Genomic DNA, 71,578 nt, shown 5'->3' with positions numbered 1-71,578 from the left:
GAGCTCCAATTGCAAGGCCCGCTCCAGGAACTGGGCGAGCCTCCCAATTCTAAGGCCTAGTGGAGAAACCAAGGGACTTGAGCCAACTCTTCTTTGTTGTGGTTTACTTTCCACAGCAAATGGGGAGCACGGATACTGAGCCTGTGTGGTGCTGGGGGCCTAACCCCGGCCTCCTGCATATAGACACGACCTGGCTAGCTGTCTCCCCAGCCCCTAGCTCTTTTATTAACATGAGAGAGAGAGAGAGAGAGAGAGAGAGAGAGAGAGAGAGAGAGAGAGAGAGAGAGAGAGAGAGAGAGAGAGAGATTGTATGTGTGTGTGTTTAGAGAGAGAGAGTGTGTGTGTGGAGAGAGAGAGAGGGGGGAGAGAGAGAGAGAGAGTGTGTGTGTGTGTGTGTGTGTGTGTGTGTGTGTGTGTGTGTGTGTGTTTCGGTGTTTCTGGTCCTTAGAGACAGCGGGGAAGGCCACTGGCCTTGCATGCAGTTAATCCCAGTTCAATCCCAGGTACCACAAATGGTTCCTTGTACACCAGGACAGATCCCTGAGCACAGACACAGCCAGGAGTGGCCTTTGAGTCCACCCAAATGTACTCCACTCAAAAAGAAGACAACCTACAAGAGGACTCCATTTAGGCTTATTTCGAGACATCACAGCAGAAAGTCTATAGAACAGAGCATACTGATAGATTTAATGTGCAGGTAGGCTAGACAGAGAGACAGCAGGTATGGAGCTTGCCTGACACTTTGCAACCAGATTTCCATCCCCGGAAGCCCAGGTTGTTTGCAGAGCCCCATGAGGAGTGATCCCTAAGCACAGAGTCGGGAATAAGCCCTAAGCAACACTGAATGTTGCCCAAAAAGAAAAACAAAACAAATAAACAAAACGGAAAAATAGAACGTTCTAGACTAACTCACAGCAACCATGCTCTTCTTTGCATTAGTATTTGCTGTTGTGGTTTCCTCCATTAATAAGACCAACTCTGGGCTCCTCTGGATTTGCTAGTGGGTTTTGAGTAGAAATCAACCACCTGGGACCAGAGTGATAGCACAGTGAGGAGGGCTCTTGCCTTGCACCTGGCAAACCTGGGTTCAATTCTTGGCATCCCTTATGGTCTTCTGAGCCTGCCAGGCATGATTTCTGACCCCTGAGAACGGCTGGGTGTGGCCTCAACCCCCCAAAAACCCCAGTCATCTGCTCAACAATAGGAACTCCAATCTTTCCTTTTTTTTTTTTTTTTTTTGATTTTTGGGCCACACCCGGCAGTGCTCAGGGGTTACTCCTGGCTGTCTGCTCAGAAATAGCTCCTGGCAGGCAAGGGGGACCCTATGGGACACCGGGATTCGAACCAACCACCTTTGGTCCTGAATCGACTGCTTGCAAGGCAAACGCTGCTGTGCTATCTCTCCGGGCCCAATTTTTCCTCTTTTTGCCTGGGACCCTTGGACCCAGAAAGAAGCTGGCACTTGGCTAGCACACTCCAGACGCCTGGTTCTGTTCCCCTGGGTGAGTGGAGCAGCCTGAAAGTTTTTCTCCTTGCACTCCTAAGCTAGTGATGAACCTACTTCCTGTTTCCACCCTGAAAGTTCCAGAGAAAAACTTCTCCAGTGCTGTTGTTCCTATTGCAAACTGGGAGTGACTGAGTCATAGCCACTGGGGAACCACTGTCTTCTTTGTGCCAGGGCGTTGGGGTGCTAAGGAGTGGCCCCAACTCTCAAGGACTTTATGAAAAAGGCCATTGATGCTCCTGGGGCAAGCAGGCAGAGGGAAGGCGAGTCTCAGGCCTGGCTCCTGAAAGCTGCCCAGGTCTCCCTCTGCTTTCCAAGGCCAGCAGAAATGCTGGAAAGGAGCCACAAGCAAGCTCTTCCATCAAGCTCCAAATGAAAATAATGGCTGCCAACACTTCCCAGGTAGCCCAGCAGGCCTGATCTCTCTGGGGCATTCTCAGAAAGCGGGGAGGGACAGAGTCCCTTTTCTGCATGAACTACGCAGCCCAACCACTCCCTACAATCTGAAAGAAATGGACCAACTTCTTAACTTTTCTTTTTCTTCTTCCTTCCTTCCTTCCTTCCTTCCTTCCTTCCTTCCTTCCTTCCTTCCTTCCTTCCTTCCTTCCTTCCTCTTTCTTTCTTTCTTTCTTTCTTTCTTTCTTTCTTTCTTTCTTTCTTTCTTTCTTTCTTTCTTTCTTTCTTTCTTTCTTCTTTCTTCCTTCCTTCCTTCCTTCCTTCCTTCCTTCCTTCCTTCCTTCCTTCCTTCCTTCCTTCCTTCCTTCCTTCCTTCCTTCCTTCCTTCCTTCCTTCCTTCCTTCCTTCCTTCCTTCCTTCCTTCCTTTCTTTCTTTCTTTCTTTCTTTCTTTCTTTCTTTCTTTCTTTCTTTCGTTTTTGGGCCACAACCGGCGGTGCTCAGGGGTTACTCCTGGCTGTCTGCTCAGAAATAGCTCCTGGCAGGCACAGGGGACCATATGGGACACCGGGATTCGAACCAACCACCTTAGGTCCTGGATCGGCTGCTTGCAAGGCAAACACGGCTGTGCTATCTCTCCGGGCCCTTCCTTCCTTCCTTCCTTCCTTCCTTCCTTCCTTCCTTCCTTCCTTCCTTCCTTCCTTCCTTCCTTCCTTCCTTCCTTCCTTCCTTCCTCCCTCCCTCCCTCCCTCCCTCTTTCTTTCTTTCTTTCTTTCTTTCTTTCTTTCTTTCTTTCTTTCTTTCTTTCTTTCTTTCTTTCTTTCTTTCTTTCTTTCTTTCTTTCTTTCTTCCTTCCTTCCTTCCTTCCTTCCTCCCTCCCTCCCTCCCTCTTCCTTCCTTCCTTCCTTCCTTCCTTCCTTCCTTCCTTCCTTCCTTCCTTCCTTCCTTCCTTCCTTCCTTCCTTCCTTCCTTCCTTTCTTTCTTTCTTTCTTTCTTTCTTTCTTTCTTTCTTTCTCTCTCTTTTCTTTTCTTTTCTTTTCTTTTCTTTTCTTTTCTTTTCTTTTCTTTTCTTTCTCACACCCAGAGGTACTCAAAGGGATACTCCTGGCTCTGACGTCAGAAATCACTCCTGGCAGGCTCTGGGAACCATTCTCTGCTGGGAATTAAACCTAGGTCCATCCTGGGTTGGCTGCATGAAAGGCAAACACCCTACAGCTGTGCTATATCTCTGGCCCCAACTCCTTGACTTTTAACCTTATAAAATTTCCAGATCTATAAATATGCATCTGTGTGACACCTCAATATTTCGTAATAGTGTTAGCCCAATAGGATCCCAGGAAATCTCATGGGAAAGTTCCATAGAAACCTCCCAAGCTCAGTGAGCCTAAATAATAACATCGAAGGTTCAGCTAACACCAACCATAACCAGTCAATCCTCAGACACTGACTTTAGTACCACCAGGGGCAGATAGAACACTCATTTCAATTGGGCCCCTGCTGAGCTAAGTTTTTATTATTCTAGTTGCCTTTGTGTTGTAACAAACAATATAAAGTAAATTTGTTTGTGCCTGCAAAGGGGCAGGTTATGGTGGTGGGTGGAAAATTGGGGATACTAGTGAAGGGGAGTTAAGGAGCTCACACGTCTGGGGTTAAGGCGCTTACCTTGCATGTAGCTGACCTCAGTTCAATCCCTAGCATTACATATTTCACCAGGACAATGCCAGAAGTGACTCTGAACAAAAGGCAGTAGGGCCTGAGCATCATTGACTCCCCCCCCCACAAATAACAAACAAAACCAAAATATAAGTTAATTCAAAGTTTACTTTAGGGGCTGGAGTGGTGGCACAAGTGGTAAGGCATTTGCCTTGCCTGTGTTAGCCTAGGACGAACTAAGGTTTGATCCCCCAGTGTCCCATAGGGTCCCCCAAGCCAGGAGCGATTTCAGAGCACATAGCCAGGAGTAACCCCTGAGCGTCACTGGGTGTGAGCCCCCCAAAAAAGTTTCTTTGGGTGAACTTTGGGGTAACTGGAGACATAGTCCAATGGGTAAGATGCTTGCCTTGCTTACAGTCCATTTGGGTTTGCTCTTCATCATGCCATAAGATTCCCTGAGTACCACCAGGAGTAAATCTTCAATGCAGAGACAGGAATAACACCTGAGCATTGCATGATGTGTACCCCCCCAAAAAAGAGGTTCACACCAAGCCAAGAGATAACATGGATGCTTCTCTTGCATCCAGGTTCAATTCCTAGCATCATATATATTCCCCAAGCAACTCTAGGAGTGAATTCATGAGCACCACCTGGTGTATTCCTAGAGAGAGAGAGAGAGAGAGAGAGAGACAGACAGACAGACAGACAGACAGACAGAGACAGAGACAGACAGAGACAGAGACAGAGAGACAGAGACAGAAAGAGACAGACAGAGACAGAGAGAGGAAGGAAGGATTAGGGGAAATGTCATCTCTTCTGTAGCCTTGCATCCAGGTTCAATCCCTGGCACCATATATGTTCCCCAAGCAACTCTAGGAGTGATTCAGCACCACCTGGTGTATTCCTACACACACACACACACACACACACACACACACACACACACACACACACACACACACACACGAAGGATTGAGGGAATGTCCTCTCTTCTGTAGCCAAAAATATGGTGACTAACCTTGAACATTGGGTGACTATAACAAAGACAAGGAAAACTCCATGACTCACATAGCTATGTGTGAACAACAATTTTCTAACTCCTTGGAAATCCTTCATCTTTCTAGAATTCACAGCAAAGTTTCTGCTCTCTTAAACTTTCAATTCTTTAAGTACCATCTATATGAATCGTAGCCCACATCAGTTAAATTGTATTGCTTTTTTCTCTCCATCGTTCATATCGTCTGAAAAGGATATTTCCTTGTAACAAATGACTATTATGTCCTCTTGCTTCTCCTAGGAAATGTGCCTTATATCAACCTAACAAAAAACCCTATTGCTAGCTGACTCTTAAAAACCTCATTTTTATAGTGAGATGATTTCTGTACTTTCGATAGCTCATTTGCAAACACATTTTTGCAGTGTAACACATGTGTGTTGGAAACTGCTTGTGAGCACAAAATGGTAAAATTGCTTCCATCAAGTTAATGAAATTGTACCCTATAATACTATATAAGATACATGAAACCTAGATTGGCATATTAACCCGATAAATTTGGATTGCACCTAAAATCATTTTTGTGCCAATATTTGCTTTAGTGGGGGTTTACATCCATGGCAACAGGTTAAATGGAAATTTGAATCCACTCCAAGAGTTCACGCATTAAGATAATTTTATCTGCATACTTATATTGTGATAATCCACACGTTGCTAGTTCATGATTAGGCTTATTGAAGTGTAATATCCCCAGATTCTCCACTGAGGGGGCAGTTTACTTTGGTTTGGATTTGTGGCCTAGTCCTGGATGTGATTGAAGCTACAGCTCTCCCAATATTCAGGGGTCATTCCTTGGAGGTGGTGCGGGGACCATGAGGTGGCCCCATGCAGCTCTGGATTGAATAAAAGAGTTTCCCATGCAGCCATGCGCACTGGTCCTTCAAGGACTCTCCAGCCCTCACACACATTTTAGATCTCATCTGCCTCATGCCTCAAGCCACTCAGACTGTCTCCTGCAGTTGGAAACTTGTCAAATTCCTTATTGCAGCAAACATTTGGTGCTTTCCTTATTCCCCAGACACAGGGACATGCAAAAAAAAAAAATTGAATTTAAAATTCAAATTCCAAAACAGTTTCCTTCCATGGATACACTGCCTTGATTTCTAAAGAGGAAACCCCTGTAAGATGTGACCTCTCTTTCACCTCTCTCTCTCCTTCTCTTCTCTCCCCTCTTTTTCTCCTTTTTCTCTCTCTCCCTCCCCACCCTTCTCTTTCCTTTCTCTCTCCTCCCTCTCTCTTAGCTCACAGGAGCTGTCATACATGGAGGCCATCACATCCCATTCCATAATAGCATAGCAACTTGGTGCTTCTTTACTTCATTAAAATCAAATGTTTGAGGGCCGGAGAGATAGCATGGAGGTAGGGCATTTACCTTGCACGCAGAAGGACGGTGGCTCAAATCCCAGCATCCCATATGGTCCCCCGAGCCTGCCAGGAGCAATTTCTGAGTGCAGAGTCAGGAGTAACCCCTGAACACTGCCGGGTGTGACCCCAAAACAACAACAAAAGTAAAATAAAATAATTAAAAAAAATCAAATGTTTATGTTATGTTTATCTCTCCTGCCCAGTCCTGAATATTCTTTTTTTTTTTTTTTTTTTTTTTTTGGTTTTTGGGCCACACCCTGTGAGGCTCAGGGGTTACTCCTGGCTATGCGCTCAGAAGTTGCTCCTGGCTTCTTGGGGGACCATATGGGACGCCGGGGGATCGAACCGCGGTCCGTCCTAGGTTAGCGCAGGCAAGGCAGGCACCTTACCTCCAGCGCCACCGCCCGGCCCCAGTCCTGAATATTCTTAACTCAAGAATTCTTTTTGGGGGCCCGGAGAGATAGCACAGCGGCGTTTGCCTTGCAAGCAGCCGATCCAGGACCAAAGGTGGTTGGTTCGAATCCCGGTGTCCCATATGGTCCCCCGTGCCTGCCAGGAGCTATTTCTGAGCAGACAGCCAGGAGGAACCCCTGAGCACCGCCGGGAGTGGCCCAAAATCCAAAAAAAAAAAAATTCTTTTGGGGGGGGCCAGAGAGATAGCATGGAGGCAGGGTGTTTGCCTTGCATGCAGAAGGATGCTGGTTCAAATCCCAGCATCCCATAGGGTCCCCTGAGCCTGCCAGGAGTGATTTCTTTCTTTCTTTTCCTTTCTTTCTTTCTTCTTTCTTTCTTTCTTTCTTTCTTTCTTTCTTTCTTTCTTTCTTTCTTTCTTTCTTTCTTTCTTTCTTTCTTTCTTTCTTTCTTTCTCTCTCTCTCTCTCTCTCTCTCTCTCTCTCTCTCTCTCCCTCCCTCCCTCCCTCCCTCCCTCCCTCCCTCTTTCTTTCTTTCTTTCTTTCTTTCTTTCTTTCTTTCTCTTTCTTTCTTTCTTTCTTTCTTTCTTTCTTTCTTTCTTTCTTTCTTTCTTTCTTCTTGCTTTCTTTCTTCCATTCTTCCTTCTTTTGTCTTCCTTTCTTTCTTCCTCCCTCCCTACCTCCCTCCCTCCTTCTTTCTTTCTTTCTTTCTTTCTTTCTTTCTTTCTTTCTTTCTTTCTTTCTTTCTTTCTTTCTTTCTTTCTTTCTTTCTTTCTTTCTTTCTCCCTCCCTCCCTCCCTCCCTCCCTCTTTCTTTCTTTCTTTCTTTCTTTCTTTCTTTCTTTCTTTCTTTCTTTCTTTCTTTCTTTCTTTCTTTCTTTCTTTCTGTTTCTTTCTTTTTTTTTTTATTTAAGTTTTTGGTTTTTGGGCCACACCTGGCGGTGCTCAGGGGTTACTCCTGGCTGTCTGCTCAGAAATAGCTCCTGGCAGGCACGGGGGACCATATGGGACACCGGGATTCGAACCAACCACCTTTGGGTCTGGATAGGCTGCTTGCAAGGCAAACGCCGCTGTGCTATCTCTCTGGGCCCTTCTCTTTCTTTCTTTCTTTCTTTCTTTCTTTCTTTCTTTCTTTCTTTCTTTCTTTCTTTCTTTCTTTCTTTCTTTCTTTCTTTCTTTCTTTCTTTCTTTCTTTCTTCTCTTTTCTTTTCTTTCTTTTCTTCTCTTTTCTTTCCTTTTCTTTTTTCTTTTCTCTTCTCTTTTTTTCTTTTCTTTTTTTTTTTTTTTGGTTTTTGGGCCACACCCGCTGACGCTCAGGGGTTACTCCTGGCTATGCGCTCAGAAGTCGCTCCTGGCTTGGGGGACCATATGGGACGCCGGGGGATCGAACCGCGGTCCGTCTCCTAGGCTAGCGCAGGTAAGGCAGGCACCTTACCTCGAGCGCCACCGCCCGGCCCCTTCTTTTCTTTTCTGTTCTGTTCTTTTCTTTTATATTTTTGGTTTTTGGGTCCCACTGGCCCGGCAGCGCTCAGGGGTCACTCCTGGCTCTAAACTCAGAAATCGCTTCTGGCAGACTCAGGGGACCATCTGGGATGCCGGGATTCGAACCACCGTCCTTCTGCATGCAAGGCAAAAGCCTTACTTACTTCCATGCAATCTCTCCGACCCGCTTCTTTTATTTTTTAAATAAATAAATAAATAAATAAATAAATAAATAAATAAATAAATAAATTTATTTTTGGTTTTTGGATCCTACCCAGCGGCGATCAGGAATTATTCTTGGCTCTGTGCTCAGAAATCGCTCCTGGCAGGCACGGGGGACCCTATGGGACACCGGGATCCGAACCCCCGTCCATCCTGAAACACCCTCCCGCTGTGCCAGCACCTCGCTTTTCTTGCCAGCCCAGATTCCCTGGGGGCCTCCAGGCCTGGCCTGCAGTTGCCACTAGATGTCCCTGCGCCTCCGAGCAACGCGGCCCAGCCTGGCCCAGCCAGGCCCCGCAGCCTCTTGCTGCAGATCGGGGGTGGCCGGGGCGGGGGCAGACCCCGGGGTCCCAGGACACCCGCCCGAGCACCCGGACCCCAGTTGCAGAACTCAGTCCTGCGCAATCGGGGAACACAGCAGGCAAACCTGGGCGCACGCATCAGGATCTTCCTGACAGTCTGGGGCCAGCAGAGGGGCCCCTGGGGGCTGAGTCGAAGCGCCAACCGGTTTGGCTTCCCAACCGACGCAGACACCCCCACCCCAAATCCTGAGACCAGTTCCCCTCTCCTTCTCCCCCAAACTTCGGGGGTTCTCAATGCCAAAGCTCCCCTGGCTCGCCCCAAGCCTGCAGCGACTTGTAGGGGACCCTTTGCACGACACATCTGTCTCCCCTGTGCCCTCCCAAGCATGCCTGCCAAGTGAGATGGGGTGTGAGGGAACACGGAGCACCCCTCATCACTTTCCAAAAACATTCTCCCTCCTTTTAGACTGTAAATGCAATGAGGGTCTGGTGAAAACTCTGGGTCCCCATGTGAGACTCATATAATTATCCATCAACTAGCCTTTAAAAAATAGATCACAGTATCTCAATAGAGATAAAAACGCAACAACGAACAAACAAAAACAAACAAACAAAACCCCCCCAAAAACCTAAGGGTTCAGGGTGATAGTACAGCGGGTAGGGAGCTTGCCTTGATTGCAGTCGCCAACCAGGGTTCCATCTCCTGCATTCCATATGGTCCTCTCGGTATATCAGGAGCGATTCCAGAGTGAAGAGCTAGGGGTCAACCCCTGAGCATTGCTAGATGTGACCCAAAATCCAAAAATGAAAAAAAAAAAAAGATGAAGAACTAAAATATAGTAAATCACAGACGGAAGGGGTTTGTCTTGCATGTGGCTGTCCCAGGTTTGAACCTCAGCATCCCATATGGTCCCCCAGAACCCTCCAAGAGGGATCCCTGAAGGCAGAGCCAGGAGTAAAATCCTAAGCACAGCTGAGTATGGCTTAAAAAACACCCCCAGTCCCCATCAGAGAACTTAATAAAGATTAAAAACTAAAATAAGGGGCCAGAGAGATAGCATGGAGAATAAGTGAATGAGTCAGTGTGTAAACAAATGAATGAGTGAATGTGTATGTGATTGATGAGGGGAGTGAATAAATAAGTGTGTGAATGAATACATAAGTACGCAAATAATAGATGAGTAAATATGAATGTCCTCTTTACTTGAAAGTAGTGCATTTTGGATCTTTGTCTTTCCTCTGAAGTCCTGGAAAATAGCTGTTCTTCCTTGGAGGCGGCCCAGTCACATTCATTTCAGATGACTTTGGATTTATATATCCCCAGCCACAGATCCACTCCTGAGGGTAGGCACTAAGTCTTGCTAAGGCGATGTGAGCTTAGCCTAAGCGATTCCAATTTGGCTCTCTTGTTTCTTTACCCAAGACTCCTTGTTTGGGGGCAATACTTGGCACTGTTTGGAAACTTCTACCATCTCTGCCATGGTTTGAGGGGTGGCCCAACCATGCTAGGGGAGTATATACAGTATGGGGCTGTTGATGGGGCCTGGATCTCTGGCAAGCAAAGCACTGAACTCTCCAACCAACTCAAGAAAACCATGGTGGGGTTAGTGCTGTGGATGCACAGAGTTTCTCAGGCACCAACTGACAAAGGGAACCCTCAGTGCTCAGGCAGGAGCAGATTGGATAGCAGACAGGAGTGCAGCCGGACCATCCCCTCGCTGGAGCAATAGGAGGGGAGCTTGAGCTTGAGGGAGCACAAGACCCACTCTCAGCTGGAGGGTGACTCATCTTCTTTCCCTCCTTCTCCCCAGAGTCCATGAAAAAGGCTCCCCAGATGGTTCGCCCACGACCAGGGCTCCTTTGAGGCTCCACGATGAACATTAGTCATGGCCACAAGTATGAAGAGGCGATAGAGCGGGAGGAAAAGGGGAGAGGGCGGGCACAGGGTTTGAGCTATGCAGAGCAAAGACATTGGTCATTCACCATTCACCGCTAGGTTAGTCAGGAATGCTGGGCCTTGGAGCTTGGGGTTCCTTTCTTCAAGCTCCTCTTTTTTTTTCTTCCTTCTTTCTTTCTTTCTTTCTTTCTTTCTTTCTTTCTTTCTTTCTTTCTTTCTTTCTTTCTTTCTTTCTTTCTTTCTTTCTTCTCTTTCTTTCTTTCTTTCTTTCCTTTCTTTCTTTCTTTCTTTCTTTCTTTCTTTCTTTCTTTCTTTCTTTCTTTCTTTCTTTCTTTCTTTCTTTCTTTCTTTCTTTCTTTCTTTCTTTCTTTCTTTCTTTTCTTTCTCTTTCTTTCTTCTTCTTCTTCTTCTTCTTCTTCTTCTTCTTCTTCTTCTTCTCTCCTCCTCCTCCTCCTCCTCTTCTTCTTCTTCTTCTTCTTCTTCTTCTTCTTCTTCTTCTTCTTCTTCTTCTTCTTCTTCTTCTTCTTCTTCTTCTTCTTCTTCTGCTTCTTCTTCTTCTCCTCTTTTCTTCAAGCTCCTTTACCCCTTCCCCTTCATGTTCTCTCAACCCTGCACAGCATTTAAGCTATGGTTTTGGCATTTTACTCATGCCTAGCATTTCTCCTCCCCTTGAACACCCCCAGAGGAGCCAAGAGCTCATAAGGAAAAAGATTAGGGGGTTCACACTGCAACTCTGCACCTCTGGGGTATCACTCAAGCTCCAGGCTCTTACATTTCTGAGGCCTGCCAGGATGGATTCCTAAGCACAGAGACAGGTTGAAGTCCAAAGTATCACAGGATGTGCCCCCCAAAACAAAACAAAACAAAACAAATTATTAAAAACTGATAGGTAAAAAAGAGACCAGAAAGAACAGGGTCCTTTTCAGTTTCATACCAGTAAAGGCAGGAAGAAAAATAGAATTAGAAAATCACTATGGTCGGATTCGCCAATGGACTCAGTGATGGATTTAAAGGATTACAGGCCCTGGAGAACAGCATATTTATATGATCTCGTTGTTTCTTTTTATATGGTCCTTCAAGGGAAAGAAAAATCACAACTTTGTTTAGCAAGAACTAAGTGGAAATTTGGAAGCACAATTAAAAGGGAAAAGCAATGCTGATTAACCCCTCCTCCATACAGATACGTTTCTTTCCCAGTATAAAAACTCAGCATCCTGGGAATAGGGATGGTTGCTGACAGAAGGGTGTGCTTTGTGACACCTGTCTGTGTTCAAGGGACCATATAGGGCAGGGGTGGCAAACAAGTTCGACACAAAGAGCCAAAATTTTAAACTGTGAGAGTTAGAGAGCCAAACCACACAGTGACCTGCCAAAACAAACACTCACACAAAAGCATATAATTTTAACACTAATATATTAAACACATATTGCGTTTTGCCATTTTGAGTGAGGGTAAAAATCCTGTTCACGGGGCTGGCGAGGTGGTGCTAGAGGTAAGGTGTCTGCCTTGCAAGTGCTAGCCAAGGAAGGACCACGGTTTGATCCCCCGGCGTCCCATATGGTCCCCCCAAGCTAGGGGCGATTCCTGAGTACTTAGTCAGGAGTAACCCTTGAGCATCAAAACGGGTGTGGCCCGAAAAAACAACAACAAAAATTCTGTTCTCGACCCCTGAATAGGGTACTAGGATGTTAAGCTGTAGTTAGTTGCCTGCAACACAAGAGCCTTCATCCCTGAACCATCAATGCCCGAAACATTTATTTCAAAGCGTGAGTTGTCTGTAATCATAATATGGCTATTTTTCCCAGGTCTGATAAATTGAACTAAATCAACCTTCAAGGCCCGAGTTTCATTTGCCTTCATAAGCTGCATGCCTAACCATACCCTGTATTACCTCTAAGTCAAGTTGTTCATTAGGAAACTGAAAGTCATCCTCTGTAGATACCAGAGATTTCATAGGTCAGGTTCAGGTGTTTAAAGCAGTTAAGGTGAAGGTGCCTACCTTGCATGTGGTCAATGAACCAAAAGAAATAAGGAAGAAGATAAGGTTTAAATGCTGTTCTAAGTCATTAGGTTTTATTTCCTGGGAAACACAAGTTGATCATTTAGTATTTTGCTTTCAAGTCCCTTGAAAGAAACAAAAATTTAAAACCAAATGGGAAGTGGGAATGTTTTCTTAGTTTCTTGAGCTGGGTTTTAGTTTTAAATTAGATCACCTGCCATATTATTCAATTTTCTAAAGTCATTTTATTCTTTTTGGTTCCAAGTCTTCCTTTCATCTTTTTGTTTTGTTTTGGTTTGGTTTGGTTTTTGGGCCACACCCAGGGGTTACTCCTGGCTATCATCCTAAATCAGCTGTGTGCAAGGCAAAGGCCCTACTGCTGCGCCACCGCTCTGGCCCCTGCCCTGCATTCTTCTCCTTGAATTCAGCATTTTTCTATAATCCGAGAACTATTCCTGACTCTGCCTGGAGTCCCCTGCAGCTCTGGGGAGTACCTGATTTCTGTGTGTACATTGAGAAGAAAGGCCCTTCATCTGTCAGCTGGACCCAGACACTCTCCCAGCTGTGCCCTCCATCCCTTCAGAGTCAGCCTCCTCATCCAGTTTCTAGGGGTTGTTTATGCTGGTCACTGCTGTGGTCTTCTCATCTGTGTTGGTGTCTTATAGAGTAAAATCTCCTTCTCCATACTAGAAGTCATCTCTAAGCATAGAGCAGAAGTTAATCCCTGGCTGTGGCCCAACCCTTCAACAACAAAGAAATTGATATCCATTAATCTTGTTTATTCTTTTTTTTTTGTTTGTTTGTTTTTGGGTCACACCCAGCAGTGTTCAGGGGGTCACTGTGGCTTTGCACTCAGAAATTGCTCCCGGTTGGCTGGTCCAATGGCAGTGTTTTATCAGAATTTATTAACGTTAGTATCACAAAATTTGGTATATAACCCTCCCCCGCCCCCACTGCTCAATTTGACTGGCTTTAGGAAAAAAAAATCGCTCCTGGCAGGCTCGGGGGACCATATGGGATGCTGGAATTCGAACCACCGTCCTTCCATATGCAAGGCAAACACCCTACCTCCATGCTATCTCTCTGGACCCATAATTTGTTTGTTTATTTATTTATTTTTAATATGGAACGCTTCACGAATTTGCGTGTCATCTTTGCGCAGGGGCCATGCTAATCCTCTCTGTATCGTTCCAAATTTAGTATATGTGCTGCCGAAGCGAGCACAATCTTGTTTATTCTTGTTGGATTGTTTGTGACTTGAACCCAGTCTCATGCATGCAAAGCATATACTTTACCCCTGAGCCACAATCCTGGCAAATCTACTAATATGTATTTTTAAGTATAAAACCCTCAAAATTGGTCCTTTAATGGCTGGAGAGATAGCACAGAGGTTAAGGCACTTATTTGCCTGCCTATGGCTGGCATTGCCTTTGGGTCTCCAAGCCACTCTAGGAGAGAGATCCATGGGAACAGAGCCAGGAGTAAGGCTTTCATTTCAAAAAATTTTATGAGGGGCTGGAGAGATAGCACAGCGGTAGGGTGTTTGCCTTAGATGCTGAAGGACGGTGGTTTGAATCCCAGCATCCCATATGGTCCCCCGAGCATGCCAGGAGCGATTTCTGAGCATAGAGCCAGGTGTGACCCCTGAGTGCTGCCAAGTGTGACCCCAAAACCAAACAAAAATTTATAATAAAAATTTTTTTAATGATAAAACCATGATCAGGTCCCATTCTTTCATCTTCTTAATTCCCTTATATGACATTTTTTTTTTTTGGTTTTTGGGCCACACCCGGCGGTGCTCAGGGTTCACTCCTGACTGTCTGCTCAGAAATACCTCCTGGCAGGCACGGGGGACCCTATGGGACACCGGGATTCAAACCAACCACCTTTGGTCCTGGATTGGCTGCTTGCAAGGCAAACACCGCTGTGCTATCTCTCTAGGCCCCACTTATATGGATTTGAGCTGCCATTCTCAGGGATCCACCGACCATTCTCATCCTTTTGCACCAGAAGCTGATGGTGGGGAATGAACACCAAGTGTGCTTCCTGGTGAGACTTTGCTTCTTGATGTTGTGCGGTCTGGTGGAATTGGTGGTCAGATCGTATGCCATATCCCTGATGGTTCCACTTATCTCTGACCTCTGAATTGCCCCACCCTAGCCCCAAATTCTGACTAGGAAAGCCCTTCCTAACCTGTTGGGTCTTAGATATAGACTACCTGTCCCAAGCTGCTGATCCATAGGTGACCTGCCCTCCAGCACTCAGGTAACACTTTCAGGTCTGATTTCTGGTCTTGTACCTGGGGAGCTGAAACATCCACAATCTTTGGTTTCCCAGACAGTGTTGACCTTTAATGTTTTGGTTATTTATTTTTTTTTTTGGTCACACCCGGCAGCGCTCAGGGGACCATATGGGATGCCAGGATTCGAACCACCGACCTTCTGCATGCAAGGCAACTGCCTTACCTCCATGGCATCCCCCAAGCACCAGAGTTGACCTTTTCTAATACAGGGACATTTGTCCTTTAGTGCCACTGGATGATGCTCCATCTTTTGACTTGGGAATTTCCTGAGCCTGGGATCACTCACTCTGTGCCACCGATTGGGGACTAATTTGGGAAACAGGGCAGACCCACTGGAGCACCCTCCTCTGTCCTCACGGAGCATGCAGTCAGTGGTAGGTAGAGAGAAATCCTCAGTACTCAGGTTCTCTCACAGATTCTCTACTCCTCCATTATATTGTCTCTTCAACTTTGGGCTTGCATTCATTGAAGAAGGCAGAACAAAGCGTCCAAAACTACTGGGCACCACTGTTAATTCTGGGAAAGAAGGAATGATGAAAGGCCAGCAAAGTACAGATCTGATTTAGGGTGAAGTAGGGTGTGTACTTTCCACTCTCATCAATAAACTAGCCCGGGCCCTGAGAGATAGCACAGCGGCGTTTGCCTTGCAAGCAGCCGATCCAGGACCAAAGGTGGTTGGTTCGAATCCCCGTGTCCCATATGGTCCCCCGTGCTTGCCAGGAGCTATTTCTGAGCAGACAGCCAGGAGTAACCCCTGAGCATCGCTGGGTGTGACCCAAAAAACCAAAAAAAAAAAAAAAAAAAAAAACCTTGTCCACACAGGCATAAAGGAAGCTTAGGAGCTTGAAGCATTAGAAAAATCAATAAAGATGGTGGAGTGGAACCTTACTGTCAGTGGAGAGATGGAAAGGCCTGTACTGAGGAGGGAATGCAGCTATGTGCTCAAAGGGCTGGGAAGGGCCCTTTGCCCTAGGGCAGGGGTCTTCAAACTTTTTAAAGTGGGAGCCGGATTATGGTCCCTTAGAGAGCTGGAGGGCCGGACTATATGAGCTACTAATTCCTACTCACACTGCACATATCTTATATAAATAAAATGAAAACCATTTATAAATAAACAGATCATGCACCAGTATTTCAATGGAAACTGTGGGCCTGCTTTTGGCTAATGAGATGGTCAGTGTCTGGTTCCATATTTGTCACTGCCAGCCGTAACAAGTGATGCAAGTGGGCATCAGTTAATCTTGATCTGGTTGGAGATTTCAGATGTTTCATTCTTGAAAAAGTCTGTTCACAGGCATAAGTGCTACCAAAGATGGTGACCATTTTGAGTGCATGGTTCCTGATATTTGGATATGTCTCAGAGGGGAGAGATGCATAGAAATTCAAAAGGTTACTTGACTTAAATGCGTCTTTCAGAGAGTCACAATTCTGCAGTTCAGCCAGTTCCATTTGGTAAATTGTAAGGACACTTTCAATCTCAACAGAAAATGGGTTACGAAAAAGCTGTATGTCCTGTTCACGGAGATGAAGCTCTTTGAATCTAAATTAAAACTCCTTTTGCAACAATTCTAGTGAAGCCAGACATGTTTCCTTTGGGAATGCAACCAATGGTTTGTCCGCTGACAGGTTTTGAGTTGTTGGGAGATGACTGAAGTTTTCCTCCTGTACTTGTTTGATGAGAAGGCCTAATTTTTTTTTTTCTGATAGGTTTTTATTGGCAGGGATGCTGGTACCCTGGAAAATCAGGCACTAATCTTGGGGCGCCCCTTGTACTGTTCAGAAGTTCTTTTTCCATGTCTCCTTCACTTTCTCTAGTGCTTCTAGGAACCAGTTCTTGGCCTTGGAAGTGATTTCACTCTCTTTGATGCGAGTGTAGACCGACCGGGTGGTCTCCTCCACGGTCCTTCCAAACTCCTTCACCTTCTCAGGGATACCCTCCAAGGTACCAGAGAGGTCGGGGGCCGCCTGGACCGGGGCTGGGCCTTCGGACAGCAGCCATAGGGCAGCCACCAGCAGGACAGGCAGCGACAGATAGAGCTTCATGGTGGGCAGGAGGAGCACTTGCAGGAGAGGAGGCTGCTGCGAGGTCCGAGAAGGCCTAATTTTACTTCAAATGCTTTCACATGCGATGCCATATCACAGATGAGCTTCCCCTTGCCTTGCAGTTGCAGATTGAAACTGTTGAGTAGCTCTGTTATATCTGTCAGAAAGGCAAAGTGCCATTTCCATTCTGCATCATTGAGCTCTGGAACTTCTTGGTTTTTTGAAAGTAGAAAAGCTGTAATCTGCGGAAGTAAGTCATAGAAACGTTTCTAAACTCTCCCTCTACTCAGCCAACGGACTTCTGTGTGGTACAGAACATCTTCATGGGCAGCATTTACCTCAGATAGAAATTCCTGAAATTGTCTGTGGTTTAGTGCATGAGTCCTAATGTAATTAACACAAGATACCACAATTTTCATAAGAGAGTCCCACTTCAGTGATTTACAACACAGCGCTTGTTGATGGATGAGGCAGTGTATGGCAATATATGTTTGTCCATCTCTTGTGTAATGTGAGCAATTACTCCTCTCTTAGACCCCACCATGCTAGGAGCACCATCAGCTGTTACACTGACTAGTTTAACCCAATCCAGCTCCAAAACATTCAGTTTGGCAAACCTTTTCAAATATATCCACTCCTGTGGTTGTACCTTTGATACTTTGCAGTGCAGCAAGCTCTTCTGTGACTTCAAAATACTCATTTGTCCCACGCATATAAATGAGAAGTTGGGCAGAATCATGAACATCATTGCTTTCGTCGAGTGCCAAGGAAAAATAGCAAAGTTTCTTTGCAGAGTTTTGCAAATGGTGCAGGAAATTTTCTCCCATTTCTTCAATCCTTCGTGTCATTGTAACTCCTGAAAGGCTCACTGTACTAAATAAATCGGTCTTCTCTGGACACATCTCTTTGGCAACAGAAATAAGGCATTCTTTAACAAATTCTCCCTCCACAAATGGTTTGCCATTGCTATTAGCTTGGCAACTTGAAAACTTGCCTGCAGTGAGGAAGTATTTAACTGCTTCTGCTTCACAAAAGTATTTTGCTGAGTCGTCAGTGTATGTTTCAGTTGTAATTTTTTTTTTTTTTTTGGTTTTTGGGTCACACCCGGTGGTGCTCAGGGGTTACTCCTGGCTGTCTGCTCAGAAATAGCTCCTGGCAGGCACGGGGAACCATATGGGACACCGGGATTTGAACTAACCACCTTTGGTCCTCGATTGGCTGCTTGCAGTCAGTTGTAATATTTTATCTTTTCTCACTTCTCCAACCAAACAATCATATTTATCTTTATGTTGAGTTTGATAGTGGCGTCGTAAATTGTATTCTTTGAACACAGCAACTATATTCTGGCATATCAGACACACAGCTTTTTCTTTGTACAGCATAAAAAAAGTAATCGTAAGACCTCTGTTCTTTGAATATCCTACACTCGTCGTCAATTTTTCTTTTTCTTGACATCATTGTTTCCTAGGGATTCCAAACTGATATTAGTGAAATACAAATATGTGTGTCTATATACACACAGTGTATGAACCCCCATTAGTCCCTGATGTGAACACTTACCCCTTGCAGGCTTTTCTAAGCAGACCAGCTCAGTCCCTGATAGTTCAGTTAGATCTCCCTATATAATGCCCAAATTGATATGTTCGGAATCAGCATGTGAACACTGAAAAGGAATTGCAAAATGCATATAAAATTTTCAATGTAACCCCTTTAAAATGCTTCAGCATAGAACCCCTAATTTTCCACATGGGCAATTCAGCACCGAACCCCTAACCTCCCAACTACAACCACCCCCTAACTTTGATTTCAGCACTGATCGCCTCACCACCCCCAAAGGGGAATTTTCATATGAGTCACCCACAGCCCAATCGGGCAGAACCCCCCATCTGGCAAAAATTTATTTCTATGGCACTTTTGACTGACCTTTGGCAGTGGAGAGATGGAGGAAAACCTCACTGACAGGCAGGCACAGCACACAGACACCACGTTGCCTGGGGGTGGAGTAGGCGCCTTTTTACATCATATAGTCACCCACATGTGGTACTCCTCGCCACTCGGTGTCTGGCGCCCTCCAGTGATGTCATCAGCAACGCAAGGGCGCATCAGTGTCCCTCTCAACACCGCCCTCATGCCCACCCTCCCAGCACACAACATGCCGTGGGTGTAGGCGGTTGATGTCATCCCTGAGAAACCGTGACACTGAGTGTATATGCTAGCAGGTATCTTGGCAACCAAACAGCGCTCACTGCTGGCAGGCCAGATCAGACTCCTCTGCGGGCTGCATGTGGCCCAAGGGCCGTAGTTTGAAGACCCCTGCCCTAGGGCAAGCTGAATTTGTTTTGGGTATGGCTGGCAGGGCAAGTCCCACTGAGGACAGAGTTGTGTGGCCTGAATTCTCAAAATTTCCTGTCCTTTCTTTTCTGAGACAACCTTTGCACATTGGAGGGCGGAGGGACAACACACCTTGACACTTTTCTTATTTTCATAGCACAGCTTTTTCCTTCTTACAAACCAATCTCTCTTCTTTTGGGGCCACACCTGGCAGTGTTCAGGGGTTACTTCTGACTGCCAGGATTCGAACCACCAACCTTCTGCACGCAAGGCAAACGCCTTACCTACATGCTAATCTCTCTGGTCCTAAAGCCTACATTTTCAACTTGTCATTCAGATTCTTTTTTTTTTTTTTTTTGGCAGGGTAGGAGGAGCTCACCTGGCAGCGCTCAGGGGTTACTCCTGGCCCTACGCTCAGAAATCACTTCTGGCAGGCTCAGAGGACCACATGGGATCTGGGGATTGAACCCGGGTAGGCACTAGCAAGACAAATGCCCAACTGCTGTACTATCGCTCTGGCCTCTGTGTCGTTTTTATCTTTGGAACATACAGATGCCAAGTAAAAGACCTATTTTAAGCTTTCTAAAAGTGCAATACTGTAATGTGGTCTTGGTTTTTGTTCTGTTGTGTTATCTTGGGGAACATACCCAACCTGTGTTCAGGATTACGAGAGGCTCGGCACTCAGGGATCACTCATGGTAGTGTCCCAGGAAGACCATATGTGGTGCTAGGGAGGGAATTAAGTTTAACCACATGCCAAGGAAATGCCCTACCCGCCGTACTATTGCTCTGGCCAAAGCAGCTGTTTTGTTTTTTTTTATCTCACTTAATATTAAAATTAAACCATATTGTCACTGGGCTCTAGATTAATTTTCCTTAAAGACTTCCTCTCAACAAACACTTAGGATTATTTCTAGGTTTAGGGTTTTGGGGGGGAGCATGTCATTGAGCAAATCCAGGACTTCATATATATGATATGCATATGCATCCCACCTTTTAGCCTCCTTTGCTCAGATAAAAGGCTTGATTGGATAGGAATAAAGCTCTTTCCCTTCTGTTTTCCGGAGCTCCAGAAAGCAGCTTGGCTTTTCAGGCAGCTAGTCCAAGTGTATGGTATCGTGGGGAACTCTTTCAAAATCCTTTCTCACTATGTGTATGTGTGTTGTTGTTTTTGGCTAATCCAATGTAGCTGCGAACTTTCTTTTTTATGATTTGTTGATGCATTGATGCAAATGTTCTGATACACCCAAGGAGAAAACTGCTGGGTTAAAAAAATAACTGAACTTCATAAGATATTATATAAACATCTATAAATATTTGGAGGGGTGGGTTGGTCCAGAACCTATAAAGCTCAGGGCTTATACCTGCTCTGCACTTAGGAATTATTCCTGGAGACAATATGTGATACCGCGAATCAAACCCATGTCGCCACATACAAAGTAAGTGCTATACCTGCCTTCCTATCCTTCCAACACCAAGATAGTGACATATTTTTTTTTAGAGAAGTACTATCAGTAAGGTGTCCATCTCAACCCATATAAACTTCAAAGTTTCTTTTTTGGTTTTTGGGTCACACCTGGCAGTGCTCAGGGGGTTACTCCGGGGTTACTCCTGGCTCTATGCTCAGAAATCGCTCCTGGCTGGCATAGGGGACCATATGGGATGCTGGGATTTGAACCACTGTCCTTCTGCTTGAAAGGCAAACGCCTTACCTCCATGCTATCTCTCTGACCCCATGATCAGACTTTCAAATTATGACTTTGAAGCTACATCGAGATTATCAAGTATTGGAAACATCACTCTGGATGAACTGGGTGCTGAAAGGAGGTAAAGTGATATACATGACACTCCTTGAGAAACAATCTTGCAAATGACCATCTAAAGGAGGGGGGAGGGAGAGACAGACAAACAGAAGTGGCTGCCACAAAGGCAGGAAGGAGGAGGGTAAGAGGGAAACGTGCACTTAAGGCAGGGGTCTTCAAACTTTTTAAAGTGGGGGCCGGATTACGGTCCCTTAGAGAGCTGGAGGGCCGGCCTATATGAGCTACTAATTCCTACTCACACTGCACATATCTTATATAAATAAAATGAAAACCATTTATAAACAAACAGATCACGCACCAGTATATCAATGGGAACTGTGAGCCTGCTTTTGGCTAATGAGATGGTCAATGTCTGGTTCCATATTTGTCACTGCCAGCCATAACAAGTGATGCAAGTGGGCATCAGTTAATTTTGATCTGGTTGGAGATTTCAGATGTTTCATTCTTGAAAAAGTCTGTTCACAGGCATAAGTGCTACCAAAGATGGTGACCATTTTGAGTGCATGGTTCCTGATATTTGGATATACACTGAGTGTATATGCTGGCAGGTATCTTGGCAACCAAACAGCGCTCACTGCTGGCGGGCCGGATCAGACTCCTCTGCGGGCCGCATATGGCCCGCGGGCTGTAGTTTGAAGACCCCCGACTTAAGGCTTGGTTGTTGGACATTGTATGACTGAAGCTCTATCATGAACAACTTTGTATTCCATAATGGTTCAATGAAAAAAAAAATTAAGATCAGCAACTAATTAAATGGAGGTCAAATACTGGAATTTAACGGTTTTAAGTATTTCCCTGGCTAAAACTTAAGGTTACTGCTCAAATAAGTATTTCCACCTCTAGGAAAATCCCAGTTGTTTTTTTTTTTCCGGACCTGGAGCAATAGCATAGTGGTAGGGTGGTTGCCTTGCATGTGGCCTATCTGACAGACTTCAGTTCGATTCTCAGCATCCCATATGGTAGCCCCCCCCCCCTCCAGGAGCGATTTCTGAGTGCAAAACCAGGAGTAAACCTTGAGCATTACTGGATGTAATCCAAAGACAAACCAAGTGTTTTTCCCCCCATTTCTGATGTTTTGTGCAGGTTTGGTCCATACCTGGGGATTTGCCTGCTTGTCTGTGTGCTGAGCCTTGGAACACTGTGCTGTCACTTCATCATAATTCTTCCTTCATTCTTACTATCTTTTGCCTTTAGTTGATTTTTCCCTTCTAGTTTCTTATATGGTTGTATTCAAAAATTGACTCGAATTTATATGAATAAACGTTATCTACATCTCATAAATATGAGGTTGGCAATAAACATCTTTGTTCACTTGAGCTTTATTTTCCTGAATTCCTAAAGTCATGTCATTTTTCTTCTATTTGACATGTCACAATGTGAAAAATCCACTTTTAAATGTGGGCTTTGCCTGTTTGTTTTTTTCTCATTACTTTTTAGGCTGGGCTTGAATTGTACTGTGTATCCATAACTGTTCTGTCATTTTCCCCCACCTTCACACACACCATGCACTCCAGCCTGGCAGACAGCAGTGTGGAAGAGCATTGAATTGTCCAGCTTTTGAAAATTTTGTTTTTGGGCCATAACCAGTGGTGCTCAGAAATAATTCCTGGCAGGCTCAGGAGCTCGTACGGAATGCCAGGGATCAAACGTGGGTTGGCTGCCTTCAAGACAAACGTTCTATCCGCTATGTTATCACTCTGGCCACAGCTTTTGGACGCTTGGTTTAAAATGCATACTTCCTGGCTTCTAGCCAAAGAAACAATCATCTTTGGCACAGGTGCTGGAAATGAGTTGTTCAGTTCCTCCCTGCTTCAGGGCAGCTGTTTAAAAGAGAGCTATAGGCCTGTGTTCTAACCTACTTTTATGATCCCCAGAACTCATTGGGATTCTTAGGTTCTTACATCTCAACACCTTTTTTTAGTCAAAATACTAGTCTTCATCCAACTGGAGATCCCCCAGAAGGTCTCCAAGTCCTAGATATTAAAACTGAGAAGTCCTTTAGGAAAAAAAAACTGTATATAACCAGAACAAACCAATAAATAGTATTGGGGCTGGTTTTTGGCCACACACAGCAATGCTCAGGGCTTACTCCTGGCTTAGTCCTCAGGAATGACTCAAAGTGGTGTTTTGGGAACTGTATGTGGGATGCAGGAGATGGAACCAGGGTTGATCACGTGCAAGACCAGTGCCTTAACACCTGTACTCTCTCCCTGACCTGACTGGTCTATTTTTAAGATCTGGAAGCAGAAATTAGCACTAACAAGGTCCTTAATAATAACCAGATTACTCGGATATTGGCCACCGATTGAAGTGAATAAGGGCTTTCCTCTCGGATCTCTGGCAGCACCAACATTTAACACTAATCATATTACTAGGATATTGGTCACTCACTCACAGAATGAAGTGAATGTGGACTCCCCTCTATAGGGTCTCTGGTAGCACCAACATAGACACATCCTCTTAACTTGGAAGCATCCAAGACATACAACGCTTGGATGAACTCAGCGGTCCAGATGTACTATTGCATCCATGTTTGAGGGCCTGAGTTCAATCCCCTGCACAAAAAAGACCCACATTTTGTTGCTTGGACACTCAAACGAAGTGGAATAACATCAGTAGAGTTTAATACCGATCTCTCTTCAGTAACCCAAGTTAATTAACTTCAAAGCATCCAATTAAGTAGCACTATCCAACTTGAGTATACATGCAAGCATTTTCAAGGTTTGAAGGCAAGTCTGTTGAGTCCTCAGAGGACTGCTATTAAGTAGGTAGGACACTTGCCTTGCAAGCAGCTGATCCAAGGTCCACCTGGAGCAATTCTTGAGTGCAGAGCCTGGTATAACTTCTGAGCACTGCCAGATAGATGTGCCCCACCCCCCCACACACAGGAAAAGAGAAAAGTTCAGGAAAGAATCTTAAGTCTAGGCATTCTCCAAATGCCATCTCAGCCACCAATTTAAAACTGTTGGTTTTCAACTCCATCACTGTCATTCTATGCTACTTGAAGAAACAATCTGTGACTAGGATTCTTCTACAGGAATGCAGAGTGTGAACTTCCAAGGGCCACCAATTATAAAATTCCCAATAGTGTCAGCTATTAGGCACTGTTTCACTTGCCCTCCCGGTGAAGGTGCTAAAAGCCATCTCAAAGAAGCAGGATCTGTAGGATCTTGAGATAATTAAACATCTTGCCATCACTGATATTACTTGGGCAAGACAGAAAATAGAACTTTGAAAGCTGCCTTCTTTGACCCTTTCCTCTATACCAGGGGCCGCAAATGGCCCTCCGTACATTTTGTGGCCCTGCCCTAGAGGAATCTTTTTTTGTTTTGTTTTTAGTTGTTTGGGTCACACGTAACCACACCCCCCCAATGTTCAAGGCTTACTACTGACTTTGCACTCAAGGATCAACCCGACTTTGCCTCCTGCAGCCCCCAGGTAAATTGAGCTTGAGACCCTTGCTCTATACCCTTTCTTTAAAGAGCAGTTTAACAAAGTCACATTTTTAAGTCAACAACAGTTGCTCCAATCTCCAATGACAACTTTAAAGTGGAAATGTAATTTTAAACACAACATACACAATAGGGGTCTCTAAGTTTTCTACCATGCTCTACTAACAAAAGCAGACATGAATGAAGCCTGGATTGGGAACCATCAATGACATTTAAAATGGACCCAAAACTAATGCAATTATTCAATGTTGAGATCTACTATAGGCCACTAAAGGAAACGTGCTTAACAGCTAATATTAACGAGTTAATCACAATGTATTTCAAAATCAAATTGATTTAGTGGACAACTGATGCACATGATAAGCAGATGTGACAAGCTTTAGATCTTATGTTTAAGTTACTCGAGTGGGATCCAGCTCCTCAAACTTTATGTAACTCTTCTCAGCTATAAAACGAAATTTCCTGGTTTTGGCTCAGGAGTCAGGAGAAATAAGTAGAAAGAGATGCGCTGTTTTTTTTTTTCCAAAAGCATGAAAGATCTCCTTAAAAGACCCCAAGGCCTTCGTAGTACTGTTATACAAATGAAATGTTTGGACAATCATCCCTAAGTGCTGATACTTCCCCCAATTAATCTGAGGTCATAAGAAAACAAGCACAAAACAGTATTTGGAATTTGTTTCTCACCCTTATCACCAAGACTCACTGCCTCCCATCATCAATATTTATTGAGCATTTACAGTGTACTAGGCACAAAAGAACATACAGAAAACAATGTCCCTGCTCTTGAGGAGCTTACATTCTAAACGAAAAAAAAAAAAAATACACCTCTTTAAAATGTATTTTTGTTTGGTGTTTTCTGCAAGGTACTGAGGAAACAGTCAGTAGGGTGAGCTTTGGGAATAATTTAGCCCCATCATTATTTAAAGTGGAGGGGGTGGGGGAGTTGAAGGCAGACAATGACAGACCATCCAGGATAGGGCGAGTTTACAGGGAGATAAACACGATCTCGTCAACTAAGGAGAGATCTGCTGCGGTAATAGGAGGGGGGAAATAGTTCGTGGGATGCAAGCAAAGGAAAGCAGGGTATCCTTAGACACTGAGTGGAGCCAGAAAGATCATGCGGCCTTTTCTCCAAGTACACGGCCACCAAATAGGAATGGTTGGTGACAAGACAAAGGCTCAAAAAGGTAATCCTGTGCACCCCAAAACAGAGGGAATAAAGGATCAAGATTGAAGGCAGGCTTGGAAGAGTTATCAAGAAATTCTTAAAACAAAAGTGACCTGGAAGCACAAGACTTAGCTGATGCTACCCATTGTCGAGATGGGCCAGAACATTGTGGCCTCCTAGGTTAGAAAATCCCACACCAAAAACTGTAAATGGAACACATTACTTTTTCCAATGAGTCCCCTCTGTCCCTGAAAACAAAACAAAACAAGTCTCTTTTTCCTCAAGAGGGGTAGAATTATTATGGGACGTGGTTGGGAACAGTAGTAATATTAGTATTAGTAGTATTTTGTTACGATAAACTTTGTATTGAAACTTGGTAAAATCCCATTAGCTGCCAAAAGGGAATAGGAAATAATTTCCAAAAATGCACAATTTCCTTTAGAGAAGTTTCAGAACCGAGACTAATTTACATGAAAAGCTTGTAGAGAAAGTAGTTGAAAAGTCCATTCATAAAACTTTTATTCCACTTACATGAACTTAATACACGTGTTCTTAACAATTATGCTTGGATTGTTCATGAAAATTTCATAAGACATTAAACAAAGCTAGCCGTCATCTCAAGTTATTTCCCTGTTAACTATTTTTACAGCACATGCATGTTAGGCAAGTATCAAAAAAAAAAAAATCACAAAAGCAAAAAAAAAAAAAAAAAACCCTACAAAAGTTAAATACATTGAGTTTTGTTTGCTATGCTTGACATACATGAAGCCATGGATATCAAGCAATTCATTTTTACTGCATCTTTACTTGTACATTTGTTCTTAGGTTGCCTAAAACATTTAAATACAAATAAAATGTGTGTAGCAAAAATAATGAGAGCAAACAGCAGGTAACTTTACAAATAATGGAATGTGAACCGTTTCTGCCCTTATCCAGAGTAAATTGGGTCACAACTTTGTCTAGAGATACTTCTGCAGCTGGAGCAAGGGTGTGCAGAGGTTCAGCCACCCATAGACACACATGGTCCCACATGCAATATCCATGAGAGAATCGCGTTTTACTACAGCTCCAAACCTTAAAGTACCCATACGAACTACACTTGTGACTGGAACCAATTCTCCCTTTTAATTCCCCACCAGGACAAACCAATATGAAGGCAGTTTTCTTTGCTTACACATGGAAGCAGTTTTAACTCTGGCTCCCGTGAAGCCACAATGTACCAAAAGTACTATGCCAAACATTTATAACTTGTATAAAAATTCCACATCCCCATATTGGCCACCTTAAGATGAAAAACAGAGAACTCCCTAAATGTTAACTGGCTCTACTCCCCTAATAATAAACATAAAAACCACATGGGAAATATAGAAATTCAAATAGAAGTAACATAAACCTGTCATAAATCGTAAACAAAAAACTATTTGTGGGACAGCATGGATGACAAATGGTCTACTATGTAAGTTTTAGAATGAGGCAGACAAAAGTTGGAAGGCCGGTTAATTTTCCCCTCCTTCTCCTGCTTCAGCTTCATCGCCTTGGGTATCCGATGTCCACAACTGGAGAAAGAAGGAAAAGACTTCTCAGCACATTTCTGTTGGGAAGGGTTCGCAAGATCTATGCCAGCCAAGTACCAGAATGTAAAATATGACCCCTTTTTGAATGGAAAGGTTTTGTGAAAGTGAAAGCACTGGCCAGGAATGTAGGTCAGTGGCAGTGCTCATGCTCCTTCCAGTGTGTGGCGTTAGGTCAGACCCCTGGCACCGCTCCCCTCACCCATGCCCACACAGAGCAGTTCATGCCCCTCAAAAAGGGAAGGTCAGATAGCAGTTACTGTCTCCAGTTCTTCCTCTAGAACGAGAATGGTATCTCATTACTTCAAACATGCAAAAAAGTTCTCAAAATTAAAAACCAGGTACAAAATTTTCATTTGATAACATTTATTTAGTATTCTATCAGATTCCTAAGAAAAGCACCTGACATCGTTATTTGTTTGAGGGGCCATGCCCAGCAGTGCTCAGGGGCTACAGAACCAGGTGATGCCACAAAAGAAACCGTAGGTACCAGCATACAGAGCACGAGTGCCCAAAGCTTGTTGGATGCTCATACTTATACTTTGAAAAGTGATTCCAAGTGCTTCGTGATTATTTCAAAACTAAAACCTAATTGTTGAGAATACTTTAGGGGTTTTTTGGGTGGGGAGGGGAAAACCAAACCCAGCAGGGTTTACTCAGGGGTTACTCCTATCTCTGCACTCAGGAATCATTCCTGGCAGTGTTCAGGGGACCGACCATACGGGTCACTGGCGATCAAACTGGGTCGGGTTGCATGTAAGGCAAGCACCATACCACTGTGCTGGCTCTTTTGAAATTATTTTAGAACGTAGAACTGATTTACAGAAAATTAACAGAGAATAATAAAGCTGAAAGAGGAGCAATGTTATATGATCTCTAAAAGAAATTTCTATATTGGAGCCAGAGATACAGTACTATGGGCAGGGCATCTGTCTCACACACGGCAATACCGGGTTAGATCGCTGGCATCCCATAGAGCCTCCAGAACCTGTCAGGAATGACTCTTGAAATCAGAGTCAGAAGTAACTCGAGCACCCCCGAGAGAGATCTAAAATCCAAACCAGAAAACAAACAAACAAACAAACAAACACCCAAAAAAGCCTCTAAAGTTAATAAAACCCAATAGCAGTAGATTAAAAATCTTTATTCCCAGTCCTTTACCTGGCACCAAGCAATCTAAAAATCTTTTTTTATTTTGCCCTTTTTTTTTTTTTGGGGGGGGGGCATACTTGGTAATGCTCAGGGGTCAGTCCTGGCAGTCAGAGACCCTATGGGATATGCTGGGGATCAACCTTGGGTCAGGTCAGCTGCATGCAAGGCAAGTGCTCTATCCATGGTACTCAAGTGCCCTAGTCCTCTGACCCCAAAACAGTCAACTTCAAGTTTCAAGTCTATTTAAAGCTGGTAGGGCAGAGCTAGGCTAGGACACTGCCACGTGTGACCCAATAAAACCATTTTAAATGAATGGAAAAGACGATGGGACTAGAATCACATCAATAATATGTAGTATGTATATATTGTATATTTCCCAATTCAAATAAACAAAACCAAACCACAGAATCAGTGACCATGCAGCTGCTAAGGAGAGCTTGCCTTCCATGAGGCTGATCTGATGAGTTCAATCCCTGAGTATGGTTCCCAAACAAAAAATAAAACACCCCCCCAATTCAAGCATTATGTTGGCACCTGATTTCAAGTTATCAACACCCCCCGTATATATCAATATGGAGAAAACGTATAAGTCATTTAACTCTAAAATAGAAATAGAATTGGGGCCAGAGTGATAGCACAGAGGCATGGTATTTGTCTTGCATGCGCCTGACCCGGGATGAATGCAGATTTGATTCCCGGCATCCCTTCTGGTTCCCTGAACCTGCCAGGAGTGACTTCTGAGCACAAAGCCAGAAGTAACACTAACACTAGAGTGCCACTGAGTGTGGCCAAAAAATAAGAATAAAAATAAAAAAGAAATCGAATTAAACTAAAATGAAAAATAAAATGGTGATATGATTACAAGCCCTAGAAAAGAGAAACATACAAGAGCTATGTGTTGGGTCTGAAGCAATAGCACAAAGGTAGGGTGTTGGCCTTGCACGCAGCTGACCTAGGATAGGACCTGGGTTTGATCCCTAGCATCCCATACAGTCCCCTGAGCCTGCCGGGAGCAATTTCTGAGCACAGAGCCAGGGTAACCCGAGTACCACGGTTATGGACACCCCCACCCCCCAAGAGCTATGTATTTTCCTCACAGTTTTAACAGTATGTATTTTGTTTTTTCTTGATTTGGGGGTTTCTGTGGCTCATGTGGTACTCAGGACTAATGTGGGTTAGCTCTGAACACAGGAAGCTTCTTAATCACCACTGTACTGCCTTGTTGGCCTACAGATGGTGTATTAAGACAGACCAGAAATCTTTGTCTATAAAGCCATTCCAGCCTTATCAACCATTGAAGATTGCCACATGGACTTACTGTCAAGTTGTCTCTCAGTAACTGCATTATTAGCGTGCTGTCTTTGTAGGATTCTTCACTTAATGTATCAAGCTCAGCAATGGCTTCATCAAAAGCCTAGGATGAAAAGCATGTTTCAGAGCTCAAGTAACAAGAATTTCCAAGTTCATAACTAAGTGGCAATATACATACTGTCTTTGCAAGAGAGCAGGCTTTCTCCGGGGAGTTCAGAATCTCGTAATAGAACACAGAGAAGTTAAGGGCCAGACCCAATCTGATGGGATGTGTTGGCTGCATTTCCTTTTTACTGATTTCAAAAGCTTCTTGGTACGCTTGTTGTGACTGATCCACAATTCCTGGATGATGAGACAAAACAAAATGTACTTATTTTGGGTCTGCACTACACCCTAAACCCTCGAATCAAATATTTTATATGCAACAATATCCCCTGAAATACTAAGTTGTGCCAACTGTTACTGAGTGTGAGGCTAATATAACAAAGCAGCTTTTTGTGGAATAATATCACTAAGCCACTGGTCACCACTTTAAAATTTACTATTATTCTTGTTACTATTTGGGGTTTTTGAAAGAGCCATACCTGGCTATACTCAGGGAACCACATATAGTACTGGTGGCCACATCCAAGCAGCCTCCAGTCCATCTTGTATTTGAAATTAGTTTGTACTGAGGGCGACACTTGGTTACTTCCCTATGCCCAATATCTTCCTATTCCCTGCAGCATGTTTTAAGCAGCAATTTTTAGGCAATAGATAGCAATTTGCCATTGCTGACTCAAAATTTCTCTCAATCCAGATTTAAGAATCCTCTCCACACCCCATTACTCCAAACCACTCCACCCAACATACCTTTCTTGTCGTCACCAGCAGCAACTTCTGCCAAGTAACGGTAGTAGTCCCCTTTCATTTTCAAATAGAAGACTTTGCTCTCAGGTTGTGAAGCATTGGGAATCAAAAACTTTTCCAAAAGAGACTTTGGGAAGAAAGAAAGTGAAGTCCCAATAAGAATGTTACATTTATAAAATAATCCTCATTTCTGAGAGCCCACCAATCCTAATTTCTAAAAACCCATATGCAGACATTGCATTGGGGATCAAAAACTTTTCCAAAAGAGACTTTGGGAAGAAAGAAATTGAAGTCCCAATAAGAATGTTACATTTATAAAATAATCCTCATTTCTGAGAGCCCACCAATCCTAATTTCTAAAAACCTATATGCAGACATTGCAAAACAACACACACACACACACACACACACACACACACACACACACACACACACACACACACACAGTTGTATGAGTCACAAAAATGAGAGATCGGGCCCGGAGAGATAGCACAGTGGCGTTTGCCTTGCAAGCAGCCAATCCAGGACCAAAGGTGGTTGGTTTGAATCCCGGTGTCTCATATGGTCCCCCGTGCCTGCCAGGAGCTATTTCTGAGCAGACAGCCAGGAGTAACCCCTGAGCACCGCCGGGTGTGGCTCAAAAACCAAAAAAAAAACAAAAACAAAAAAAAAAAAAAAGAGAGAGAGAGAAAGATCAAGATCACTAAGTTTTTCTACCTAGATGGCAAACTTTCCATTTTCAAGGAAGTCAAGACATGAAAATGGGAAAGAGGGAGGCGATGATGTTCTGGTTCATGCTGGAGGAATAAGGACTGATCAGAAACCGGTGCTGTGGGACTGCCAGTGCCCATTCCAGAAGACACAGAACAAAAGTAATTTCATCCAGGGGCCAAGAGTACAGCGCAGGGGCAGAGCTCAAGCGCTATGTAGTATAGGAAATAAGCACGTACACGGAAACAAATTTATTTTTAAGACCACTATTCAAGTAACAGCTCACAGAAGGTAAAGAAAGTAATTTCAGGTTTTGTTTTCCCAAATAAACCAAGACAAAAGGATTTTCTCCTGCAAGATACATGTCCACATAATTAAAACCTTCGTCTCACAACTATCTATAACCATAAATTATAACTGATTTAAATTCCAAAATTAAAACAATTATATTCTCTAATACAATTCAACCAACACTGATCACTATGTTAGGCAAAGAAAGTGCAAAAACCAGTGAATCTTTTCTTTCTTTTTTTTTTTTTTTTTTTTGGTTTTTGGGCCACACCCGGTGACGCTCAGGGGTTACTCCTGGCTATGTGCTCAGAAGTCACTCCTGGCTTGGGGGACCATATGGGACGCCGGGGGATCGAACCGCGGTCCGTCCTAGGCTAGCGCAGGCAAGGCAGGCACCTTACCTCTAGCGCCACCGCCCGGCCCCCGAATCTTTTCTTAAAGGAAAGATGAATTCCAGTAGAATTAGGCAAAAACTCAAAATTAAGAAGTTCACAACTCCCACACCCACTTCCTCTAAATACATCCTGAAAGTATCAAGGGAAAGCCCATTCAAACTGGTGGAGCCCAAACTGAGTAAACTGGGCTCGGGGGCTTTTGGGCCACACCCCGCAAGTGCTTACTGCCACCCATGTGTACCCATGTGCTTCGAACCTTTTGACTCTCTCTTGCCCAAGTCAACTGCTTCAAGATGAGTCAAGTCTTTTAGACCATTGATCAATATAGAAAAGTTTGAAACTGCCTTTACAGAATTAATAACATAGGTAACCATGTTGGCATAGGAACAAAACTGTATTATTGAAGCTTTAACCCAGCCTCCAAACACTTTTTAAAATTTTCTGGGCATCCTGAAACTGCCCACATGTCCCTTCACCACGGGACTACCTCCAGTCTATAGCTTCCCTGCACTTTTTTCTAGCTTACTGATACTAAGGGGCCAAAATGATAGGACAGCAAGGAGAGCCCTTGCCTTGCATGCAGTCAACATGAGTTCAATCCCTGGCACCCCATCTGGTACCCAAGGCACTGGCAGTATGAATTCCTGAGTGCAGAGCCAGGAGTAAGCCCTGAGTACCACCGATGTGACCCCCCAAAAAACAATAATAAAAGATGCTCAGATCTACTGGACCGCATTATAGAAATAATAACTGGTATCCATCTCCAATTTCAAAGACCCCTCTGCTTATAAATAAATGTTGTAATTTTAAACTTTTTTTTTTTGCCACATTCGGCTTGGGGGACCATATGGGGCGCCCGGGAGCTAGCCGTGTGCTATTGCTCCGGCCCTATCCTTTTTAAAATTGTATGTTAACACAAAAATGCACCATTGATTTGACCATGGCAGATGATCTGCTTGTGCACACGTACATACATACGCATCAATGCCTTTGGAACAAGTCTAGATCTTAACGACAGTAGTTCACTCTGAAGGGTAAAGTTAAGAAAAGGTGTGATATGGTTGATAAGGAAAACTAACCTCAAATGAAATGAGCCCCCTTCAAATTTTAAGGGTTTGGGGCCACAGCTAGCAGTGTTCGAGGTTACTTCCTGGCTCCGTGTTCAGAAATTACTCCTGGCAAGCTCGAAGGACCGCTGGGGATTGAACTCGGGTTAACCACGTGCAAGGCGATGCCCTACCACCCACTATGCTATTGCTCCTGCCCCCAAATTTAAAAAAAATGTCCTATATATAGGGGCCAGAGCAGTGGCACAAGGGGTAACGCATTCCATATGGTTCCCCAAGCCAGGAGTGATTTCTAAGCACATAGACAGGAGTAACCCCTGAGGGTCACCAGGTGTGGCCCAAAAACAAAACAAAACAAAACAAAATCCTATACACAATTCAATTGTCAACTGTGGTGCATTGCTTCACATATTTAAGATTATACTAAGAACATTTTCATAAAGGATAGCGGACAAAAACCAAATTTACCTCTTAGGCATTCCTATCGTAACTTTTTAAAAGGGGCCAAACAGTAAAGTCAGTCTTTTATTTTTTTTGTTTGTTTTTTGGGTCACACCCAGCTCCTGACTCTGTGCTCAGAAATCATTCCTGGCTTGGGGAACCATATGGGACACCAAGGATAGAACCCAGGTCCATCTTGGGTTATCCATGTGCAAGGCAAATGCCCTACCGCTGTCCTTTTTGATTGCTCCAACCAATTTCTATATTCACTTAATTACCAAATACTTCAATGCTGGTATACTAGGCAGTGAGTATATGGTGGTGAACAGAAAAGTCAAAGTCTATGGGCAAGTGCTTTAGTAGGGATGAAAGTCACATTGCTGGTGATGCTTTTCACTCCTCAGTGACCTACTCACCCTAGTGCATGCAAAGATGAAGGCAGGATAATTCACTGAACTAAGCATCAAGTACTTCTGCAGAAATTGTTCAGATTGAGGGTCAGTAACTGTCCCAAGGAGGAGCAGTGTATTTTTTGAGTAGTAAGTAACTTCGTTGCACTAAAAGCATTTATTTCAGACCTGCATTAAGTCATCCTGAGAATTAAAACTTTATTTTTCAGACACCTTTTTATGTGATGAACACTTACTAATAATATAACATCTTACTGAAATACAGTAACTTCAAAACTATTAACTGGAATTTAGGGATTGGCTAATAGTTCAAATTCACCACCCTCTACACAGATGACAGAAGGCCAGACCAGGAGGGCTGCTGTTCGCTCCAAGTAGACCAACGACAGCATGTCAACAGTGGCAAGTATCTGGTGAAAGAAATGCTAATTACCCAAAACGGGTAGCATGGGGCCAGAGAGGTAGTCCAAGGGATAAGGGTGCCATATATATATATAAGGTCTATTGAAGAAGACCTTCTTCTTCTAAGCCCTGCCAAGAGTGATCCCTGAGCACAGCAAGTATAGCCCCAAAACAAAACTGACAAACCCATCCAACTATATACACTAAATAAGTTATTTGTGTTTAACTATACTTAAAAAAAAATAAGCTACTAAAAATAAGAGATGGAGATATGACTCAGTGGTAAGAGAGCTTGGATCAATCCCGGCATCACACAGAAATCAGGAACATCCCTTTGAAACTAGAGTCCAGGGAAGAGAACTCTCAACGGGCTGCAGCACAAACTTTACATGCAGGAGTTCCAGGTTTGATTCCAAGCACTAAATAGTGCCCCCAAAACTATCATAAACCCCTAGCTCCTTCCATCCCCCAAACTCCAAAAGCTGAGAGGCAGCCTAGAGCCTGGTTGGGCATGATATAAAAAATAAAATCAATTAAGGGTGTGATTCAGAGCTAGAGCACTTGTCTTTACACTCAAGGGTCTGGGCTGGTTCCCAGCACCACAAAATAAAGAACTATATTTTGACTATCAAATATTCTGTTGATAGGAAGCTAAACCACAAAGGAATGGTGAGTTGACATGACACTCACACCACTTTTTTTTTTGGTTTTTGGGTCACACCTAGAGGCGCTCAGAGGTTATTCCTGGTTCTACATGCTCAGAAATCGCTCCTGGCAGGTTCAGGGGACCATATGGGATGCCGGAATTTGAACCACTGTCCTTCTACATGCAAGGAAAATGCCCTACCTCCACGCTGTCTCTCTGCCCACCCCCTTGCTATTTGTTCTTACACCACTTCTCTGGTTCCACTCATGTGCCAGAAAATAAGACTAAGACTAGTGAAAATTAAGAGGCAGATTTCTGCTCAGAATGAAAAAAGTTACTGAGGTAAAAACTGGTCTAACCCAAGTCAGAAAGTGAGCTCCACTCTATCAAATGAAAAACATGAAGAGTTGATGAGACAAACCAAGAGAGCTGATGCTACTGTGAGGCATGTTAATTGGCCAGTGTTAAAAATAGAAATGTCAGGGCTGGAGAGATAGCATGGATGCAAGGTGTTTGCCTCGCATGCAGAACGACAGTGGTTCGAAGCCCCGCATCCCATATGGTTCCCCGAGTATGCCAGGAGCAATTTCTAAACATAAAGCCAGGAGTAACCCCTGAGCGCTACCGGGTGTGATTCAAAAGCAAAACAAACAAACAAACAAAAAAGGTGCTTGTTTTGCATACGGGTGACTTGGTTTCAATCCTTAACACTTCATATGGTCACCAGAGTTGTGACCCCTGAGCACAGAGAGAGGAGTAACAGTGAAAATTGAGTCTCCAATGTTGAGAATCCTGTGGAAATGTTCCTGAATTTAAAACATTCTCAGTGTATCAAAGGGGAAAAGTTCAGTATACATTTGATGATTTGACTTGCATGTGAGACTAGGGATTTGATTCCCAGAACCAGAAAGCAACACATTTACGTTATTTCTTCTGGACCAGCGGCATTCAAGGCACTTAAGTACCTTAAGCCTTGCACTAGTTCTCCGTCCCTCACGATTTAAGCATGCTTTTTGCTGCTATCCACTGTCTTCTGAAAACATCAGTGAGGAGAGAGGACAGAGTCCCAAGAGAGAACAAGATAAAGTGTTTGCCTTACAGGTGGCTGACCCAGTTTAGAGCTCTGGCATGTTTCCCGAAATATATGAGATAACATGGTGAATCTTTTCAAAATTCCTAAGATTAATTTTTTGGATTACAGAGTATAATAGGGAGGGCACTTGCTTTGCACATAGCCAACCCAGGTCTGATCCCTGGCATCCCCTAAGGTAGGGGTCTCAAACTCAATTTACCTGGGGGCCGCAGGAGGCAAAGTCGGGGTGAGGCAGGGCCGCATAAGGGATTTCACAAAAAAAAAAAAAAAAAAAAAGTCCTCAAACGTCATTATTAACAGTTTTTAATTATTTCTTCTGAACATGAATAGAACATTGAGTGAAGATCATGAACAGTTCTTCTGAGCATGGCATCTTTTGCCTATTCCTTGCTGCCAGAGACTTGACAGCGCTTCTTCTTACAAATCTGAACCACATTTGGCTTTAGAGAGGAAGCAGTTGAGACCCTCAGTATGGCTTGAAGATGATCATCATTAAGTCTAGACCTGTACTTTGACTTATTGAAGTTCAACGTGGAGAATAACTTTTCACACAAATATGTGCTCCCAAAAAGGCACCTGGTGCGCTTGAACATTCGGGAAAGCTCAGGGAAGCTGGGGGGCAATTCTCTCAAAAACTGCACATACATGTCTGCTTTTCCACTAATCTCCCTGAACTTGGCTTTGAGATCAGAGTTGCATTGCAGGTCAATGAGCTCCATTTGAAGCACAGGAGGGGCATCTTGCACATCAAAGGAAAAGGGGTCCACAAAAATTTGGAAAGTGGCTCTGTGCTTTTTGAAGTCTGCAAATCTGTGATCAAATTCCTTCTCTAGCTTAAAAATAGCATCAACATATTTCTCACCACTGAATGGTATGCCTTCACCCACAAGTTCCTTGCATGCTGGGAAATGGCAAAGGTTTGTCTGAGAGAGCTGGGATTTCCATAACACAAGTTTTGTGGAGAATGCTCTCACGTTGTCATAGGCAGCATTGATAAGCTGCCCCGGGCCTTGTAACATCTTTGTTAGTACATTCAGCTTATGTGTGATGTCAACAAGAAAAGCTAAGTCCATGAGCCATTTGTGATGACTCAACTCAGAAACAGCATTTCCATCCTTCTCCACGAAGGCTTTCACCACTTCTCTCAACTCAAAAAATCTTTTCAGGACATTTCCCCTGCTGAGCCAACATACCTGGGTGAAATAGAGCACATCTCCATATTCTGACTCCATTTCCTCGAAAAAAGCACGGAACCTCCTGTGCTTTAAGGCCCTGGATCTGATTTGGTTGATGCATTTCAAACACCAGACATAACATTGTCACATGGCAGGCATTTACTGCAAAGGGCCTGCTGATGGATAATGCAGTGAAGAGCAATGGCCTTCTCTATACCCTCCTCTTCAAGTTTTTTTTTGAACAAGTGCCACCAGTGCATTTTTCCTCCCTGTCATCGATGGTGCTCCATTGATTATTATTCCAACAAACCTCTTCCATGGCAAACCTGCATTCTCTCTCTCTCTCTCTTTTTTTTTTTTTGGTTTTTGGGCCACACCCGGTGACGCTCAAGGGTTACTCCTGGCTATGCGCTCAGAAGTCGCTCCTGTCTTGGGGGACCATATGGGATGCTGGGGGATCAAACCGCGGTCCGTCCTAGGCGAGCACAGGCAAGGCAGGTACCTTACCTCTAGCGCCACAGCGCAGGCCCAAACCTGCATTCTCTCTTTTTTTTTTTTTTTTTTTTTTGTGGTTTTTGGGTCACACCCGGCAGTGCTCAGGGGTTACTCCTGGCTCCATGCTCAGAAATTGCTCCTGGCAGGCACGGGGGGACCATATGGGACGCCGGGATTCAAACTGATGACCTTCTGCATGAAAGGCAAACGCCTTACCTCCATGCTATCTCTCCGGCCCCCAAACCTGCATTCTCAATGGCATCACACAGATGTCAAAATATCTCATAGCAGTGGCCTGGCATTGCATTGGAATTATTGTGAGCAGCTCCTCTGTCAATTCGAAATTGCAATCAACACCACGGACATAAATTGTGAGCTGCACAGTGTCTGTTATATCTGTGCCCTCGTCAAGAGCAACTGAGTATGCATCAAAACATTTGGCTTTCTCACAGTTGATGATAAATGTCACTTGAAATGCACTCTGCCATGGTGTTGGCAGAAAGGCTGATTTTGCTAAACTGACTTTTCTTTTCCGGATAATACTTGCAGCCTGTAACATGCATTTTTTAACAAAACTCTCCTTCTGCGAATGGTTTCCCTGCCTTAGCAATCATCTCACTAACCATGTAACTAGCTTTGACTGATGCAACATTCTCTTTGGTTGCTTTCTTGAAGAAATCTTGTTGCCTCATTAGACATGTTTAAGACTGGCAACCCGCTTGGCTCTCTCATTTCCTTGATATTTTGCACATTCCTCAGCATGTTTAGTTGAATAATGACGTTTCAAGTTGTATTCCTTGTGCACTGCAACTTTCTCTGAGCAAATAAGACATGTGGGGATGCCCCTATGCTCAACAAAGAAATACTGCGCCTCCCACTTTTCCTGAAATTGTCTGTGCTCGTCATTAATCTTTCTCTTCACTGCAGGCTTTGATGAAGTCATGATAAAGGTATGACAAAACCTAATTCTGTAATAAACTTCTTTTTTTTTTTGGTTTTGGGCCACACCCGCCATTGCTCAGGGGTTACTCCTGGCTGTCTGCTCAGAAATAGCTCCTGGCAGGCACGGGGGACCATTTGGGATGCCGGGATTCGAACCAACCACCTTTGGTCCTGGATCGGCTGCTTGCAAGGCAAACGCCGCTGTGCTATCTCTTCGGGCCCTGTAATAAACTTCTTTCCCTTCTCTTCCTTAGGCCTCTGATAATGCAAGGGACAGCGGGCAAGAGCAGCGGAAATGACGTCTGCACTAGGCGCACAGTATACGCGATTATTCACTTACTGAATATTCGCAATAAAAATTGCATTAGTAAGAAAAAAATCGCATTAAACATTTGCATACCCCGAACGGAACTGCTCGGGATATGTGAATGTTTAATTCGATTTTTTTTCTTACTAATGCGATTTTTATTGCGTTTATGCGGTAAGCGAATACTGCAATATTTGGAAGCTGGCCACAGGCCACAAAATGTTGTACGGAGTTTGAGACCCCTGCCCTAAGGTCTGTAAGCACCATCAGGAATGATCCTCAAGTACAGAAACAGGAGTAACTGCTGAACATCACTGGGTGTGAGTTCCCCCAGCCCCTCAGCTAACTAAACAAGCTTACTAGTTTATTGCGTACTAATTGGATCACTTTGATATGGCTCTGAAATCTCCCTGGTCTCAGTTTAATCGCCTTTAAAAGGGGGACACAGTAATAACCAGAACATGCAAGGCTGTTGTGAGAATCAAATATGATTTAATGCATAGAAAATTGAACAGAGTAAAAATGCTATCATCCCTTAAGAGAAAAGTGAGATTTGAACCACATGTCAACTTTTTTTAATTCCATAAAGTACTGACACCTAAGCCAATCAACCCAATCACTACACCAATATTCATACTACAGTTAACTTTAAAACGATGCTTAACTAACTAACCTGACCCACAACTCTATGAGAAACGTACAAAGTACTTACATTTAAATGTTATTCCTTGGGTACTTTCTCCTAATGAGGTACACTTTTCTAGAAAGAGCAAGATGACTACTAATAGCAAATAATCCATTTCTAAGGTTTTGTTGTTTTTGCCCCCCCTTTTGGTTTTTGGGTCATACCCGGCAGCGCTCAGGGGTTCCTCCTGGCTTCGCGCTTAGAAATCACACCTGGCAGGCTAGGGGGACCATATGGGATGCCGGGATTCAAACCACCGTCCTTCAGCATGTGAGGCAAATGCCCTGCCTCCATGCTATCTCTCCACCCACCCCCTTTTTTGAGGCAGGCTGGCAGTGGCTTTGGTGGTGGGTTTGCTCCAATCCCCAGCAGCGATCAGGGCTTACTCAAGGGCCACTCTTTAGGCGTATTTGGGAGACCTTATGTTTAGTGCCAGAGATTGGGCAAATAAAGGCCACACATAAAGCAAGTACCTCAATTCTTGCTCAAGTTTCTCCAGATCCATGTTTAAGTCTTAACATTCTTTTCCTATTCAGTAAAAATTTTTAGAAAGCTGTCAAGATTAAGGCAGTAAGTACAAGTTTCCCCAGAACCTGCAATCTCACTTCAAACCTTGATTCTTTTTTTTTTTTTTTTACTAATTATAACTGTAGCTTTTCTTTGAAACAAGTTCATATTTGTCAGAAAATAGTATAGCTTATCAGTTTACCATTATCTTAAGCAAAATGTTCCAGGAAATAAAAGAGCTCAGTCAGTTTATATATTCTAATATTTCTAGTCTCAAAGAACATTAAACATCAAGTCATCAATATATGGTATGTTAAAATGTATTAAAAATATATTTACCACTTCAAGGGTTATTTTTTGTAGGGGTGAAAATTTGGATCATACCTGAATATGCACTCAGAAAATAATCCCGGGGGCTGGAGAGATAGAATGGAGGTAAGGCATTTACCTCTCATGCAGAAGGTTGGTGGTTCAAATCCCGGCATCCCATATGGTCCCGAGCCTGCCAGGAGCGATTTCTGAGCATAGAGCCAGGAGTAACCCCTGAGCACTGCCAGGTGTGATCCAAAAACCACAAAAAAAAGAAAAAGAAAGAAAGAAAAGAAAAGAAAAAGAAAGAAAATAATCCTGGGGCTGGGGCTGGGGCTGGGGCTAGGGCTAGAGCGGTGGTGCAAGCAGTAAGGCATCTGCCTTGCCCGTGCTAGCCTAGGATGGACCGTGGTTCGATCCCCCAGCGTCCCATATGGTCCCCAAGCCAGGAGTAACCCCTGAGTATCACGGGTGTGGCCCAAAAAAGGGGAAAATAATCCTGGCAGTGCTCAAAGACCATATTGGAAGCTGGGATTGAAACCAAAACAGGCATGTGCTAGACCAGCACAGTACCCACTGTACTATCTTGCCAGCCCCTAAGGTCTAATATTAAGCCAACTGAGATGTGGGGGTGCTGAGGTAGTCCCAAGAAGTGCTCAGGGGGTCTAGGGCCACTCCTCACAACACTAGGTTGACTGGGCTGGATGGTTCAGTGAAAGGGACCCTGAAGTGCCAGGGACCATCAATGCCAGAGGGTGGCTGTGGTGCTAACATTTAGTTCACAGAACCAGATCCAGATGCACAGCAGCCTAGTGCTAGCTCTTGGCCTCTGTTGGCCTCAGTTACTAGTCACAGGAACCAACAATTTTAGATCCCACTACTTTTACATCAGTGCTACATACTATTCCAGTGACAAATCATTAGGACTATACAGTATTGCTATGAAATAATTGTGACCTTATGGACCACATTCCCCCCACCTTTAAAGGGGACTCCTACTAGACTTCCTAGAGGTCTGCAGGTATTTTTTATTTTTTATTTTTTTGGTTTTTGGGCCACACCCAGCTGTGCTCAGGGGTTACTCCTGGCTATCTGCTCAGAAATAGCTCCTGGCAGGCACGGGGGACCCTATGGGACGCCGGGATTCGAACCAGCCACCTTAGGTCCTGGGTTGGCTGCTTGCAAGGCAAACGCCACTGTGCTATCTCTCCAACCCCCCAAAAATTTTTAAGAATTTGATTTGTGGGGCTGGAGCGATAGTGCAGTGGTAGGGTGTTTGCCTTGCACGTGGCTGATCCAGGATGGACTGGGTTCAATTCCTGGGGTCCCATATGGTTCCCCAAAGCCATGAGCAATTTCTGAGCGTATAGCCAGGAATAAGCACCGGGTGTGGCCCCACAAGAGAAAAAAGAATTTGGTTTGTAACTTGTGCCAAATATCATCCACCTCTCAATAATTACCTCTCATCATAGGTTCTACTTCACACTTGCATTTTTGATAATGCTATTATAAGTAAAGCATTTTTGACTAAGAAACAAAACCCATCTAATCTGTCAACAAACTAGTCCTCACTAGGACTCCCTCACTGGGAGGTGGTTCAAACATATAAAGCATGGAAGGCCTGAGTTTGATCTTGTAGGCCTGGACCCCAGCACCAAACCTTCACATGGTTTCACATGGGGATGGTTCCTATAAAGGAAAAGGTCCAGGTTGTAGCCCACTTGGTAGAGCACAAAAAGCGAACTAGCTCAACTATCGTAGGGGTTAGAGCAACAGTACAGCAGGTAGGGTGTTCTCACACGGGGCCAGCCTAGGTTCAACCCCAGCACCCCAGATGGTCCCCCATGCACCTCCAGGAGTGGTTCCTGAGGGCAGACAGGAATTATCCCTAACCACTGCCGGGTGTGGGCCCAAAACAAAATAAATTGTTGATATTATGCTACATAATGATAGTGACTTTAAAGCACACTATGTGTGTGTGGATGTACAAATGTACAAATTGGACTAGGTCTGATCTCAGTCTGTATTCTTCAACGATAAGAGCCATTTCCACAGACACAGCGAATCCCAAGGATCACAAAATGGCAAATCAAGAGCACAGCACCTTTGAGAATTTTTTTTTTTTTTTTTTTGGTTTTTGGGCCACACTGGCGGCGCTCAAGGGTTACTCCTGGTTCTGTGCTCAGAAATCGCTCTGGCAAGCTTGGGGGGTCATATGGGATGTCAGGAATCAAACCTGGGTCCATCCTGGGTCAGCAGCATGCAAGGCAAAGAAACACTCTACTGCTATGCTATTTGAGAAGGTAATACTTTTTCCTCTTTATATCCTATGCCACAGAGCATCTAATTAACCAAAGCAATTTTAAAATAAAATAAAATTTTAATTCTGTACCTCTAACTTTTCACATACATATGTATTCCTAACCTACTTCAAAACTCTTTAAAGGGGTCAGTGTTATAGTACAGTGGGGAAGGTGCTTGACTTGCATGCAGCTGCCTGGGTTCAACCTTCAGCATCCTATAGGGTCCCCAAGCCTGTCAGGAGTGACTCCCTGAGCATTGCCTGCTGTGGCCCAATACAATTTTTAAAAACATGTTTTATATTCAATCCCCAGATAGGATAATCTAAGAAATGGTTTGAACAGCTTCCTTTAAAAAAAATGTTAAGAGGGGCTGGAGTGATAGCACAGCAGTAGGGCATTTGCCTTGCACAATGCCAACCGAGGATGGACCCAGGTTTGATTCCCAGCATCCCGCATGGTCCCTGCCCCACCCCACCCCCCAGGAGAGATTTCTGAGCACAGAGCCAGGAGTTACCTGTAGGGGGGTGACTACATCCAGTGGTACTCGTGGCATACTCCTGACTTTGCAATCTGGAGGGCTCAGGACCATGCATCGGGTGCCAGGGCCTGAATCCAGGCTAGATGTGTGCAAAGCAAGCATCTACCCCACAGTACTAGTGGTCCAGTTCAGCTGCTCTGAAGAGCTAAGAAACTACTCCAAGAAGTGACTTAGTGCTGTTCTAAGTACACTCATTAAGAAACAGCAGTCACCCCGTAGTTTCCACCTTAGTCTGTGGTGTGAAAGGTTGACAAAATCTTCATGTGCTCCCAGAATCCCGTCTAGGCTCCAGATTCTAAGCAATGACCCTGGAAGACAGCAGTTAAAAAGATGGGGGTATGGTGCTGGAGCAATAGCACAGCGGCAGACCTGGGTCAGATCCAGGTTTGATCCTCAGCATCCCATATGGTCCCCAGAGCCTGCCAGGGGTGATTTTTGGATTTCTGAACACAGAGCCAGGAGTAACCCCTGAGCGGGTGTGGGAGTGGGGATGAAGAGATGAGGTGGCTAACAGAAGACTGCCATCGAGAGAAGTGACAGGAACCAAAGTGAAAAGATACCAAAGCAATGGCTAAATCTCATTTGACCTTGTTTTCACTAAAGCATTACTTTCAAAGTCTCATTTCCAACCTTTATCCCTGGAAAGCCACAACATATTTTGTAACTTCTTAAGTCTGAAAAATTGGTCAAGTTAGGCTTAAGTATACATGACAATGAAGTGCAAAGCGTAAGCCTGATCCGAATTCTGAGTCAGAAACAGAGTACAGTGACATAACTTATAAATAAGTTTCATAAATTAGTATAAAACAGACCACTTCAAGACATCAATGTTTACACTGCGGGGGACTGGAGTTAGCATAGGGTTGAGCCACTTGCCTTGCATGTAATCAACCCCAGCTTCATCCCTGATAATGTCTCTGGTTTCCCCAACACCACAGGAGTGACCTAACAGAGCCAGAAATAGCCTCAGTGTAACTCCAAGAACTGATGCTTCCCTGACCAGAAAATAGTTCACTGAGGGGCTGGAGAGATAGCATGGAGGTAGAGCATTTGCCTTGCATGCAGAAGGATGGTGGTTCAAATCCTGGCATCCCATATGGCCCCGTTCCCCCCCCCCCCAGCCTACCAGGAGCGATTTCTGAGCCTAGAGCTAGGAGTAACCTCTGAGTGCTACCCAAAAAACCCCCCAAAAACCAACCAAACAAAAGTACACTGTGATTATTATGCAACATTAATATTTAGTAATCAAGTAAAGAATATAATGAAGCTTTATCTCTTTCTTCAATTTGAAATTACAAGATAATTAAGTTTTTAAAAGTAATTACTTAGGGACTGGAGAGATAGCATGGAGGTAAGGCATTTATTTGCCTTGCATGCCGAAGGACGGTGGTTCGAAGCCCGGCATCCCATAAGGTCCCCGGAGCCTGGCAGGAGCGATTTTTGAGCATAGAGCCAAGAGTAACCCCAGAGTGCTGCCGGCTGTGACCCCAAAACCAAAACCAAAACCAAAACCAAAAAAAAAAAGTAATTATTTAGAAAGAGTCTATTGTTCGTTATTCTCCCTTTAATTGAAAAACAGTATCACCTCCCACCCACTTTTGGAAAATGGCATTACCGTTAAATTCTGCTGTCACCAAACCCTTTCTATACTTATCTATTTTCCTAATTTCCCATTTTCATCTAATAGTAAAAATTAGAAGCAACAGAACAAAAACAAGTTATACATCTGTAGATAAAAACAGAAGGTGTGGGGCCGGAGAGATAGCATGGAGGTAAGGCGTTTGCCTCTCATGCAGGAGGTCATCGGTTCGAATCCGGGCGTCCCATATGGTCCTCCCGTGCCTGCCAGGAGCAATTTCTGAGCCTGGAGCCAGGAATAATCCCTGAGCACTGCCGGGTGTGACCCAAAAACCACAAAAAACAAACAAACAAAAAAAAAAAAAAACAGAAGGTGTGAAGTGACTGGTAAGCATGCCTTGCATGGACTAGACTCGAGAAAAACCCCAGAACTTCATGACCCCAAACAAGTTCTATCAGTCTCATACAACTGAGCTCAGGAGCTCAGGATTGCAGAGAATGGCCCCAGTACAGTTTCGGAACCCCTCCCACACCATGAGGACAGAAAGGATCACCCTTTGTTTATGTTTGTGGGCCACACTCAGCGGCGCTCAGGGTTACTCCTGGCTCTGCACTCAGAAATCACTCCTTGCAGTCTCAGGGGACAATATGGGATGCCGGGATTCGAACCACCAAAGCAATTTAAAAATCAAATAAAATTTTGCTTTTGTACCTCTAACTTTTCACATACACAGGTATTCCTAACCTACTTCAAAACTCTTTAAAGGGGTCAGTGTCATAGAACAGTGGGGAAGGTGCTTGACTTGCACACAGCTCATCTGGGTTCAACCCTCAGCATCCTATAGATGCTGGCAGGCTCGGGAGACCATATGGGATCCCAGGTCAGCTGTGTGCAAGGGAAACACCCTCCCCATGGGTTATCTCTCCGGCCCAGGATCACCCATTTTAATTTAAGAGAATATCCCACTGGCTTTTCAAGGACAATTCCATAAACTAATCATACATAAAAACCATCACACTTAAGTAAATAGCCCCAAAATACCAAAGCAGGAAAATTGCAATTCCAAATTGCAATTTGGAAATATAGTTAACTATCAAGATTTCTTTCAACCCCATCACTTTTCCTCAATCTATCAAAAGAGTATCAAAAAAAGAGTATCAAAAGAGTACCCAAGTTACTCGATTCAGAAAACTACAAAATCATACAAAACAAGAGACGCAAATCCTCATGTTTACTTTACTGTAAAAATGAACTGGCTGTCAAGGACATGCAGATCTGAAAAGCCACCAAATAACTGAAGGATGTCACTCCAGAGCAACGTCATTCCTTCTTTATAGAGGAAGGTAGGGTGGTGCCCTGGGTTGGTGTGCATCTTTTACTGCACATGCTTCAAAGATGCAGAGTAATGGTGAACTTCTAACATGGGGCTCTTTTATAAATACAATAAATACAGAAGTTATGATTCAGATGTTCTTCATGCAAAACATGCACAAAATAACAAAGCACAGGACATGAAAATCTAATTCTCCGTGTTTTTTCGCCACATCTGGAGGTCAGTCAAGGCTCTGTGCCTAAGGATCTAGGCTTCAGGGACTGAACCTGGCTCAGCCCAATACTATCTTTCTGAAAGGCAAGTATCCTACTCACTGTACTACAGTCTAGTCCGACTCATACAATTTTATAGCAAACATATTCAACTACAAGTATATAAGGGGGGAAATATGAAAGCTTTACATGTCAGATTTTTTCCAGAAGTTTCGGGAAATTTTTGGTCGGCCATACTCTTTACTCCTGGCTCTGCGCTCATAAATTACTCTTGGCAGGCTTGGGATGCCCAGGATGGAACCTGGGTCAGCCTATTGCAAGGCAAATGCCCTGCTCCCTGTGTTATCATTATGACCCCCATACTTGATCTACAGTTTGACAGTCAAATTGAAAGCTCCTTAAAATTAAATGAAATGAAAATTAAATGATTCTAAAAAATTCGACTCCAACTATTTTATTCAAATAAAGAAACCCCAAATACTCCCAAATGTCTTACTTTTGCGGTGAGGTTAGGCCAGAATGACAGTACTTAGAATTGAACCCAGGGCACTGACTGCCTGCAAAGCAAGCATTCTGGCCCTTTTATACGTCATTTCCCCAACAACCCAAATACCTCTTTTTTGTTTTGATCTGGGACCATTACCTAGCAGTTACTCCTTACTCTACACATTTAGGGATTGTTTCTGGTGGTGTTTGAGGACCATACAGAATGCTGATGATTGAACAGGTTGTAGGCCATGTGCAAGGCAAGTTCCCTACCCACTATACACTGGCTCCAGCTATCCCCAAATGTCATTTACAATACTATTCTTGGTAAAAAAAAATTTGATTCCAGTTCTCCAGCAAAATGTTGAGGTCCAAATTGCTTGTCCTGCATCATTTCCTTGTGCAGAGGTCAGAGACTGAGATTTTACTCTGCAGATTTACCAAACCTTTGATCATTTCTAGGTATTTTAATGTTCTAGAAAGAAAGGAAGCAAAGCTGGTACACAAGGAGCCCAGGAATTTGGAAATTTGTCTCATCCTCCCTCCGCCTTGTGGCTGGAGTGGTGTTCGTCTTTCCAACCAGCTGTTTCCAACCAACCAATTAACAAAGTGTTCCCCATAGGTGAAAGCCTACTCTCAGCACAATGTTGGCATAAGAATATAAAACTTTAAATGTTCTAGTTAATAAGGTGAGAGATATATGAAGGAACAAAGCTTCTTATCTGATGAAAGGAAATCAAGAGAATTTTTACCACTCACGCTTCTATAAATAGTGACAGTTCCATTTAACTCTTTTTATCTTAAGCGACATGGATCGAACACTGGGCCTCACTTATGTAAGACATGTATGCTTCTACAGAGCTCTCTCCCTGGCACCACCTCATTTCCATTTAACTCTTAAAAACTAACAAGAATTATCCCTGGGGCCGGAGCAATAGCACAGAGGGTAGGGCATTTGCCAAAAGTGGCTGACCTGGGTTCAATCTCTGGCATCCCATATGGTGGTGGTGTCCCCTCAAGTGTACCAGGAGTGACTTCTGAGCACAAAGTCAGGAGTAATCCCTGAGTGTCTCCAGGTGTGGGCCCCAAAACAAAAAACAAACAACCAAAACATCTAATAAAATTATTCCTGACCTTAAGTCAGTCTAAAATTTTGTTTAATTCTGTTAAAGGCTAGAAGAATCAATTCCCATACTTTTGCCTGGAGTAGACAATAACTAAAAAAATATAAATAAATAAATAAATAAATAAATAAATAAAAATCAACTAGGACAGAGCAGAGTGCTTTAAAAAGCTACTGGGAAGCTGAATTAGAAAATGCTAAATTGGGGCCGGAGAGATAGCATGGAGGTAAGGCGTTTGCCTTTCATGCAGGAGGTCATCGGTTCGAATCCCGGCGTCCCATATGGTCCCCCGTGCCTGCCAGGAACAATTTCTGAGCCTGGAGCCAGGAATAATCCCTGAGCACTGCCGGGTGTGACCCAAAAACCACAAAAAAAAAAAAAAAAAAAAAAAGAAAATGCTAAATTACACAAATCAGGTTCAGAGAATTTTGGAACTTTAAAACTAGCAAAATAATCCCGAGAGCCCATATTTTTCATATTAAATTCAAAATATAGCTTTAGGGATCAGAGATTTTTTCCTAGGAAAATCTAGGTTCAAACCCTGGCATCAGCTACATAATGGTCACCTGAACAATGCCAGATATGGTCAAAAAACAAAAAACAAAAAAGCTTTCTCCCTAAAAAATGTAGCCTTTTCTTTTATTTATTTTGTATTTATTAAATAAAATAAAATTTATTTGTTAATAATAAATCATTATTTATTTATTTATTGGTTTTGGGGCCACACCGGTGATGCTCAAGGGTTATTCCTGGCTCTGTGGTCAGAAATTGCTTCTGGCTTGGGGGACCATAAGGCACACCAGGGATCGAACCTGTGCTAACACTTCAGTCCCTGTAGCCTTTTCTTTTAAAAAGAAAATCCTAGACATCATGATTTACAAAGTTAGTTAAAATAAATGTGGTTTCAGGCATCCAATGTTTCCAGTGGAGATTTTAATTTGTCCTTGGGGCACACCCAGAGGTGCTCAAGGATCACTCTAGACAGGGATGGTGCTGGGGATCAAACCAGTGTGGAAGCTGCAGACTTGCTAGATAAGACAACACCTTCATTTACGTGCTATCTCTTTGGTCCCCAAGAGAAGTAAGATGGTAAAGCATCAAAAATAAATAGTAAATGGTTACTGCATAGTAAATAATAACTTTTTGTTTATCTGAGGGGGTGGAGCACACCTAATGGTGCCCAGGGGCTACTCCTGGCATGATGCTCAGGGATTGCTTCAAGTAGTTTTAGGAATCAACTCAAGGGCCTCACAAATCAAAGGGCTAGGGAAAGAGCTAGCGAGGACTAAGGGCTGGAGCATGTGCTCCTCCCCTGGGAAGGGTAGCTTCACTCCTGGGAACATGGACCTCACAGTACCACGAGGACTGGCCCCAGGGACCAAGTCAGGTGGAACCCTACCAGGTGTGGCCCCCAAAGGAAACTCTGTGAACTCTGACCACACACCATTCTACACTACCTGATATCACAATACATATATATCTTCCTAGAAAATTGCAATACCATAGAAAAGGTGAGACTGCGACTGCAGAGCAATTCCACAGAAATCAGTTTTTCACCATTTGAGGGAATTACAGAGAACAAATGAGACTGGCCACTCAAGGGGGGGGGGGTGAGAGAGAGAGAGACAGAGAGATAGAGAGAGACAGAGCTAGTACAATGAGACTGATGATACACTCAATGTTTAAGAATGTCCTCCCTTTCCCTGGTCAAATTCAAAATTGTGTCACCTGATATCAGTGGTCCTCAAACTATGGCCCGCGGGCCACATATAGTATTTGTATCTGTTTTGTTCCTTCATTGCAAAATAAGATAATATGCAGTGTGCATAGGAATTCCTTCATAAGTTTTGTTTTTACTAGAGTCAGACCCTCCAATGGTCTGAGGGACGGTGAACTGGTCCCGTGTTTAAAAAGTTTGAGGACCCCTGCCTGATATCAAGCATAGTTTATTTCTCTGGTGAACTTTTTACATGTAAAATGTCCTGTTTTCAAAAATAAAGAACCCTTAAGTTAAAAAAAAAACAACTAGTAGGACAGTTAGATCAAAAGTGCATACAGTATGACGTCAATATCTTGGATTGGTTCTGGAAAACCTCAACTGTAAGTGATGCAAGTATATGACAAAGCAGGTTCCAAAATGTTTTGTTCAACAGTGATCAGAACTGATTTTCTTCAATGTTAAGATAAAACATTACTGGGACCGGAAAGATAGCATGGAGGTAAGGCATTTTTCATCCAGAGGGTCATAAGTTCGAATCCGGCTTCCCATATGGTCCCCCATGCCTGCCAGGAGCAATTTCTGAGCATGGAGCCAGGAGTTTCCCCTGAGCACTGCCGGGTGTGACCCAAAAACCACAAAAATAAATAAATAAATTATTCCATAACCTACAAAATATTTTAAGATCAAACAGATGATCAGAAGAAAGCAATGTATTCAGAGGGAAAGACATAGATTGGAGATAGTACAGCTTATCTCACACCCAGGTTTGATTCCCAGAAGCCCATATGACCCGAGTGCAAAGTCGGGACTAACAATGCTAGTAATAGTTCAAAAATGAAGACATACAGACAGAAAGGAAGAATAAAGAGAGAGAGAGAAAGGAAAGGGAGGAGGAGGAAGGATGGACGGACTAAGTTATATGCAGTCTAGAATTGGGGGACACACACAGCAAAGTTAGCAAGACTATGGATATGACCACCAGGAGAAGTAAAGGGGTTTATACTTTAGTATATTAATATTAGAACAAGACAGTATTCTTTGTCAATATATTTATAAATAAAAAGTCAAGAATAGACTGGTAGAAATAGGGCCAGAGCGACAGCGCAGCAGGTAGGCGCTTGCTTTGCAAGCAGCTGATCCAGGTACGAATCCCTATGGTCTCCCAGGTACTGTCAGGAGCAGAGCCAGGAATAACCGGAGCACTGCCGGATGTGGCCCAAAAACCAAAAAAAGAGGCAGTTTCAAAAAAGTGAACTCTGGAGTTGGAAGATTGAAACTGTCAGCAATTTGAACACCTTTATAAAGTGTTTAATTCTCAAATTAAAACCATCACAATAAAGCAAGATCTATGAGAACTAGGATGAAATAAGAGTTCTCAGGATCCTAGGAAAAATATTCAAGCACATTTCCAAATTATAACATACTACGCTATTAAAAATAATCATTTTAACTTAGCTGACGAAGAACACCCATAGCTTTTATTTGAATTATTTCTCTTGGTCTGGGGATGTAATTTGAAGGTAGAGAACTTGCATTTCTTTTTTTTTTTTTTTTTTTTTTGGTTTTTTGGACCACACCCGGCATTGCTCAGGGGTTACTCCTGGCTGTCTTGCTCAGAAATAGCTCCTGGCAGGCACGGGGAACCATATGGGACACTGGGATTCGAACCAACCACCTTTGGTCCTAGATCGGCTGCTTGCAAGGCAAACACCGTGTGCTATCTCTCCGGGCCCGAGAACTTGCATTTCATGTGTGAAATCCTGGATTCAACCCCCAGCACTGTCAAATTGTACCAAGATTCACATGGAGGTAAGGCATTTGCCTTTCATGCAGAAGTTGGTGGTTCGAATTCTGGCATCCCATATGGTCCCCTGTGCCTGCCAGGGGTGATTTCTGAGCGTAGAGCCAGGAGTAACCCCTGAACACTGCCGGGTGTGACTCAAAAATTAAAAAATAATTTAAAAAAAAATAAAAAAGAAATTTTAAGATGACAATTATAAATGCTGATTTCTTTATAAAAACTGTTTTTGGCATTTCTATTAACTACCCTTCAGTGTTTTTCACTGCCTTTGAAATCCCCACTACGTAGCTTACAGAATGACAGCAGGCCCCTGGCTCCTAATGAGCCAATCGGCATCCACTGGTCTTGTCTCTGGGAAAATTAGTGGAGAAGTGTTTTACACTTAGCAATGTTCTCTCCACCCAAGGCTTTAAAATAGGAGGAAAAAAATGCTCTGCTAGAGCTAGACTATTGCTCGGGTCCTCCAGCTTGCTAAAGTAACCGACTATATTCCTCTTTGCTGAGACTGGTGTATACTAACCAAAAGCCTTTTCTCCTAAGTAAATATCCATGATCTGGACTCCATGATTGAGGACAGTAGGTTTTTAGATTCTCTGGAATCCTCCCTTCATCATCTACCAGTAATTAACTTTGTTAACAAAACATACCATTATACTATCCCTAATCACCTCATATGCTACTTACATGGTATGAAATCTAAGTACAAAATGAGTTGTTCTTATAAAAATTAAATATAATGCTTTGAACCAGGTTTTTGCTGGGGGAGGTGGGTAGGGCACATCCCATTCCATTTAAACTCGGGGAGCACTCCTGAAGGGGCTTAAGGGACCACAGTGGTGCCAGGGATGGAACACTCCCCACAGGGCTTTTTTTTCTTTCTTTCTTTTTTGGTTTTTGGGCCACATCCAGTGGCACTCAGTGTTTACTCCTGGGTCTGTGATCAGAAGTTGCTCCTGGCAGGCTTGGGGGACCATATAGGATGCCAGGAATCTAACCCAGGTCTGTCCTGGGTTGGCTGAGTGCAAGGCAAACACCCTACCCCAGTGCTATCTATCCCCCCCCCCCAATATCTATCACTCTCTGCCCTCCACCTGTGTTGTTGGATTTTTTTTAACTTTTTTTTTTTTCTGGTTTTTGGGCCACACCCGGTAACGCTCAGGGGTTACTCCTGGCTATGCGCTCAGAAGTCGCTCCTGGCTTGGGGGACCATATGGGACACCGGGGGATCGAACCACGGTCCGTCCAAGGCTAGCGCAGGCAAGGCAGGCACCTTACCTCTAGCGCCACCGCCCGGCCCCGGTTTTTTTTTTTTAAACCAGTTAAAGAGTGTGTTTCTCTCACACAGTGTTAGACAACTCAAAAATCAGGAAAAAATGCATCTCTAGGATTCCGAACTGATGGCAGTATGCAAACGAAAACTTGTTTAAATTTTAAATGTCTTAAAACAAGTATGAGCTCACAGACTATTTTGCTATTAAGTAAGGATACCCCTCCTATTAAGGTTTAGTTTCCTTTACTTATAGTAATACTGGCTGTTCTTCAAAGAGAAAATAGAAAATCAAACTACTCATTGTGACAAATGGAACCATGGTGAATCTTTCACTTTTTTCTTTTTTTTTTGGTTTTTGCGTCACACCCGACAGCGCTCAGGGGTTACTCCTGGCTCTAAGCTCAGAAATTGCCCCTGGCAGGCTCAGGGGACCATATGGGATGCCGGGATTCGGACCACCGACCTTCTGCATGCAAGGCAAAGGCCTTACCTCCATGCTATCTCTCCGGCCCTGAATCTTTCACTTTTTAATTTTCCCCTTATAGTGTTGGATCATTGGGGAGGGGAGATAATCCAATGGGCTGTGTGCAGGAGGGAAGCTTGGACTTGACCAGCGGGAGGTCCTCCCTATCTCCTCCCCATCCCCCTCCAGCATAATAGGGAGCCCAAACCTAGCACCTTCAAATGTAATAGTTTCATCTCCAAAGTGCAAATTTCGAATTTTTTCTAGTCCCCTCCCCCCCGTCCCATCAAACTTCAAATCCCCTTATTTTTTCCCCCTTTTCTCTTTTTTTCTTTTTGTTTTTGGGTCACACCTGGCAGTGCTCAGGGGCTTCTCCTGGCTCTGTAATCGCTCCTGGCAGGCTGGGGAGACCATATGGGATGGCAGGAATCAAACCAGGGCTGGTTCTGTGTCGGCCGCGTAAGGCAAACGCCCTACCACTGTGCTATCTCTCTGGCCTCTCATTCAAATCTTAGTATGATAAAATGCATCTGAAGTAGTTATTTGACAAAATCAACTATATGAAACAGTGAAAACAATGTAGAATTCTTGATAGAATTTTTTTAATTTTGTGATTTTTTAGCCTAAAGATCGTGTCTGTGTGTGTTATTATTTTTTGAAGTCCTAAGGACATTTTTAATAGATTTAAATTAGAATGGCCCACAAACTGCCAGGATTTCTACTTATTTTATGAAGCTAACTTTGTGCTATGCAGCAACACCAACAAAACTGCCTACAAGAATGCAGAAATGGAAGCCTAGAAAGTGTAACTGAACCATTATTACTCAACCCCTGTTGGCTGCCAACTGTTACAATGTCGAACATGCAACTTCTACTACAGGGCAACCAACCGACTGACCCATTGCTGTGAGACTTTAGGTTTTCAGTGTGACCTTTAAAAAAGTGCGGGTTAGGTATGAATCCTGTTTTCCCCCTCTCCCCCCAATAGTTTCAAAGGCTTCTTTTGGAGCTCCTGTATTTCACTCACGGCATAGTAAGTAGTCAAGTTGCTTTAAGGGATTCTCCCTCTACACCACAATCTCATGGGTGGCTATCATTCCCATTTAATTGTACTCCGTTTCATTACAAAAACGAAGTGATTACCTTAGACCAGGCAGTTATTAAAAGGCAAAAGTTGGGGCTGGTAGCTCAGCAGGTACGACATTTGTATTGCACATGGCTGACCAGGTTCAATCCCCATCATCATCATGGTCCCTTGTAGACTGCCTGGAGTAATTCCTGAGCATTGCCAGGTGTGAACCAAAACCCAAAAATAAATAACTTTTAAAAAGGCAAAAAAGTTGGTTTGACTCAATCTTAGAGCTCTTTTTTTTTTTTGTTTTTTTCGGGCCACACCCGTTGGATGCTCAGGGGTCACTCCTGGCTAAGCGCTCAAAAATTGTCCCTGGCTTGGGGGGACCATATGGGACGCTGGGGGATCGAACCGCGGTCCTTCCTTGGCTAGTGCTTGCAAGGCAGACACCTTACCTCTAGTGCCAGCTCACCGGCCCCTTAGAGCTCTTTTTATTCCACTACATTTTTCAGTTTGAATGTCTGAATTGTATTTTACTTATGTTCACGAGTAGACTGTCCCATTTTAAACTTCAGATATCAGAGACCAAAGGAATTGAGCCCCTAGCCCTATAACCCATAACAATGGGAGTTTCAGAATAAAATGAAAAGGCCTGGCTATTCCATTAATTTACATGCTACAATTCCAAAACAATATTGCAAGGATGATAAAAATTCTTGAGTTCTTTCGTAAAACAGCCAAATTCAAAGTGTGAATTTGCTTATGGACCATTTTCTACAGTAATATATATACTCCAGCTTGTATCTCTTCTAATTTACTAGTAAAAGGCTTAAAAAAAAATAACCTGAAACTGGGGCCTGAAACAGCATAGTAGATAAGAAACTTGCTGCTTGCCTTGCATTTTCCTTTTTTTTTATCCTTGCCACCAAATATGATCCCTGAACAAAAAGCTAGAAGCGATCCCTAAACATCTCTGGTGTCAACCCCCAAAACAACACTTGAAAACTAAGAATCCATTTTTAAGGAATTAAAAATGGGCTAAGGGGACCAGAACGATAGCACAACAGGTAGGTAATTTCGACCCAGGTTGGATCCCTGGCATCCCATTGGGTTCCCCAGCCTGCAGGCATAATGTCTGAGAGAAGAGCCAGGTGTGACTCAAACCTCCCCCCCCCCAAAATTAACTGATTATGTTTAAAAATAAATAGAGCCTGACAGATAGTACAGTGGATAAGACCCTTATCTTTTGTCTTGCACAAGCCTGCCCCACCTGGGTGGGATCCTTCATACCTCATATGGTCCCCCATACAACTGATTCTTTAACACTTCCAGAAGTAATCACTGAGCACAACTAGGTGTGGCCACAAAGCTAAAAAATAAAAGAAAAATCTGGGGCCAGAGCTATAGCGCAGCAGTAGGGCATTTGCCTTACATGGGCGGCTGACCCAGGAAGGACCTCAAGGCCCTCGTTCAACCCCCCTCTCCCCAGTCCCTTATGGTTCCCCCAAGCCAGGAGCGAGATTTCTGTGCACACAGCCAGGAGTTAAGCTCTGAGCATTACTGGGTGTGCCCCCCCCCAAAAAAAAAACCAAAAGAAAACAAAAATAATCCTCCAATGTTGTAATCATTTTCGTGGTAAAATACAAGAAAGGCATTGTCACTAATCAAGTACAAATCATACAAAGAATTTTCCCCTAGCAGAAATACCAGTTCAATGCTACTCATCCATTTCAAAAAAAAAAAAAAAAAAGCCAACAAATTTTATGTAGCAGTATCATCTTTTCAAAAATCAATGACAGCTTTGAAAAATAATAGAGAAAGGGGGCTAAAGTATAGAGGTTGACAGTGTGCTTGACTTGTAGCCTGCCAAGCCCACTACCACATATAATCAATCTCCTGAGCACTGCCAGAGGTCAAGTCTGAACCCAGTGTGCCAGGAATAGGCCGGAGCACTGCTGGGTGTGGCTCAAAAATGAAGGAAAGAAAGGAGAGGGAGGAAAAGGGGTGGGTGGGGGTGGAAGAAGCCTGTTTATACAGAAACACAGTATCTATAAATATCAACTCTTCCCAAGTTGAAACAGAAGACCTTGGAAAAAATCAGGATTGCTGCTGACCTAATTCTATTACCCTTTTTTCCAAAAGAAGCCCTTTTGCTCAAATACTTAACACGCACCTGGGCACACACTGTATTTTAGGAGGCAAGAAACATACCAAGATCACTAACAGCTTTTTTGCTCTGAAAGCAAAACCTTGTTCAAGGATTCTCTGAACTGTCTGTATAGTAAAGTAACTACACTTTCGTTTTAAAGGAGAAAACCCATTTAGACTTGGTGAGAAGTCACCGCAATTCTGAACATGAACAGTGACCATTAAATACCCCAATTTCAAATCAACAGAAACAAGTCACTTAAGAGCTTAATATAGGGACCAAAGAGATAGCAGAGCAGCAGGGCATTTTTGCCTTACCTGCAGCTGACCCGGTAGGGACCCAGTTAAGATTCTTGGCACCCATATGGTCCCCCACCCTGCCAGGGGCGATTTCTCAGTGCAGAGCCAGGAGTGCCCCCCCCCCAAGCACTGCAGGGTGTGGCCCAACAACCAACCAATCAATAAATAAAATTTAAAAAAGATATAAAAATAAAAGTTTAGGGGCCGGAGAGATAGCATGGAGGTAAGGAGCTTGCCTTTCATGCAGAAGGTCATCAGTTCAAATCCCGGCGTCCCATATGGTCCCCCGTGCCTGTCAGGAGCAATTTCTGAGCATGGAGCCAGGAATAACCCCTGAGCACTGCCAGGTGTGACCCAAAAACCACAAAAAAAAAAAAAATAAAAATAAAAAAATAAAAAAATAAATAAAAATAAAAGTTTAGCAGAGTCATACTCATCCACTGATTTATGCAGTATTTTTTCCTTGATATAGATATCAAGGGGAGCAAACTGATAAAATCTTTTCCTAGGGAAAGTCCCATGGTGATAAGAGCTTGTGGAAAACATGCAAAATATACCTACCTGGAACAGTAAAAGGGTTAGCAAAAGATAAATACTACAACCTCTTCCTTTGTAATTCCCTAAACTCGACTTCTGTTACAGGAAACGGTAACTTAATAAATAAAACTAGAACAAAAACTATCTTAACCAATAGATGTAAAAAAAAAATTGGTGGGGAAAAAAATCAGCATAAAACCCATTAATATGTAGACAGGTAAAGAAAGCCAAGGAAAAAAAACCACTTATTTCATTGAATAAAAAACGCCCATTTAAAGTTTTAACAATCTTTGTGTTACCATAGCAACCCACAAGATAAGCATGTCATTTAGCTCAGTGAAAGTATAGAATTCCTTTCTCATTTTAGGAGTCAAAAATTCTGAACAAGCATTGTAAAAAAGCATCCAGGACATATACATAAGAGAACTATAGGATCCACATGAAAAAAACATAGTATGCTGTAATGAGCCTAAGAAGACTCACTTGAGAAAAATAAAAATACAACTGAACTTTAGTTGCCTCGTTAGTGATTCTCATGTAAAGGAATGTCTACGGCCATCGCAATTTTAATATCCCAAACCTCACAACTATACCAGAAAGAACCCATTAACACTCATGCTGAGTTTTTCTCCATGGCCAAAATTCACAACAGTGGGTTGTGTGTCTGAATTTCTGTACTGAATAGCATTCAGTAACCTGTCCAGAGAAAGTGATGTACTACCTCTTCCTGAGTCCTGCCACACTGGGATAGAACCTGTAATACGATCCCTGTGATACAAAGGTAATCATTTAATAAAGAAAATCAGTTAAATGATTACTAAAACTGGTTCGCTCTAATGCAAAAGTATTAAAATAAATAGGATGTAATATCCTAAGTACTGGATCAGTCATTTATCCTGAGTCAAACTCATTTCAATCAGAAAACGATCATTTGACAGATGGAAATTAACCCAAATGTAGTATATACTTAGTTCTTCAAAGTCTTTAAGGAAACAAAACAAAAAAACACGCCACAGCATTTTTAACACAGTAATTAATGAATACTTTACGTATATCTAGACTAAGCCTGGTATTCATGCATAACCTCTTAAGGTGGCTGTCAGTATTCAAAGTCAACTTCCCTTCCAATACTTAAATGTAGAAAAGGCAAGAGCAAATGTATAGTTTTTCTGCATGGTTGACTCATGACAGCAACACAGCAGCTAACCCAGGTACTGTGTCTACAAGTCTCCTTCTATTACAGCTCTTACCTAAAACAACTTATAAAGGTATTTCTGTATCCACAAATGCACATTCCATAGTATTTAAACTTAGAACGAATCTAACCATAACTGGCTGGCAAATCCAATTCATTTCTTTCCTAGCATACAAAAGATACCAGTCTATTTTTGATCTATCTTAACAAATAACTCATGGCATTTTCTGTGTATGGACTTTAAGTACTTTCGAGTATCTTTTAGTAATGATAGAGGACTTTAACATGAAAATTTTTTATAAGGCAGAACTAAAAGATGAAAGAGAACTAGCATTTATTAGTAGAAATTCTACGTTCAATAAGACCTGTACGATGTTTGATTCTCACCAGTACATCATTGCAGATATCTCTCAGCTCAGTCTCGATTTTCTCTCTGTATTCACGAGCCATCTGCTGCTTTTTCTCAGCACCTTCCGTCTTTTGCTCAATGCTTGAAACGACCCTCCAAGATGACCTACGGGCTCCTACCACATTTTTATAAGCAACCGAGAGAAGATTCCTCTCCTCATTGGATAGCTCAGCTCCTTGTTCAGTTACAGACTTCATGCAAGATGCCATGTCATCATATCGCTCAGCCTGCTCGGCCAGTTTGGCCTTCTGCACCAGCTCATTTTTATCCATGACTGGATGTTGTTCTGCAGGGGGGGAGAAAAGAGACAGCGTTAAGGTATTTCCATGGAGACAGACTCAAGTAGGTAGGTGGCGTAAATGTCTTTGCCTCTCAACAGTATTCAGGAGGGGCCAGAGCTGCAGCACAATGGGCAGGGCGCATACAAGCCTTTGCACAGAGTCGGCACAGGTTTGATCACCGGCATCCCATTGGGTCCCCAGCGGCTACCAGGAGTTGAGCACCAAGGAATAATTTCTGAGAACCAGGAGTGTCTCCCAGAAAACAATTTAAAAACTGGCATTTTCAAGCAAGCAAGCAAGCCAAGGATGAATTCAATCAAAGCCCCCAACATCAAGTCTAGCAAGGCTACAGTTACATCATCTCGCATTTATCCAAAAAGATCCAAAATGCAGTCAAGACGTTATCATAAAACCGGATCATGATCTTATTTGGCTGATATCCCACCCTGCCTCTCAAGGAACCATCAACATGTTGGCAATTTTTGCACTGCAAGCTCAGCTTCGGCAGAAAGGGTGGCGGCCGACTCCTCTACTCACACCAGATCCACGCAAGGGCTAATGACGTCTTTGGGCTTTCTCGACACCTCCTTCTGCCGGGGGAGGTTCGGCTTTTGTGGGGAGTCTCCCCCCCCCAAGTGCGGAATTCCTTTGCTGTGGATGGCAAGGCAAGGGCAGACTTTCCAAGAAAAAAAAACGACCCAAATGGCTCACTGGGTGGCATTTTCAGTGCAATACAATGACCCACCCAACATCAGTGCTTGACCCTAAATTGCCATGTAGCCAGGAAGATTCCCAGGAGCAGTACAATGTATTAAGTGCTTTCGGGGTGCAAATGGCTCCAGCCCCCAACATCGGGTTCCTGCAAAGGACCCAATGGTTAGCTGGGTGGCATTTTCAGGGCAACACAATGACCCACCCAACATCAGTGCCTGACCCTAAGCTGCCATGTCGCCAGGAAGATTCCCACAAGCACTACAATGTATTGAGTGCTTTTGGGGAGCAAATGGCTCCAGCCCCCACATCGGGCTCCTGCAAAGGACCCAATGGCTGTTGGGTGGCATTTTCAGGGCAACACAATGACCCACCCAACATCAGTGCCTGACCCTAGGCTGCCATGTAGCCAGAAAGATTCCCACAAGCACTACAATGTATTGAGTGCTTTTGGGGTGCAAATGGCTCCAGCCCCCACATCGGGCTCCTGCAAAGGACCCAATGGCTGTTGGGTGGCATTTTTCAGGGCAACACAATGACCAAGCCAACATCAGTGCCTGACCCTAGGCTGCCATGTAGCAGGAAGATCCCCGCGAGCACTACAACGTCTCGAGCGCTTTCGGGGTGGCAAATGGCCGCAGCCCCGACGTCGGGTGCCATTTGGGGCGGGTTCTGGGCGCAAGCTGGGAGAAAGAAAGATCCCTCCGTGGAGCCCCGAACCTTGGGCTTGGCCAAGCCAGGAGAAGCGAGTCAAGGGCAGCCTGGGGGCCCCCCAAGAGATCCTGCAAGCAAGCCGTGGGCCGAGCCAGCCAGCCAGGCCTCCTCCCGGGGGACCCCGCACCCCACCCCGGAACGATCGGAGCCCCCCACCCCACGCAGAAGGCCTCCGGGGCGGCCCGGGCTCCGGCTTGGGGGGTCCCGGGCCCCCCCACGGCGGGCGATCGCTCGAGGCCTCGCCGCGCCCAGTTAACCCTCGGCGGCCCGCGCCCCGCGGCGACGGCTCCGGCTCCGCCCCGCGCGCTCTTTGTCAGGGCGGAGGCGCCGGCCGGGCTCGGAGGGAGGGAGGGAGGGAGGACGCAGGGACGGAGGGGCGATCGGGGAGGCCGCCGCGCCCCGAGGGGAGCCCCGATCGCCGCCGCCGGCTTCCCTCCCCCGGCCCCGCGCACCCCGGCGGCGGCAGCGCGGGGGCAGGGGCGGCCACACCCCGAGCGAGCCCGGCTCCGCGAGCGCCCGGCCAGGGCGCAGGCGACGGCGCAGCAGCCCCCTGCCGCGGGCGGCCGCGCGACACGGCCCCAGAGGCCCCGGATGTGGAGCTGCGAGGCTGCGAGGCTGCGAGGCTGCGAGGCGCCGTACCTGGGCGCGGGCGGGCGGCGGCAGAAGCGTGCGGCGCGGCGCGGTGCGGCGGCTCTGGCTGCGGCTCTCGCTCTCGCTGTCGCTCTCGCTCGCTCTCTCCCAGGCTGCGCCTGCGCCTGCGCCGCGCCGGCCACGGGGTTTCCTCCAATCGCCAGCCGGGCCGCAGGGGCGCCGCGCGCGGCTGACGTCAAGCGCCGCCATGGCAACGCGGGGGGGCCGCCCAACCGCCCGCGCCTCAGGGGCCGCGCCCCCCCTCCCCGCCCCCACCTCGGCCCTTCTGCGCCTGCGCCCGCGCGGCACTCACTCCCACCCTCCCTCCCTCCCCTCAAGGCTCCGGCTCGGCCACATCCGGGACTTTGGGCGCTTCCCCCTCTCCCTACCCCCTCCCCTCTCCGCCCCGCCGCGCCCCGCCCTGCGCAGCTCCGCGGGCTAACTGCTCCGCGGGGGGTGGGGGGGGTGGCTGGAGGAGGAGGAGGAGGGGGCGGTGCGGAGCGGAGCCGGGCTGGCGGTGGGCGTGGCTTTACCTGCGGGCTCCGGGCGCTGCGGCGCGCGACCTTTTAAGGCCCGGCGCGGCGCGCCTTCCGGTCCCCCTTGGCGGGGCGGGGCCGGGCTGAGTGACGGGCCCGGCAGCCAATCAGGAGCCCCGGAGGGAGCCGCGCGCGATGACAGCTGCCTGCCAGGGGACAATGGGTGGGCGCGGAGCGGGGGCGCAGTGGCCCGCTGGGCGGGCAGGGAGACCCCTGTCCTGCCTGGAGGGGGGACGACGGAGGCGTGCTTTCCGAAAAGGCAGGGCCCCCCCTTCTAACCAGCCTCCCAACCCGTTCCAGGGCGTCGCCCCAAGCGTGCCCCTCTGATGCCCGCTCCCCCTCGTTCGTGCTGGCCACCAGTGACAGCCGGCATTTACGTAGTCCAGTGACAAACCAGAAGTTGGCCGAGCTGATCACTGATCGGATGAACTCATTGATCTGGCTGCGGGTGCTAGTATTAGGAATGGCCACAGACGGCCTCCTGGCTTAGCTCTGGGAATCCGCCTCTACTGAGGCTGGCTGGGGTGGGGGAAGAAGACACAAAGCCTTGCTGCTGCTGGGATCCAACTTGTCTTAGATGAAGCACCCGCCTTACTTGCTGACCTTTCCAGGACTGGACTTTGATTTCGCTTGGTTTAGGGGTTTCGGACCATACCTGGCAATGCCCCCAGCCGACTGTTTCTGCGGTGCTGTCAGGGCTTAGGGGGCTCTCTGTGATGCCTGGGCCTACGCGTGCAGCCCATGTGCTCAGTTGGTTGAGCTGCCTCTCCACCCCAGTTAGGGGTTTTTATTTGTATGAGTAAAGTCACCTTTCTCTGACTTCCAAGTAAATTCTTCCAGGGAGTGACTCACTTCAAATGACTAATGTTTCAAAAGCTTTCTTTTTAAGAAAAAAGTAAAAAATCTCCAGTTCCATGCTAAGTATCTGAAACTTCAGGCAAGTTAACCTCTCAAGCAATGAGAGTAGGGGGGGGGCCAGTGTGAAAGCACAGTAGGTAGGGTGTTTCCCACTGAGTCTGCCAGGAGTGATTTCTTTTTTCTTTTTTTTTTTTGGTTTTTGGGCCACACCCGGTAACACTCAGGGGTTACTCCTGGCTTTGCGCTCAGAAGTTGCTCCTGGCTTGGGGGACCATATGGGACGCCGGGGGATCGAACTGTGGTCCGTCCAAGGCTAGCACAGGCAAGGCAGGCACCTTACCTCTTGCGCCACCGCCCGGCCCCCAGGAGTGATTTCTGAGCACACAGCCAGGAGTAGCCTAGAGCACAGCCGGCTGTGACCAAAAAAACAGAAAAAAATAAAATTATAGTAGATGCTTCTTTAGTATATGAACCTTGTTTCAGTGGGTCTGCATAAATAAGGGCCTGATTTACTTTAGGAAACAAATGTAGCAAGGCACATTTTGGTAAAAACAATAGGGACTGGGGCCGGAGAAATAGCACGATGATAGGGAGTTGGCCTTGCATGCAGCTGACCAAGGAAGGAAGGTGGTTTGAATTCCGGCATCCCATAAGGTCCCTGGAGCCTGCCAGGGGCGATTTCTGAGAGCAGAGCCAGGAGTAATTCCTGAGCACTGTTGGGTGTAACCCAAAAACAAACAAACAAACAAACGATAGGAACCAAGTTCTCACATAACATTTGTTCTTGAAATAGTGTAATGAGATTGCCTGAAGCACCAATAAAATGTATTATGAGGGCCCAAGAGCTACTAATCAGGTCAAGCGCTTACCTTGCACACTACTAGCCCAGGTTTGTTGATCCTGCTCATGGTCCCCTGATCCCTGAAGACAGAGCTAGGACTATATCTCATGCACAGCTGGGTAGGACCTCCAAAAAAGTTATGAAAAACCCCAAGTGATAAATATATATATATATATTATTGAAATCATTGTGAATTACAAGTCTTTCGTAGTTGGTTTTCAGGGCATACAGTGACAGTGAATTTTGGCTATTTTTACCACCAGTGTTGATCTCCCTCTACCAAAGTTCCCAGTATGTGTCCTTTACCTCCACCCTTAGCCCCCTGGCCTGCCAGTGTAACAACCCATTTTTAGTTTAGATTGTTAGAGTTTGGGTCTCTTGATTGTATTGTTGTTGACTTTGGCTTGGGTATTTAGTTCTGTCTTTTTTTTTGGGGGGGGATGAGGGGGTGGGTTTACCCGGCAGTACTCAGGGGTTCCTCCTGGCTCTACACTCAGAATTCACTCCTGGCAGGCTCAGGGGACAATATGAGATGCTGGGATTCAAACCACGTTCTTCTGCATGCAAGGAAAACGCCCTACTTCCATGCTATCTCTCCTACCCGAGTTCTATCTTTTTTTATCTCCACCAATGACCAGAGAGATTACTTGGCCCCTGGCCCCCATCGTTTTTGGTTCTCCTCAATTTTGTAGCAAAATGCAGAGATATGAAATAGAACAAAGTAATTCGTGTCCCAAGGTTCTATGAAAAAGTAAGAAACCCCTATCTAGAAGATACAAATGAAAAGGGGGATGGTGGAGGTTTTTTGTTTGTTTTGCTCCTTTTTTTTTTTTTTTTTTTTTTTTTTTGCATAGGCACAGCAAACTTTGGGAAAATTAGAAAGGAAATACCCTTGGCCTGAAAAACATGGGTGTCCCTACCCATGAAGCATCTTGTCATAAGACTGATTACAGGCTCCAGGCATACTAATTGTCCGATCCCAAGGTCTTTCTTCATGGTCCCAGGAAAAGTACTACTCAATCATGGTTGTCACAGTCAGGTTTCTGTAATTAGAGCTCTTGTTTTTTGCACAGATCCTATGTTCAATTAGGGGTGCCATGAAGAATCTTCTGATTCCATCTCACTGTTAGGTAGCAAGGCAAGGAAACCTGTCCTAAAAGCAAGTTGTTGCTGTTCCCTGGTTGCCAGGGTGTCATCTGAACCCACCCTGGGCAAATTGCTGCTAGGTGGCATTATGGCCTTCCCAGGCAGAAGTTTGATTCCTGGTGCTGGTACACATAACTGTACTTGGATGAGATCCAAGGTTTGAGCCTGGACAGTCGATGTCTGATCAACTGAGGCCTAAGTCAAGTCACTATGACCAATCTTCAGGGTAAAAGGCACTCCTGCACTATAAAATTTGTGAGTTCCTATCCCTATTAGAAAAGAACTTCTATTTGTAATAAGATTCCCCCATTTTAATGTGCCTATGCAAAAAGGAATAATGCCACATGATACTACTGGTGCACATGGGATAAAAAAAAAATAACAAGCTAAACAATCACTTTAAACTGGTTCTCACCTGAACTCAGATCCCAAGAGACTTATCTACTAGAATTTCCTACTAAGCAGATCCAAAAAAAAGGGAAAACTATCTCTACATAAAGAAATACACAAAGATGACTATTATGGAACTCCAGCTAAAGAAATATACAAAGGAAATATCCATATCCCCATTACATCTTTTGAAATAGTCTGTGGGAGAATAAAATCCAGAGCAGTTTCAACCTGTGACGTGGTCTTGTGGAGTCTTAAAAAATGATTCACAGAAGTCAGGGATTAAGTAGTGTCCTTGAGCTGAGGATCTTTCCAGAGCTGAATCTGGTAGAGAGCAACAGTCCACAGTGAAAGGAAGCGAAAGAAAAGGGGCCACATAGAGCGATAAATATCTTGAAGAATAGAATACTGTATGGCAAAGAAAATGCACAAAGAATCAGTGAAACCTGTGAACTTCAACTCTGGGAAAATTACTGAATACTTGCACCACCAGCCTGACCTATTTCATTTTCTTCACTCCTTGACTGTTGCCTCATTTTAGTTGTTTCATTTCTGTCTTCATTTCTACATGAATAATATATTAGCACTAAGAACAACTCAATTAAAAAAGAAAGACCAACTCAATTTGGTAGTAATATGGATGACGCAAAGTAATACAATACTCTCATATATAAAAATGTACTATATTAGCAATAATATAAAATTATATGCAATAAGATACATTATTTTAATCCAAGAGCATTTCTTGCACAAATATTAATTTCTAAATAGCTTTGTGTGTGTGTGTGTGTGTGTGTGTGTGGTTTTTGGGTCACACCCGGCACTGCTCAGGGGAAACTTCTGGCTCCATGCTCAGAAATTGCTCCTGGCAGGCATGGGGGACCATATGGGAAGCCAGATTCGAACTGATGACCTTCTGCATGAAAGGCAAATGCCTTACCTCCATGCTATCTCTCCGGCCCCAAATTTCTTTTTTTTTGTTTTTGTTTTTGTTTGTTTGTTTCGTTTTTAGGCCACACCCGGCGGCACTCAGGGGTTACTCCCGGCTATCTGTTCAGAAATAGCTTCTGGCAGGCAGGAGGGACCATATGGGACGCCGGGATTCGAACCAATCACCTTAGCTCCTGGATCAGCTGCTTGCAAGGCAAACACCGCTGTGCTATCTCTCTGGCCCCCGGCCAGCCCCAAATTTCTAAATAGCTATAACTGATGTCTGTACTGCATAAAATTGTGAATTTAAAATTATAAATTAAAAATGACTTATTTTGGGGCCTGAGAAATAGCACAGTGGTAGGGCATTTGCCTTGCACACAGTCGATCCAGGACAGATGGTGGTTCGAATCCCGCCATCCCATATGATTCCCCTGAACCTGCCAGGAGCAATTTCTTTTCTTTTTTTTTTTTTTTTCAGGAGCAATTTCTGAGCACAGAGCCAGGATTGACCCCTGAGCGCCATTGCTGCTGCCTCCAGGTGTGACCCAACTCCCCTCCCCCCCCCCAATGACTTATTTTGAAAGGGGAGGCCACACCTGGCAGTGCTCAGGGGTTACTCCTGGCTTAGCACTGAGGAATCTCTCCTACTGGTGCTCTGGAGATGTAGAGAAATCAAACCCAGGTCAGCTTTATGCAATGCACTCTACCCTCTCTCTGTATTATCTCTAGTCCCTAAAAATGTCTTTCTCAAGTGTATGGGTCAGAGATAGTATGGAGGTAGCACTTCCGTTGCATGCAACCAACCTTGGTTAGATCCTGGGCACTGCCTGTCCTGAGTATTGCCAGGTGTGACAGCTGAACTCTTCCGAGTGTGGCCTTCAAGCAAAGCTAACTGAAAGTGGGAGGTCAAATGAGATCACTCCAGAGAGACAACTGTGCATGAGGAGGCAGAAGGCGTCAGAGATCTCTGTTGCTCTTCTGGACTTCAATTATCTCCACATTCCTGCACCACTAGACATTCCAATGGAAAAGAGTTCAGCAGGTTGACTATAGGCCACACACATATGGTGAATAGGGCATGAATAAAGTTGATGCTTCCTGATGCCTGCCTGTGAGTGAGTTCAATACCCGTTGCTTTCCTGGACCCCAGACCCACCGATTCATGGGGGATGAAGCCACGTGGCCGGGGCCTAAGGACAAAGGCCTCCATCCTTCACCATCCACCTCCAGCACCATCTTTAATTATTTAATGCAACAGTTGACATAAATCTATGTTTCCAGTCACGCCACAGAGGGTGGACTTGGTTGATGAAGCTGCAGTCACATTCTCTCTGACAGGTCATCACTAGGCTGTCCTCTCGCTTCCCAAGTATTGCAGCAGAACCCAGCAAGCTCTGGGACCAGAACTGGGGCGTGTATTTGATTTATTGTCTCAACCTGTGCGACCATAAATGGTGAAGCTGGACATTCTAACAGTCAATCTCATGAGAAGCTTGTGAGAATTAGGTAAAGAAATAAGGCAAGGCTCCCACTGTGGCCTTTAAATGATGATCCTTGATTGGAGTTTGTGGCCACTCAAACCCTGCTTCCTCTGTCACACCCACTATTTCTCCACAGTCCTGTGTCCCCTTTTGCAGCTGGGTGTGATTATGTGCCTGAGTGCAGGCTGATGGAAGTAATCAGACAGTAGCCCCTCCAAACCAACCTGTATAAACCTCTGTTTGGGGCCCCCTAAAAGATCTCTATCTGCCAGCTCCTTGGAGGAACTTCTGCTGCCTTAGAAGAGGAGAAGCTTAAAACTAAAGAACTTGAGTGTCCGAAAGCCTGCCTGTCAATTTGGACTTGATTGAGGATTATTTCTATGTTTGAAATTATGCGGCTGTAGGTTTAATCTCCTACCACAGCTCTGAACCATCTAAAGATATTACTGTCTAGTTCAAAGTGCAGTTAAGTTTGTTGTTGTTGTTATTTTCTTTTTGTTGTTCTTTGTTTTGGGGCTACACCCGGTGGTGCTCAGGCATTACTCCTGACTCTACGTTCAGAAATCCCTCCTGGCCGGCTCGGGGGACCATATGGGATGCTGGGATTCAAACCACCGTCCTTCTGCATGTGAGGCAAACACCTTACCTCATGCTATCTCTCTGGCCCCGTTGCTGTTGTTTTCAAGGAAAAAGGACAAAAATGAAAATGAGAAAGAGAAAGGCAAAGGGACACTAGATCCAGTAATAAATAGCAGATGTATTCTCAGCTTCCTTTTTGGATTTGGCAAAAGCTTTGGAAAAGTAACAATTCTCTCCTAAATCAACTGAAAAGTCTTACTACATATTTCATTTTTTTGGATTACTCTTGACTGGATATCAACCTCATTCCTCTGTCCACCACCCATATTTATCTAAAAATAACCACCTCCCCTTTTTTTCCATCTATACCTCTTAAATATGTTCATATACCCTGGACTCCTGGACTGTAACCCGATGTTGCTTTCCCTCATGGCACAGGGAGAGTTTTGCTGATGAACAGAACAAAAATACTAAAACCAAGACAGTCCCCTCTACCCCACCCCCCTGCCAATGACTTTTTGCCATGCCTTGAGCACAGGATGAGGATGTCCTGCCCTGGATTACCATGCTTGATGGGGATAAAAATGACTAGATCACAGCTCCTCCCTAAGGTAGATCATGGTTCTAAGGCAAGGGACAGACACAGACACCAAATGCAATTATTGGAGCTAGTAAATAAGAGCTAGTAAGGGCAAGAACATTGTGTTTGGGGAAATCTGAGCCATAAGCACAGATGAAGAAATAAAAGTCCTGGGCCCGGAGAGATAGCACAGCGGCGTTTGCCTTGCAAGCAGCCCATCCAGGACCAAAGGTGGTTGGTTCGAATCCCGGTGTCCCATATGGTCCCCCGTGCCTGCCAGGAGCTATTTCTGAGCAGACAGCCACGAGTAACCCCTGAGCATCGCCGGGTGTGACCCAACCCCCCCCCCCAAAAAAAAGAAATAAAAATCCTGAAAAACTGCAATTCAAGCTTCTATTGCCTTGCCCATGACCAGCCTGGGTTCTATCACTGGCACCACATATGATTTCCCAAGCACCTTCATGCGTGACCCCTGAGCACAGAGTCGGGAGTAAGCCCTGAGCATTGCTGAGTATGATCCAACACCCCCTACCCTCCAAAGTATCCACTTCATTCTCCTTTATTTTGAGAGGGGCCACACTTGGTGGCACTCAGTGGTTACTCCTGGCAGACTCTGGGGACCATCTGGGATGCCAGTGATCGAACCTGTGTTGACTGCGTCCAAGGCAAACTCCCTACCCGCTGTGCTATCACTCTGGCCCCTCCATTTCATTTTCATCCTATAAACGACTGCTTTGCTGAGCAGTGCAGTGCATTTTGCTTTTTTACTTTCAGTGGCAATTCCATTCGACACCGTAATGCTGCCTTTTCTTCCATTCCTCCCTCACTTCATCGTGTGATAGACCACACAGCCTCACGTGCTAGCAAGGACACGGACTTAAGCTGAGGTGTTTCTTTTTCTAGAGTAAACCATCTTTAGGTTCAATCTCTTCCCATAGCAATTTTTTTTCCCTTTCCCATGGAGTTTTGGGTCATTCTTCCCGTGACATTCAAGTTTGCTTTCCTGGTGTACCTACAGGTGGGAAATTTGCTTGAAGTGTCAGAGCAGGGCCCTTGACAGATGCAGTTTCCTCTGCTTCATCCTCAGAGGAAGGAAAAATGATGGGTCTAAGCGCTGCGTAGGAGTCAATAGTACTCTACCCTCCCAGATTTCCTTCTGAGGCCAACTGTTCCATTCATCACCTGTTGAATACTTGCCTTGACAAGATGCCCCTCACCCACTGTGCAGTTGTCTGTCTGCAATGAGGAGAACGGATGTTGTAAGGACTCAGAGGCTATCTGTGATTCCTTTGTAATCAGCAGTGATGAATGGAAACCCCACCAATGCGGACACAGGGGGCTGTTCGCACACTTCTGCCCGCTGCTTTATCTGCACCTCCTGATCCTGAGGGCCGATCCATCACTCTCTATGGCCAGCCTCCCCTGCCTCCCGGGGCCCTCTGAACTTCCTTTTGTGTCAGTTCTGATGGAAGAAAAGTTTGGAGGCTTCAATATCTCCCTGCCAACCTCACTCTTCTCTTATAGAAGAGAAAGAATCCAAGAGAAAGGTTCTCAGTTTAGGGGGTCTTCACTTCAATGTTGTGAAGATATTAGAAAATTTCCAGACTCTGGCAAATGTTGGCTTCATTTTCAAAAAAAAACCCAAAAAACATAAAACTTCATTTTCAAAAACTCCTTCATAATGTTTTGTTGTTGTTGTTTGGTTTTTGGACCATATCAATGACACCAGGGGTTACTCCTGGCTATCTGCTCAGAAATTGCTCCTGACTTGGGGGACCATATGGGACACTGGGGGATCAAACCATGATCAGTTCTAGGTCAGACGCATGCAAGGCAAATGCCTTACCACTGCGCCACCACTCTGGCTCCACCTTCATAATGTTTTGATGGAAAAACAAACAAGTATATAGCAAGAATTTTTGTTGGATGCCATCTTGACATTGAATTCTACAGACCCAAGACCTAACTGGTTTGTTTGTCCCCACTGTAGAAACCATAAGAACAAATACTCTTTGTTTGTATAATACTGGATACTTTTGATCCAGAGTTTCCAGCAGAGGCCAGAGAGATGGTATAGCAGATAAGGTGCCGGCCTTCTACACAGCTGACCCAGATTTGAATATCACATATGGTCCCTGGAGCACTGTGAAGAGTCATTCCTGATTGCAGAGCTAGGAATAAGCCCTGAGCACTGTCAAGTAGGGCCTCTAAACCAACCAAACAGATCAACCAAAGTTTTCTGAAGGGCTCATGCTTTCCTTTGTACCCTCTGTGCTTTGGACAAATATATAATGGTACATTTCCACAATAAAAGTATCATACAAATGATTTCACTGTGCCCGGAACGCTATTCTCTGCTCATTATTCCAGTCCTGTTCTCACTCCCCTTGGAGGAAAGCATTTTGATTTTGTCCCCTTAGTATATATATATAATTTTTTTTTGGTTTTTGGGCCACACCCGTTTGATGCTCAGGGGCTACTCCTGCTATGCGCTCAGAAGTCGCTCCTGGCTTGGGGGGACCATATGGGACTCCAGGGGATCGAACCGAGGTCCGTCCTACGCTAGCGCTTGCAAGGCAGACACCTTACCTCTAGCGCCACCTTCCCGGCCCCAGTATTATTATATTTTCTAGAATGTCATCTGGTTGGACTTAGTCTGACACTTTTTCTTTTTCTTTTTTTAATATATATTTATTTAAGTAACATGATCATAGTTGGGTTAAAGTCATAAACAAAACACCCCCCCTTCACCAGTGTAACATTACCCCCTCCCCCCTTCCCATCCCCTGCCTGTATTCGAGACAGGCATTCTACTACAGTTATTTGTTTTTAAGTTCAGTAAATTGTATTTTTTTTCTTAAAGGATAAGAGTAAAAAATATAGTAAAGGTGTGATAGTGGCAATCGCCGTTGTTTGCATAGGTCCAGAAAAATGGAGAAAATGGAAAAAAATCCTTGACCTGATTACAAAAAGGCCTCACCCCAGAAGTTTATTGGCATAAGACCGACTCTTGGTTCCAGGCATACCAGTCTATCCAACCTGAGTCATTCTTTATGGTCCCGGTGAAACTTTTTCGCACTTTAGCTATTGTTGGTATCAGATTTTTATATTTAAAGACTCTGGATTCTGTGCATTTCTTTCATCGATGTCAGGCTGATGTGGAGCATCCTCTAGTTTCTGCAGACCATTAAATATGGAGCCATCTGCCCTGCATGCAGACTGTTGCTGAGTCGTCTGGGTGTTGGGAG

General features: G+C 44.5%; 2 protein-coding genes and 1 non-coding gene across 3 annotated transcripts; all 3 read right to left on the bottom strand.

Annotated features, from left to right (window-relative positions):
- Positions 1–13,399: 13,399 nt before the first annotated feature.
- LOC126010618 (U6 spliceosomal RNA) lies at positions 13,400–13,506 on the bottom strand. Its single transcript, XR_007496638.1, has one exon. It is a non-coding gene; the product is annotated as a U6 spliceosomal RNA (small nuclear RNA).
- A 2,786-nt stretch (positions 13,507–16,292) lies between these two features.
- Positions 16,293–16,667, bottom strand: LOC126009495 (apolipoprotein C-I-like). Its single transcript, XM_049773948.1, has one exon. It carries the CDS (start codon positions 16,625–16,627, stop codon positions 16,361–16,363), a length of 267 nt encoding a protein of 88 aa, XP_049629905.1. The 5' UTR covers positions 16,628–16,667; the 3' UTR covers positions 16,293–16,360.
- Positions 16,668–24,940: 8,273 nt separating this feature from the next.
- On the bottom strand, positions 24,941–58,942 carry YWHAZ (tyrosine 3-monooxygenase/tryptophan 5-monooxygenase activation protein zeta). The gene is made up of 5 exons (XM_049773925.1): positions 58,629–58,942; positions 30,288–30,411; positions 29,614–29,777; positions 29,443–29,538; positions 24,941–26,957 (listed from the first exon to the last, which is right to left on the bottom strand). The coding sequence occupies exons 1-5, from the start codon at positions 58,920–58,922 to the stop codon at positions 26,898–26,900; spliced, it is 738 nt and encodes a 245-aa protein (XP_049629882.1). The 5' UTR covers positions 58,923–58,942; the 3' UTR covers positions 24,941–26,897.
- Between the last annotated feature and the right edge of the window lie 12,636 nt (positions 58,943–71,578).

Source organism: Suncus etruscus, chromosome 5, assembly GCF_024139225.1.
Source record: "Suncus etruscus isolate mSunEtr1 chromosome 5, mSunEtr1.pri.cur, whole genome shotgun sequence".
In the NCBI taxonomy this organism is placed as follows: domain Eukaryota; kingdom Metazoa; phylum Chordata; class Mammalia; order Eulipotyphla; family Soricidae; genus Suncus; species Suncus etruscus.
This window is presented reverse-complemented; position numbering and strand designations above follow the sequence as displayed.

Excerpts from the sequence above, each read along its gene's own strand:
- YWHAZ (XM_049773925.1), bottom strand. The coding sequence starts at position 58,922 with ATGGATAAAAATGAGCTGGTGCAGAAGGCCAAACTGGCCGAGCAGGCT. Across the intron at positions 29,778-30,287 it reads TGCTGGTGACGACAAGAAAG|GAATTGTGGATCAGTCACAA; the intron begins GTATGTTGGGTG and ends CTCATCATCCAG. Across the intron at positions 26,958-29,442 it reads TACTGAGAGACAACTTGACA|TTGTGGACATCGGATACCCA; the intron begins GTAAGTCCATGT and ends TTCTTTCTCCAG.
- LOC126009495 (XM_049773948.1), bottom strand. The coding sequence starts at position 16,627 with ATGAAGCTCTATCTGTCGCTGCCTGTCCTGCTGGTGGCTGCCCTATGG.